The sequence below is a fragment of the Monodelphis domestica genome, chromosome 3 (assembly GCF_027887165.1).
Source record: "Monodelphis domestica isolate mMonDom1 chromosome 3, mMonDom1.pri, whole genome shotgun sequence".
Classification (NCBI taxonomy): domain Eukaryota; kingdom Metazoa; phylum Chordata; class Mammalia; order Didelphimorphia; family Didelphidae; genus Monodelphis; species Monodelphis domestica.
The window spans coordinates 391,453,087-391,525,175 of NC_077229.1; the positions used below are offsets into that span (position 1 = coordinate 391,453,087).

General features: G+C 36.1%; 1 pseudogene; it reads left to right on the forward strand.

The window, feature by feature from the left end:
* Positions 1-24,743: 24,743 nt before the first annotated feature.
* LOC130458118 (U4/U6.U5 tri-snRNP-associated protein 2-like) lies at positions 24,744-31,681 on the forward strand (annotated as a pseudogene).
* The last annotated feature ends 40,408 nt before the right edge of the window (positions 31,682-72,089 follow it).

Sequence of the window (72,089 nt, forward strand, 5' to 3'; positions counted from 1 at the left end):
TTAGCTTTGTGCCTTCTTTGGCACTGTGCAGTGGCTCTTTTTGTATATCCTTCTCCTGGAATCAAACAAAATCATTAAGCAAAGACCCATAATCTTTTTTTTTTCCTGGTTTTATTTATTTTTTAAATGTTATTTAATTAGTCAGTTATAAGAATCATATTCTTTCCTTTACCTCCACCTACCCCTTATCATAGCCAATGCACAATTCCACTGGGTTTTACTTGTTTCTTTGATAAGAACCTATTTCCATGTTCTTTATGTTTGCAGTAGGATGATCATTTAGAGTTTACAGCCCCAATCATATTCCCTTCTGCCCATGTAATAAAGCAGTTGTGTTTCTACTCCCACAGTTTTTCTTCTGAATATGGATAGTGTTATTTCTCATAAATCCCTCTGAGCTGTTCAGGATCACTGTATTGCCACTGATGGAGAAGTCCATTACATTCTATTGTATCACAGTGTATCAGTCTCTGTGAATAATGTTCCCCCAGTTCTGATCCTCTCACGCTGCATCAATTACTGGAGGTTATTCCAGTTCCCATGAAATTCCTCCAGTTCATTATTCCTTTGAGCAAAATACTATTCCATTACACTCATAGACCACAATTTGTTCAGCAATTCCATAATTGGAGGATATCCCCTCATTTTCCAATTTTTTGCCACCACAAAAAGCACAACTATAAATATTCTTGAATAGAACTTTTTCATTATCTCTTTGGAGTATAAACCAAGCATTGCTATTGCTGGATCAAAGGGCAGATAGTCTTTTAGCCACCCTTGGGCATGGTTCCAAATTGCCCTCTAGAATGGTTGGACCAATTCACAACTCCACCAGCAATGCTTTAATGTCCCAACTTTTTCCCAGCATTTTGATTTCGACTCCTCTTCCTTCCTTTTCTTCTTTCATTATTTCCTTCTACACCAATGTTTCTTTTTAATCAGTCCCCCTAGTTCCCACCTTTATTTTACTTCCCTTTCTACCCCCTCCCTTCTTATTTCCCCTTATTTTCCCTGTAGTCTTTCTAAAATTTCCCCCCACCCTCTCCCTCCCTTATATTGCTTCCTTCCCCACCAGTCCGTGTATTACCCTTCTACTCCCCTATAGGGTACAAATCCATTCTCTGCCCCAATGGATTGGATTGTTCTTCCCTCTTTGGGTCAATTTCAAAGCTCCTAAGAGTTGAGTATTTCCTGTCACCAACCTCTTTACCCTTCAAGTGCCTTCATGTTCTCTCCCCTCCCACCATGAGTTTCTTTGTTACCTATTATTTTACCCCCATTTATTTCTTTTCCCATTTCTTTTAGTACTAACCTTTCTTTTTTAGCTCTAGTTGTATATATATATATATGTATATATATATATATACTTATACACACATGTATATATATTTATACATGCATATATCTATATACCTATTTATGTCTGGTCCTTTCATCCTATACATTTTGTCATTGTTACCTCTAAATGTAATTCTTCTAGTTGCCTGGGTGATAACATTTTTGAAGAGTTACCAATGACCTCTTTTCTATTAAATTTTTTGTTTGTTTTGTTTTGCTCTAATTTTCCCCTCTTTTTTAAATTAACTTTTGATGATTCTCTTGAGTTCTGTGTTTTGACATCAAATTTTCTGGTCCGATCAGGTCTTTTCTTTGCAAATTCTTGGAACTCTTCTATTTTGTGAATGACCGTACTTTCCCCTGTAAGAATATAATCACTTTTGCTGGGTAGTTGATTCTTGGTTGTAGACCTAGTTCGCTTGCTTTCTAGAATATCATATTCCATGCCTTTCAATCCTTCAGTGTGGATGCAGCCAGATCCTGCATTATCCTCACTGTGGTTCCATAGTATCTGAATGACTTCTTCTTGGTAGCTTATAATATCTTTTCTTTGGTCTGATAGTTCTTGAATTTGACTATAAAAAATTTCTGGGTGTTGTCAGTTGGGGAGTAAGTATAAGAGGTGATGTGTGAATTCTTTAAATCTCCACTTTTCCCTCTTGTTCTAGATTATCAGGGCAGTTTTCTTGAATAATTTCCTTTAGTATTATGTCCAGGCTTTTTCTTTTGTTATGGTCTTCTGGCAGACAAATGATTCTTAAATTGTCTCTCCTCGAATGATTTTCTAAATCCTCTGTTTTGTGAATGAGATGCTTCATATTTTCCTCAATGTTTTCATTCTTTTGTTTTGTTTTTTTTATAGTGTCCTGCTGCCCTGTGAGGTCACTTAATTCTAGTTGTTGTATTCTGGTTCTTAAAAACTGAATTTTATCCCTGGCTTTTTGGTGATCCTCTTTCTGGTCTGATTTTCTATGGAAGTCATCTTTCATCCTCTTTACCATCATCTTTCATTTCCTTTGCCTCATCTTTATCTTATTGGCCTCATCTTTCATCTTGTTGCCTCATTTTTCAGCTGATTGATTTTGAATTTCAAGACACCATTTTCTGTTTCCAGATGACTTATCTTGCTGTTAAAGTTGTCTTCAGCCTCTCTTAATTGTGTTTTGAATTGCATTTTGAGTTCTTAAAAAGCCTGTATCCAATTTGCTGGGATTTCTAATTCATCATTTGCTGATCCCTCCCACTCTGTTCCATTTGCTGAATAGAAGCTGTCTATTGTAATTTCTTCTTTCCTTTTCTGTTGTTTGCTCATATCCACCCCTTCATTGCTCCCTGTATTTGTCTGTGCTCTTGATCCTCTCATTTTTTTTTTTGGTTTTGGGGGCTTCTGTCAGTCTCCCCTCTTGGAGCTTTGACAGATCTCTCTGTGCAGTCTCTGGGGTAGGGTTGTTGGGGGTTTGAGCTTCCTCTGGAGGCTTTTGATTGGATTAAAGTCCAGGAGTCAATGTATGGGTGTGGATCCTGGACTTCCCTGAGTTCTGAAGACTTTTGATGGCATTAATTTCAGCTTGGTTGGTCTGGTTGTACTCTGAGGCCAACAACTCCCATAAGGTTGGAGCAAATATGGAGGTATGGAAGATCTCCACAGCTCTCCCCAGGCTTTCAGCTCTATGCTCCCTCTCTAGCTCCTTTGTTGCCAATTCTGTTCAAAGCTCTGAGCTAGTCACAGCCCTGCCTGAAAGGTACTCCCTCCAGACCAGCACCCTTGCCTGCCCAGAAGTCCCCACTGCCTCTGGAGTCTCAGCGCTGTAGGAGGGCTGGGGTAGGGGTCCTGAGATCTTCCTTCTGCCTTCCCCTTAAGCCCAAGTGTACACAGATTATGACTTTTGCAGTGGCATGCCTTTTGAAGTGAGTCCAACAGCATGATTCCTTTGCTCTGTCTTGTTCAGTTTGATTTTCAGTCCCCTAGGAGCATTCAGTTTGTGATCGGTAAGGAAGGGTATTCAGAGGTCTGAACTTCTGCTCTTTCTATGTGTCCATCTTGATGTCTAAGGTGATTTTAAATGTGATTTCTCTTTCTATTTCTTGCTGCTGAGATATGTTGGAGATATATAGAAATGCTGATGACTTATGTGGGTTTATTTTGTTTCATGCAACTTTGCTAACATTCTTGATTATTTCAACTAGCTTTTAGTTGATTCCCTAGGATTCTTTAAGTAGACCATCAAATTATCTGCAAAGAGTGATAGCATGGTCTCCTCATTGCCAATTTTAATACCTTCAATTTCTTTTCCTTCTCTAATTGCTACTGCTAGTGTTTCTAATGTAATGATAAATAATAGGGGGGATAATAGGCATCCTTGTTTCACTCTGGATCTTATTGGGAAGGCTTCTAGTTTAGCCCCATTGCAGATGATGTTTCCTGAGGGTTTTAGATATATACTTTTTATTATTTTTAGGAAGGGCCCTTCTATTCCTATACTTTCTAGTGTTTTCAATAGGAATGGGTGTTGAATTTTATCAAAGGCTTTTTCTGCATCTATTGAGATAATCATGCGATTTTGTTGGTTTGCTTGTTGATAAGGTCAATTATGTGTATGGTTTTCCTGATATTGAACCATCCTTGTATTCCTGGTTTAAATTCCACCTGATCATAGTGAAAAACCCTCCTGATCACTTGCTAGTGTCTTTTTGCTAGTATCCTATTTAAGATTTTTGCATCTATGTTCACTAAGGAGATTGGTCTATAGTTTTCTTTCTCTGTTTTGACCTGACTGGCTTTTGAATCAGTACCATATGTGTGTCAAAAAGGAATTTGGGAGGAGAATCAGGACTTCCGGTTAAGATGGCGGCTTAGAGAAAGCTGAAGTTCAGATCTCCGGAAAACCCTTCCCGACCGATCTCAAACTAGAAGCTCCTAAGGCGCCGAAATTCAAAACGATCAACAGCACAGACCCTGGGAACCCTCCTCCTGGACCTGGACCCGGTTCAAAAGGTACGGCTCCCCTTAAAAGCCAGAACCCGAGATCACTCGGACCTCAGGGGTAGGAGCGCAGAGTCCAAGGCTCCCGGAAGCGGCAGCCGCGCCGGGCTCAGAGAGCAGGGTCTGAGGAACAACAACCCTCAGGGTCTTCTACCCAAGTCCCAGTCCGGGTGAAAGTTACTGCCTGGGGCTTCCGCTGCAAAGAGCTGGTCAAAACAACAGCAACCCTCAGGGCGGGCAAGACAGCCTCACGGGCTGGATCCTGCTATCCAAGTCTCAGTGAAAGTCTGTGCTCTCGGAGCTTGGGGAAGCGGCAGCCCATCCCCCCGCAGGCCGACAAAACAGCCTCACGGCCAGGGATTCTGAAGGCAACTTCCGGAAATCGAGCCAGGGGGAGAGTGTGGCCTCGTGGTCTGACCCTTCCATTCCAGTTCCAGTGAGGCATATTCAGTTTAACCCAGGGAACGCTCATAGAACCAACATCTGCCCAGGACTAAAGCCTCTGATCACCAGACAAAGACAAGAAAAGCCAATCCTCCACGTTCAGAGATGACAAACTCCACAGAAGCACAGAAGCCCCAAAATACCAAGAAAAATAAGAAGAAAGGGGCGACTCTGGACACATTCTATGGAGCCAAAATACAAAATACAGAGCAGATAGAAGAAGATATACAAGAAAATTCTCCAAAATCTTCCAAAGGAAATAGAAACTCTCCACAAACCCATGAAGAATTTGAATCAGAAAGGACCAAAAAGATGGAAGCCCTCTGGGAGGAAAAGTGGGAAATGATGCAAAAGAAATTCACGCATCTACAAAACCAGTTTGACCAAACTGTAAAAGAAAACCAGGCTTTAAAGCAAGAACTAATAAAGCAAAGCCAAAACACCAAGAAATTAGAAGAGAACATAAAATATCTCACCGACAAGGTGATAGATCTGGAAAACAGGGGGAGAAGAGAAAATTTAAGAATAATTGGACTCCCAGAAAAGCCAGAAATAAACACCAAACTGGACATGGTGATACAAGATATAATCAAAGAAAATTGCCCAGAGATTCTAGAACAAGGGGGCAATACATCCACTGACAGAGCTCACAGAACACCTTCTACACTAAACCCCCAAAAGACAACTCCCAGGAATGTAATTGCCAAATTCCAAAGCTATCAAACAAAAGAAAAAATCCTACAGGAAGCCAGAAAAAGACAATTTAGATATAAAGGAATGCCAATCAGGGTCACACAAGACCTTGCAAGTTCTACGCTGAATGATCGTAAGGCATGGAACATGATCTTCAGAAAGGCAAGAGAGCTGGGTCTCCAACCAAGAATCAGCTACCCAGCAAAACTGACTATATACTTCCAAGGGAAAGTATGGGCATTCAACAAAATAGAAGACTTCCAACTTTTTGCAAAGAAAAGACCAGAGCTCTGTGGAAAGTTTGATACCGAAAATCAAAGAGCAAGGAATACCTGAAAAGGTAAATATTAAGAAAAGGGGAAAAATGTTATCTTCTTTTACTCAAACTCTCTTCTATAAGGACTACATTTATATCAACCTATGTATACTAATATGTGGGGAAAATGTAATGTATAAATAGGGGGTAAAGAAAGACCAAATAGAATAATGGTTCTCACACAAAGATTCACAGGGGAAGGGGAGGGGAAGAAAACTCCTATAAGAAGGAGAGGAAGAGAGGGAGGGGGGGGGGTTACTTAAACCTCAATCTCAGGGAAATCAACTCTGAGAGGGAAAAACATCCAGATCCATTGGGATCTTGAATTCTATCTTACCCAACAAGGGTAAGGAGAAGGGAAAACCAAGGGGGGGAGGGGGAGAGGGAGAACAAAAAGGGAGGGAAAGAGAGGGGGGAGGGGGAGGGAACAAAAAGGGAGGGACTAAAAAGGGAAACATCAAGGGAGGGGACAAGGGGGACTGATTCAAAGTAAATCACTGGACTAAAAGGTAGAGCCGAAGAAGAAAAGGTTAGAATTAGGGAAGGCAATCAAAATGCCAGGGAGTCCACAAATGACAATCATAACTTTGAACGTGAATGGGATGAACTCACCCATAAAACGTAGACGAATAGCTGAATGGATTAGAATCCAAAACCCTACCATATGTTGTCTTCAAGAAACACACATGAGGCGGGTTGACACCCACAAGGTCAGAATTAAAGGATGGAGTAAGACCTTCTGGGCCTCAACTGATAGAAAGAAGGCAGGAGTGGTAATCATGATATCTGATAAAGCCAATGCAAAAATAGACCTGATCAAAAGGGATAGGGAAGGTAATTATATTTTGTTAAAAGGGACTCTAGACAATGAGGAAATATCATTAATCAACATGTATGCACCAAATAATATAGCACCCAAATTTCTAATGGAGAAACTAGGAGAATTGAAGGAAGAAATAGACAATAAAACCATACTAGTGGGAGACTTAAACCAACCATTATCAAATTTAGATAAATCAAATCAAAAAATAAATAAGAAAGAGGTAAAAGAAGTGAATGAAATCTTAGAAAAATTAGAATTAATAGACATATGGAGAAAAATAAATAGGGATAAAAAGGAATACACCTTCTTCTCAGCACCACATGGCACATTCACAAAAATTGACCATACATTAGGTCACAGAAACATAGCACACAAATGCAAAAAAGCAGAAATAATGAATGCAGCCTTCTCAGATCACAAGGCAATAAAAATAATGATTAGTAATGGTACATGGAAAACCAAATCTAAAACCAATTGGAAATTAAACAATATGATACTCCAAAACCGTTTAGCTAAAGAAGAAATCATAGAAACAATTAATAATTTCATCAAGGAAAATGACAATGGCGAAACATCCTTTCAAACCTTTTGGGATGCAGCCAAAGCGGTAATCAGAGGCAAATTCATATCCCTGAAAGCTCATATTAACAAACAAGGGAGAGCAGAGATCAATCAATTGGAAATGCAATTGAAAAAACTCGAAAGCGATCAAATTAAAAACCCCCAGCAGAAAACCAAATTAGAAATCCTAAAAATTAAGGGAGAAATTAATAAAATCGAAAGTGATAGAACTATTGATTTAATAAATAAGACAAGAAGCTGGTACTTTGAAAAAACAAACAAAATAGACAAAGTACTGGTCAATCTAATTAAAAAAAGGAAGGAAGAAAAGCAAATTCACAGCATTAAAGATGAAAAGGGGGACAGCACCTCCAATGAGGAGGAAATTAAGGCAATCATTAGAAATTACTTTGCCCAATTATATGGCAATAAATACACCAATTTAGGAGAAATGGATGAATATATACAAAAATACAAACTGCCTAGACTAACAGAAGAGGAAATAGAATTCTTAAATAATCCCATATCAGAAATCGAAATCCATCAAGCCATCAAAGAACTTCCTAAGAAAAAATCCCCAGGGCCTGATGGATTCACCTGTGAATTCTATCAAACATTCAGAGAACAGTTAACCCCAATACTATACAAACTATTTGACATAATAAGCAAAGAGGGAGTTCTACCAAACTCCTTTTACGACACAAACATGGTACTGATTCCAAAACCAGGCAGGTCAAAAACAGAGAAAGAAAACTATAGACCAATCTCCCTAATGAATATAGATGCAAAAATTTTAAATAGGATACTAGCAAAAAGACTCCAGCAAGTGATCAGAAGGATCATTCACCATGATCAAGTAGGATTCATACCAGGGATGCAGGGCTGGTTCAACATTAGGAAAACCATCCACATAATTGACCACATCAACAAGCAAACTAGCAAGAACCACATGATTATTTCAATAGATGCAGAAAAAGCCTTTGACAAAATACAACACCCATTCCTATTAAAAACACTAGAAAGCATAGGAATAGAAGGGTCATTCCTAAAAATAATAAACAGTATATATCTAAAACCAACAGCTAATATCATCTGCAATGGGGATAAACTAGATGCATTCCCAATAAGATCAGGAGTGAAACAAGGATGCCCATTATCACCTCTACTATTTGACATTGTACTAGAAACACTAGCAGTAGCAATTAGAGAAGATAAAGAAATTGAAGGCATCAGAATAGGCAAGGAGGAGACCAAGTTATCACTCTTTGCGGATGACATGATGGTCTACTTAAAGAACCCTAGAGATTCAACCAAAAAGCTAATTGAAATAATCAACAACTTTAGCAAAGTTGCAGGATACAAAATAAACCCACATAAATCATCAGCTTTTCTACATATCTCCAACACAGCTCAGCAGCAAGAACTAGAAAGAGAAATCCCATTCAAAATCACCTTAGACAAAATAAAATACCTAGGAATCTATCTCCCAAGACAAACACAGGAACTATATGAACACAACTACAAAACACTCGCCACACAACTAAAACTAGACTTGAACAATTGGAAAAACATTAACTGCTCATGGATAGGACGAGCCAATATAATAAAAATGACCATCCTACCCAAACTTATTTATCTATTTAGTGCCATACCCATTGAACTACCAAAATACTTCTTCACTGATTTAGAAAAAACCATAACAAAGTTCATTTGGAAGAACAAAAGATCAAGGATATCCAGGGAAATAATGAAAAAAAACACATATGATGGGGGCCTTGCAGTCCCAGACCTCAAACTATATTACAAAGCAGCAGTCATCAAAACAATTTGGTACTGGCTAAGAAACAGAAAGGAAGATCAGTGGAATAGACTGGGGGAAAACGACCTCAGCAAGACAGTATACGATAAACCCAAAGATCCCAGCTTTTGGGACAAAAATCCACTATTCGATAAAAACTGCTGGGAAAATTGGAAGACAGTGTGGGAGAGACTAGGAATAGATCAACACCTCACACCCTACACCAAGATAAATTCAAAATGGGTGAGTGACTTAAACATAAAGAAGGAAACCATAAGTAAATTGGGTAAACACAGAATAGTATACATGTCAGACCTTTGGGAGGGGAAAGGCTTTAAAACCAAGCAAGATATAGAAAGAATCACAAAATGTAAAATAAATAATTTTGACTACATCAAACTAAAAAGCTTTTGTACAAACAAAACCAATATAACTAAAATCAGAAGGGAAACAACAAATTGGGAAAAAATCTTCATAGAAACCTCTGACAAAGGTTTAATTACTCATATTTATAATGAGCTAAATCAATTGTACAAAAAATCAAGCCATTCTCCAATTGATAAATGGGCAAGGGAAATGGATAGGCAGTTCTCAGATAAAGAAATCAAAACTATTAACAAGCACATGAAGAAGTGCTCTACATCTCTTATAATCAGAGAGATGCAAATCAAAACAACTCTGAGGTATCACCTCACACCTAGCAGATTGGCTAACATAACAGCAAAGGAAAGTAATGAATGCTGGAGGGGATGTGGCAAAGTAGGGACATTAATTCATTGCTGGTGGAGTTGTGAACTGATCCAACCATTCTGGAGGGCAATTTGGAACTATGCCCAAAGGGCGACAAAAGAATATCTACCCTTTGACCCAGCCATAGCACTGCTGGGTCTGTACCCCAAAGAGATAATGGACACAAAGACTTGTACAAAAATATTCATAGCTGCGCTCTTTGTGGTGGCCCAAAACTGGAAAACGAGGGGATGCCCATCAATAGGGGAATGGCTGAACAAACTGTGGTATATGTTGGTGATGGAATACTATTGTGCTCAAAGGAATAATAAAGTGGAGAAGTTCCATGGAGACTGGAACAACCTCCAGGAAGTGATGCAGAGCGAGAGGAGCAGAACCAGGAGAACATTGTACACAGAGACTAATACACTGTGGTATAATCGAACGTAATGGACTTCTACATTAGGGGCGGTGTAATGTCCCTGAACAACTTTCAGGGATCCAGGAGAAAAAAAACACCATTCATAAGCAAAGGATAAACTATGGGAGTGGAAACACCGAGAAAAAGCAACTGCCTGAATACAGAGGTTGAGGGGACATGACAGAGGATAGACTTTAAATGAACACTCTAATGCAAATACTATCAACAAAGCAATGGGTTCAAATCAAGAAAACATCTAATACCCAGTGGACTTACGCGTCGGCTATGGGGGGTGGGGGGGAGGAAAAGAAAATGATCTATGTCTTTAACGAATAATGCTTGGAAATGATCAAATAAAATATATTTAAAAAAAAAAAAAAGGAATTTGGTTGAACTCCCTCTTTGCTTATAATGTCAAATAGTTTGTGTAGAATTGGGATTTGCTTTTCTTTTAAAGTTTGATAGAATTCACTTGTTAATCCATCAGGCCCTGGGGATTTTTTCTTAGGTAGTTCTTTTGTTCAATTTCTTTTTCTTATACGTGATTATTTAAGAATTCTATTTCTTCTTCTGTTAATCTAGGCAATTTATACTTTTTGTAATTATACATCCATATCACTTATATTTCAATATTTGTTGCCATATAATTGGGCAAAATAGTTTTTAATGATTGCATTAATTTCCTCTTCTTTGGAGGTGAAGTCTCCCCTTTCATCTATGATATTGTTAATTTGGTTTTTTTCTTTACATTTATTTTATTATATTGACCAGCATGTTGTCTATTTTATTTTTTGTAAATATCAGCTACTAGTCTTATTTATTATTTCAATAGTTCTTTCACTTTTGATTTTATTCATTTCTCCCTTAATTTTTAGGGTCTCTAATTTAGTTTTCATCTGGGGATTTTTTATTTGTTTGCATTCAAGTTTTTTGATTTGCAATTCCCATTCATTGACCTCTGCCCTCCCTAATTTGTTAATATATGAATTCAGGGATATAAATTTCCCTGAGTACTGCTTTGGCTACATCACATAGATTTTGAAAGGATGTCTCATTATTGTCATTTTCTTAAATGAAACTATCAATTGTTTCTATGATTTGTTCTATAACAGATTTTGGAGAATCATATTATTAAATTCCCATTTAATTTTTGATTTGTCTCTCCATGTACCCTTAGTGATTATTATGTTCATTGCATTATGATCTGAAAAGGTTTCATTTGTTATTTCTGCTTTTTTTGTATCTCTTTGCCACATTTTTATACCCTAGTTTCTGGTCAATCTTTGTGAATGTACTATGTGCTACTGAAAAGAAGGCATATTCTTTCTGTCCCTATTTATTTTTCTCCATATATCTGTTGACTCTAATTTTTCTAAGATTTCATTAACATTTATTACCTCTTTCTTATTTATTTTTTATTTTTTTTATCTAATAATAATTTGATAGTGTTAAGTTCATGTTTTGCACTAGTATAGTTTTACTATTTATTTCCTCCTTCAACTCCACTTGTATCTCCTTTAGAAATTTGGATGCTATACCATTTTGTGTATACATATTGATTAATGATATTTTCTCATTGTCTACACTGCCTTTTATCATCATGTATTTACCTTCCTTATCCCTTTTAATCAGATCTATTTTTACTTTTAACTTTTTCAGATATCATGATTACAACTCATGCCTTATTTCTATCAGTTGGAGAGCAATAGGTTTTGATCCAATCTTTAATTCAAACCTTGTGAATGTCTACCCGCCTCAAGTGTTTGTCTTGCAGACAACATATGGTAGGATTTTGATTTCTTTTTTTTAACACTTTAAACATTATTTTATTTGATCATTCCAAGTATTACTCATTGGAAACAAAGATCATTTTCTTTTCCTCTCCCCCATGCCCTTCCTACCAACTCTCCCATAGCCGATACACGATTCCACTGGGTATCACATGTGTTCTTGATTCGAACCCATTTCCATGTTGTTGGTATTTGCATTAGAGTGTTCATTTAGAGTCTTTCCTCAGCCTTATCCCCTTCCCCCCTGTAGTCAAGAAGTTGCTTTTCCTCGGTGTTTTTACTCCCATAGTTTATCCTCTGCTTCTGGATAGTGTTTTTTAGATCCCTGCAGATTGTTCAGGGACATTGCATTGACACTAATGGAGAAGTCCATTACCTTCTATTGTACCACATCTGTGTATGTTTCCCTGGTTCTGATCCTTTCGCTCTGCATCACTTCCTGGAGGTCGTTCCAGTCTCCATGGAATTCTTCTACTTTATTATTCCTTTTAGCACAATAGTATTCCATCACCAACATATACCACAATTTGTTCAGCCATTCCCCAATTGAAGGGCATCCCCTCATTTTCCAATTTTTGGCCACCACAAAGAGCGCAGCTATGAATATTCTTGAACAAGTCTTTTTACATATTATTTCTTTGGGGTACAAACTCAGCAGTGCTATAGCTGGATCAAAGGGCAGACAGTCTTTTATCACCCTTAAGGCATAGTTCCAAATTGCCTTGCAGAATGGTTGGATCAATTCACAACTCCACCAGCAATGAATTAGTGTCCCTACTTTGCCACATCCCCTCCAGCATTCATTACTTTCCTTTGCTGTCATGTTAGCCAATCTGCTGGGTGTGAGGTGATACCTCAGAATTGTTTTGATTTGCATCTCTCTGATTATAAGAGATGTAGAACACTTTTTTCATGTGCTCTTTTGTTCTTCCAAATGAACTTTGTTATGTTTTTTTTTCTAAATCAGTAAAAATATTTTTTGCAATTTCAATGGGTATGGCACTAAATAGATAGATGAGTTGGGTAGAATGGTCATTTTTATTATATTGCCTCATCCTACCAATGAGCAGTTAATGTTTTTACAATTATTCAAGTCTAGTTTTAGTTGTGTGGAGAGTGTTTTTAATTGTGTTCATAAAGTTCCTGTGTTTGTCTCGGGAGATAGATTTCTAAGTATTTTGTTTTGACTATGGCAATTTTGAATGGGATTTTCCTTTCTAGTTCTTGCTGCTGAGCTTTGTTGGGAATATATAGAAATGCTGATGACTTATGTGGGTTTATTTTGTATCCTGCAACTTTACTAAAGTTGTTGATTATTTTGATTAGCTTTTTGGTTGAATCTCTAGGATTCTTTAAGTAGACCATCATGTCATCCGCAAAGAGTGATAACTTGGTCTCCTCCTTGCCTATTTTGATGCCTCTTTGATTTTCCTTTCTTTCTTACCCTGTTGGATAAGATAGAATTCAGGATCCCACTGGATCTAGATGTTCTTCCCTCTCAGATTTGATTTCACTGAGAGTAAGGTTTAAGTAAAACCACTTCACTCTCTCTTCCTCTCCTTCTCATTTGAGAGTTCTTCCCCTCCCCTTCCCATATGTATCTTTGTATGGGAAAGATTATTCTATTTTGTCCCCCCCCCATTTCTTGATGTAAATGTTAGTATTATCGACGATTGCCCCCCTCCCTTTTTCTTTCTTTGTCCCCCCTTTCACCTAATCTTCTTGATGCCCCAATCTTTCCCTACTCATGATTCTTCTAACTACTCTTATGATGCATATAATTTTTGAGATTTAAACAATACATTTTCCTCACATATTAATATATATATATATATATATAATTGGATATAAATGTAGTCCTTATAAAAGAGAGTTTGACTTAAAGAAAAAGATAAGATTTATCTCATTATCCCTTTCTTTCATATTTACCTTTTCATGTTTCTCTTGCTTTCTGTGATTGGATGTCAAATTTTCCACTAAGTTCTGGCCTTTTCATATCAAATGTTTGGAAATCGTCTATTTTGTTGAATGCCCATACTTTCCCCTGGAAGTATATAGTCAGTTTTGTTGGGTAGTTGATTCTTGGTTGGAGACCCAGCTCTCTTGCCTTTCTAAATATTGTGTTCCATGGTTTGCGGTCTCTTAGTGTGTTAGCTGCTAAGTCCTGTGTGATCCTTATGGGAGCCCCCGTATATCTGAAGCTCCTCTTCTTGGCTTCTTGTAGGATTTTCTTCTTTTCTTGGAAGCTCTTGAATTTGGCGATTACATTCCTGGGGTTTGTTTTTGGGGATTTAGTATAGAGGGTCTTCTATGAACCCTTTCTATTTCTATTTTGCCCCCTTGCTCCAGAACATGTGGGCAATTTTCCTCTATAATCTCGTGTAGAATAGCATCATGGTTTTTGTTTATCTCTTGGTTTTCGGGGAGACCAATAATTCTGAGGTTTTCTCTTCTTCCTCTGTTTTCCATGTCTGTTACCTTTTCAGTGAGATTTCATGTTTTCTTCTAATTCATTAATTTTTTTGGCTCTGCTTTATTGATTCTTACTGTTTTGTAATCTTGCTGTCTTCCATTTGCTTAATTCTGGTAGTTAGGGACTGGTTTTGCTTTTCAGCTTTGTCTGCCCTTCTATTAGATGCTTCTAGCTCTTTCTCCAATTGTGAAGTCTTGTCTATCAGTCTGCTGATCTCTTTCTCCCATTTTTCTTTCCAAAAGTCTTCCATCTTTTGGGCATGCTTGCTGTCTTCTAGTTGCTTAATTCTGGTTGTTAGGGACTGGTTTTGCTTTTCAGCTTTCTCTGCCCTTCTATTAGATGCTTTCAGCTCCTTCTCCAATTGTGAAGACTTGTCTATCAGACTGCTGATCTCTTTCTCCCATTTTTTTCCCCAAAAGGTTTCCATCTTTTGGGTAAGCTGCAGTTTGAGATCTTCCAGAGTTTGTGGATAGTTTCCAATTTGGGAGGCATGTTCTGATTTTGTTTGGATTTCATCCTCATTCTCTTCTTTTCCTTGGATACTCCCTCCATAAAAGTTTTCAGAAGTTATCAATAGTCACTTTTCCTCCCCTTTCTTCTTGGAGGCTTGATTTTGGGACATGTGATCCATCCCTTTGGTGCTTTTATTCTACTTTCTTTTTTGGTCTGGGGTCTGGGTGATGTGGGCGGGTTTTCTGTGAATTTAGGTTGCCTCAGACTAGTTCTTCCCAGCCTCGAAGGTTTCTTAGAATGAAGGCCCCTGTGCTCAGCGCGGCAGCCCCTTTGCTCAGTGCAGCCACCCCTTTGCTCAGAGCAGCCTCACAGCGCAGTCACCCCTTTGCTCAGCGCAACCTCTCAGAGTGGTCACCCCTTGCTCAGCGAAGCCTCTCAGCGCGGTCACCCCTTTGCTCAGCACAGCCTCTCAGCGTCCCTTTACTCACCGCAGCCTCTCAGTTCTGCCTCTCCTTTGCTCAGCGCAGCCTCTCAGCATGGCCGCCCCTTTGCTCAGCGCAGGATTTTACCGTGAAACCACCCTGAGAAGTCATTTCCTTGCAGTCTTTAGATCCCAAGGACCCTGGTGTGCTCCCCCAGACACAGATGCTCCTCACTCACTCGTTGTCCCAGTGAGAGCTCTGATAGCTTACTCTGGTTTGGGGGGGGGGGGAGAGGTGGCTCAGTTCAAGTTTTTGTGCGAGTTTTTCCTCCTCCTTATAGTGTGGAAATGTTCAAACCCCGTGTACCTTCGTTTCTGTGGGGAACTGGGGAGTCCCTCCATTCTTCCAAAGGTAATTTTATGCTCTTTTGAAGTAGTCTATTTCGTTCGGTGCCAGGGAGAGGAAGTGAGTCACATCTAGATTGCAGCCATGTTTACCCAGAAGTAGGATTTTGATTTCTAATCCACTCTCCTATTTGTTTTTGTTTTATGTGTGAGTTCATCCCATTCATGTTTAAAGTTATGATTGTCATTTGTGTATTCCCCAGCATTTTGATATCCTACCCTAGTTCTGTCTTTTCTTCTTTTGCTATATCCTTTTAAACCAGTGGTTTGCTTTTAATCTGTCCCCCTAATCCCCATCCTTAATAAGCTTCCCTTTTTGCCCCCTCACTTTTTCTTCCCTTCTTAATTTTTCATTGTCTGTTCAATACCCCAACTCCTCACTTTCCATCCCTTTTTGTACTCCCTGTCCCACTACACCCTTAGTTTTCCCTTCTTACTTTCCCTGTAGGGTAATATAGAATTCAGTACCCCAAAGGATCTAGATGCTCTTCCTTCTCAGAATTGACTTCACTGAGAGTAAGGTTTAAGTATTACCTATTAGCACTCACTTCCTCTCCTTCTTATAAGGGTATTCTTCCCCTCCCTTTCCCATATGTATCTTTTTTTTAATAAAGATTGTCCTATTTTTTTATTTCTTCAATTATCTCTTAGTGCCATCTTTGATTCCCCCACTCTCTTTCACTTTTTTTTGCATATCATCTTATAGCACTTATTACCCCAATCTGTTCCTGTGAATGATTACTCTAATTATTATGGTAGTGAATAAATTTTTAGAGTTACAAATAACATTTCCCCATATAGTAATATGAATAATTTGATCTTATTGAAGTCCTTAAAGAAGAAGCTTTGAATAAAAACATTTTCCCCCTTTCCCCTCTATTATTTACCTTTTCAAGTTTCTCTTGATCTTTGTGTTTGGTTATCAAACTTTCCACTTAGTACTGGTCTTTTCTTTACAAATACTTGGAAATATTCTATTTTGTTGAATGCCCTTACTTTCCCCTGGAAGTATATAGTCAGTTTGGATGGATAGGTGATCCTTGGTTGAAGACCCCATTCCCTTGACTTTCTGAATATCATATTCCAAGCCTTGTGGTCTTTCAGAGTGGAAGCTTCCAGATCTTGTGTAATTCTGATTGGTGCTCCTTGATATCTGAATTGTCTCTTTTTGGGTTCTTGTAAAAATTTTTCCTTAGCTTGGAAGCTCGGGAATTTGGCAATTACATTCCTGGGAGTTGTCTTTTGAGGACTGAGTGTAGAGGGTATTCTATAAACTCTTTCAGTGTCTATTTTGCCCCTTTCTTCAAGAACATCAAGGCAGTTTTCTTGGAAATTTTTTTTTAATATGGTGTCAATATTTCTGTTTATTTCTTGATTTTCAGGTAGACCAATGATTCTCAAAATGTCTCTTTGTGCTGTTTTCCTGATCCATCATAACTGAAAAGATTTTCACTTATATATTTTATGTTTTCTTCTATTTTGTCAGACTTTTGACTTTGCTTTATTAATTCTTGCTGTTTTGCAAGTTCATTGTCTTCCAATTGCCTGATTCTGGACTTTAAGGACTGGTTTTCCTTTTCAGTTTGGTATATCCTGCTTTTTTGTGATTTCTAGCTATTTCTCTAATTGGTAATTCTTCTCCTTTAAACGGTTATTTTCTTTTTAAACTATTTACCACTTTTCTTGCCGGAAGACTTCCATCTTTTTTATATACTCCAATTTAAACTCTTCAAGAACGTGTGGAAAATTTCCATTTTTTGGGAAAGTTTTGGTGCATTTATTTATATTTCCTCTGTAGCCTGTTTTTTTTTTTATCCATAAATTTATCCATGGTCAAACCCTTCTTTTTTTTTTCCTTGGTGTTGGAAAGTTGTTGTTTCTGGGCACTGTTTGCCATTACTCTGGTGGTTTTTACTTCACTTTCCAATTAGAAATATGAGTGAGATGGTCAGACTCTCTGTGTATGGAGCTAAGGAGCAAGGATTTTGGCTGAGGCTACCTCTTGAGTCTCTGTAGCTTCAGATATTTTCTGTCCCTCTCTGTGCTATATCACTACCAGAGCCCACGTACTGCTCTCCTCAGCCTGCTGGGGCCTCAGGTTTAGCTGCTCTAAGGGGTTAGGTCCTTGGTGGTAATAAATCAGCTGCCAAGGACCCAGTGGTTCCCCTCACTCACTCCAGAGGTGCCACTCACTCACTCACTGATTCTAGTGTGACCTGGCTCTGACTCTGGCTCCGTAGATGGGGTGGGAGAGGGTGGATCAGCTCGAGTTTTGGTGGAAGCTTTTTCACCCTTTTATGGTATGGAAATACCCAAATCCCTTTCAATGCAGTGCCCTACTGTAGAGTTCCTTCTTTCATATGAATTTGAATTTTTTTTTGGCTTTTTGAGGAAGTCTGTATCAGTAGATGGTGAGGAAAAGAAGAGTCCTGTGTCTAGACTGTTGCCATGTTTACCTGGGATTTTTTTACTACTTTAGTAGAGCTCATAAAGTTGGCTTTCTAGAACAAAATTATATTAGATCTAATAAATCTTTTCATTAACTTCTATTCACTTGGCTAAATTTAAGTGTTCAATTTCCAGAACTCTTCTATCTTCATTTTCAGGAATGGCAGCTGGTGGCACTATGGATAGATCACTGGGACTGAAATCAGGAAATAATGAATTCTAATCTAGTTTCAGACACTAACAAGCTGTGTAATCCTTTATTTTTATATTTTTAAATCCTTACCTTCCATCTTAGAATCAAAACTATGTATTGGTTTCAAGGCAGAAGAGTGGTAAGGGCTATGCAATGGGGGTTAAGTGACTTGACCAGGGTCACACAGCTGCAAAGTGTCTGAAGCTAGATTTGAACATAGGATCTCCCATCTCTAGGCCTGACTCTTAATCCACTGAACTATCCAGTTGCCTCCTGTGTAATCCTTTAAAAAAGGCATTTCTGTTTGCCTTCGTTTCCCCAACCATAAAACAGAAATAATGACATTTAATTTTCAGTGTAATTGTGAAGATAAAAATGAGATAATCTTTGTAAAAAGTGCTTTGTACAAAGAGAAAGAAATGCATTGGGAAGAAGAGGAAGGGAAAATAGAATGAAGTAAAGTATTTCACATAAAAGGTGCATGAAAGTGTTCCTAATGAAGGGGAAGATGGAGGAGGTGGAGGAGAACCTTTGTCTCAATGAGGGAAGGACAGACATAATCAATAAGATATAGAAAGCTATCTTACTATATAGGGAAACAAGAGCAGAAGGAGATTAAAAAGGTAGAGTGGGACAGATAGAGAAAACAGCAAATGGGAGAAAGCAGAGGTCAGAAACTAGTCAGTGGTAAATAGGATGGAAAGTAAAACACAAGTAATCATAATGATGCAAAAAAACCAAACAACAGTGTTATAAGTCACTCTAATGAAGGCCTCATTTATCAAATACATGGAGAAAGGAGTTGAATAGTTACCAGGTGATACTGACAAATATTCAGGAGTCCCAAAGTGGTGAGGAGAATTAGATGTTATGAGAAGGGTGACACGTGTCTGGAGGGCCAGTGAAGCTGGTCACAATCAGAGGTGAGGTTTATTGACCACAGCTAGTATTTTACAGAGAGAGTGACATTAAGTGATTAGATAAGCTTTTTACATGGACAACGGTTTGTAATCTTAGTACAACGACTTAGTTTACCTCACTGAAACTTAGAGTTTTCTATAAGATAATAAATTAATATATCGACGTGTAACCATTTAACCAAGTTTCTCAGAAATTGCATACATCAGTACATTTCTGGGAAGACCATTTAGTTTCTGTATGAAGGTGTGGAAAGGACGGGTTTGGGGGCCTCATGTGATGCCAGGCTACATGTTTGCCTTCATCTAAATTATGGCAATGATTTTACTGGGGTCTACTTTCACTACTGGGGGCTATATCTGCTCTTTTTTTTTACTTAAATTAAACAAATGAAAGCAAGGTAAGTGAGTGTATGTTTTATATGAATTGTGTAAGGCTAGAAACTAAATTCCAATTCTATTTGCTTGGAAATGGAGCTTTTGAAATTGCATTTTTTACTAGGGATTTTTTAAGAGTGTGTTTCAGGGTATGCTGTTCATGCTGACCATAGTGATTTGTCATAGACAGATGAAGAAAATTTGTTTTGCCAGTCTCAACAGCTTCAGTTTGAGAGCTGAAAATATTTATAGCTCTTTCTCAGGGTACCCAGTCTTAAATCAGGAGGTCCATTCCTAGGGGTACTAAGATTGCCATCCCAATAAGAACTCTTTGTCTGAGCTTTGCATAACCTTAATAATGTAGGCTTATGATGTGGAGAAAAGCCATTTTTGCTTGTCTGACAAACATTACTTATCACATCTTAGAAGACTAGCCCAATATTTGTGTTTTAGAAATATTCAATTATTTGTTCCATAAGCCAAGGAAATATTAATTTCTCCTTTACTTGAACGTCAAATGTTTTATTTCTAAGTGCTAATGCTACTAAAATTCATCGTGTTTTGCTGTATCTATTTTCCTAATCAATTGTGATAAGTCCTTTTGGAGTGTAAACTAAGTATGTGTTGACTATGTTGTACCATCTTCTGGAGGAATAAATGTAAGTTTAACTTTTGCCTAAGTACCAAGGTTTGGGAGTATAACATATGGGACAAATGTGATCAGTTATAGAGATAATAGAAGGGGAAATGCACCTTGAAAACCTACATTTGATGCAGAAATAATTATACCTAATATCAGAATACAAGGTTGTGAATCATTATGTTACATTTTTTCAAGGTAGCTGAACCACAACAATAGTAATAGTTGGGCTGAGGTTAATGCAAAGTGTGAGGCAGCCATCTATTAACATAAAATTGGGTAAATGTTTTTTGTTTTTTTTCTTTGCCATGGATGTTCATTTTCTGTGTGAATAAAAAGAAAACCTAGACCCCCATATTATAATTCTGGGCTTTTTTTTTGTTTTTATAGACAGGTTACACCAATTCATGTCCAGTAATTATCCAAATGAATTAACTTAAAAAAGATTCATTTGGAACTATGACCAAAGGGAGATAAAAGAATGTTTACCCTTTGACCCAGTCATACCACTGCTGCTTTTGTACTCCAAAGAGACAAAAAGGAAAAAGATGTAGAAAAAGTATTCATAATCACACTCTGGTGACAAAAAAATTGGAAAATGAGGGGATGCCCTTCAATTGGGGAATGGATGAACAAATTGTGGTATCGGATGGTGATGGAATACTATTATGCTCCAAGAAATAATAAAGTGGAGGAATTCCATGGGAACTGGAAAGACACCCAGGAATTGATGCAGAGCAAAAGGAGCAGAACCAGGAGAACATTGTACACAGAGACTTGTGTATTATGGCACAATCGAAAGTAACTGAATTTTGTATCAGCAGCAATGCAATAACCCAAAACAATCCAGAGGAACTTAGGAGAAATGCTATCCACATCCAGAGAAAGAACTGTGGAAACAGAAATGTAGAAGAAAAACATGTGATTGATCATGTGGTTCAATGGGGATATGATTGGGGTTTTGGTGTTAAAATATCAATCTATTACAAATATGAATAATATGGAAATAGGTCTTGAACAATGATACATGTATAACCCAGTGGAATTGCTTGTCAGTTCTGTGGCAGGGGGCAGGGAAGAGGGGTGGGAAAAATCATAACTCTTGTAACCATGAAAAATATTCCAAATAAATTAATTTTTAAAATATTCTCTAAAATTTTGCAAGGAAAAATACACTGAATTGCAGGTCAATATATTCCCAAATAGACAGTGCTTTTCATAATTACCAACATCACAAGACAAATTGGTTGAGACTAAAATTCTCCTCGATAGATAAAATTATTCATCTAATATTACTTGTCATTTTATGTAATTTTTGTATAATAGGATACTTGAATCCAATAGTGATTGCTTTTTTTTCAGTTGTCTAAATCTAATGAGCCTATCCCCAAAGGAGATAAAAAAAGAAGACCCAAATGTATCAAAATATGTATATAGCAGCTCTTATTTTTGGACAAAATTAAAAATGAAAATTATTTCCACCATATGTGTAATAGCTGAAAAAACTTAATTTGTGGATTATATAATAAAAGGATGCACTTAAGAAATGAGGAAATGTAATTTCAAAGCAATATAGAAATGCTTATAAGAATCAATTTATAGTAAAATGAGCAGAAACAATAAAAAATATATCATGTAACATCAATAATTGTGCAAAGTGAATTCTGAGGATTTTTGCAAGCTGATGAAGAAATGTACACAATCAGAAGAAAATAATATAGAAGATGTAAAGATAAATAGCTTAAAATCTATAAAACCTATGATCAAGGCAAAAATCAGTGATGACTTCGGATCAGCGCTAAGGCATACTATCTATTTTCCATTTCGAAAAGTGATGAATTCAAAATAAAGGATAAGAAAAATACTTGATAACTTGATAAGAGTTATATTTGTTTAATAGTGTCCAATGAGGGATGCTTTGTTTCTTATTTCTTTTTTTTTCTTATAAGGATTTTTTTTTCAAATGAGGTGTGTAATTTGAGAGAGAATAAATATATTTCTTTAAAATATATTGAAAAATAAAAGTTCACTCATCATTAAATGCCATTCTTTTTCACAATATAGTCATATAATGTTATAATATATGACATTTATTTCTTTTACTCTATTTTCTTTTTCATGTAATGAACTAATAAAGCAGAAAAAAATGCTTACATATAAAACTCTTCTCTTTTTCTATTATTTAGTTAATGTTTTAATTAATACTGTGCCAAAAAGGCTGATTAAGTGGAAATGTTTCCTGAACTATCCATTCTTCATTAATCGGTTTTAACAAGTATTTAATAAGCACCTAATTTTAAAACCACCTAAAATAAGCACCAAAGGCAAAGACACTTTTATGAGTACTAGAGATGTAAAGACTAAAGGATGGTCGTGTAATATAATGATTTTCTAGCTTATTGGTTCTAAACATGTTGTGTTACGATATAGAGAAGGATCCTGTGGCTAAGAGAAGCTGAAATTTTGACAAGAGGGTGGGCAACAATTGAAGATGTTGTAAATTCTTTTGGCGAAGATTAGGTTGATTAGGAGGTTGGTATTACAATGATGTGTAACTTATGAATTATAAATGTTTTGTGTAATGAAAAGGAGAGAGAGACAACGAGCCAGAGATAGAAGCAGAGAGATACAGAAACAAAGGGAAAGAGAGACAAAGAGAGAGAGATAGTGAATGCCAAAGAGTCAGACAGACAGAGACAAAGACACAGAGATAGAGGGGGAGAAAGAGGGTGAAGGAAGGAGGAAGGGAAGAAAAGAAGAATGGAGGAAGGAAGGAAAGAAAATACAAGGAAGGAAGAGAAAAAGGAAGAAATGGAGGAAGGGAGGAGAAGAGAGGAGAGGGGAAAGATAAGAAGAAGGAGAAGGAAGAGTAATTAACAACCTTAGTTTTTATAAAGCATTATTCCCAAAAGGGAATAAGGAAGAAACTGAAAGTAAAAACTGGATGTGTATTAATAGAATCTATTGCTCATTCTATGGATTTATATGCCTTCTGGGTAATGATATACAAGTTTAGTTTATAGTTATATTAAAATATCATGCACTTTGTAAACACCTGGCCTTCACAGTGCCATCATTAAACCCTTTCATCATTTGTCTGTTTTAGAAAAAAAAAATCATAGCATACACTATGGAATTGTAAAAAGATAGATGAAATATATATTTGGATGAAAGGTGATTTTCTTAATGAAAACTATTTACAGTTTAACACAATATATTACATACACATGTATAGATATTATATTGTACATATATACATATATTTATAGATATTTGGAATCATAGAAAGATTCTGATTAGGTGAATTTATTATTTCATGTAATATACCCATTTTAATGTTTCAGAAGTAGGTCAACATGTTATAAAAGACTGTAGAAGTAAACTCTATGAGACTGTCACCTTGGATTTTGGCTTCCTCTGGTACAAGTCCACTTTGATAACTCTTGAAGTCATTGAGTTTATTACTAAATTGTTACTGACACAGATGAGACATTACTGAGATTCTTAAATCTCTCTGAGGTAACCATATGGCTCCTCTCCCTCTAAAAATTTTAATATTTAATGATAATCCTTATATATTCTCCAATTACATGAACCTGGTTAGAGGCTAGAAATTCAATCTTTCTTTCAAAGAAATAAAAATCCATTAAATAAAAGTCATTATCTCTTTTGTACTTATTATAAATTAGAATTTCAAGCATGATGTATTAAAATTTATCTCATATTTTTAATACAATGAAGAAAGAAGCTTTTAGATTAAGCCTCAATACAATGTTATTTTGTTTGTTTGTTTTCCTTTTCTTACAATATCTAATTGGTTGAATACCAAAAAGCCTGCTAAGTTTAACTTTTGGCCAAAAAAAAAAAGTAACTATCTTCCTAACAGCAATGATTGAAATGTCTTCTTTCACTGCAAATCTCATCATCAGCAATACATCCACAATTTATACATCTATTATCAATTCTTTATTGTTGCCATTTGACTTCTTTCTAATTGTATAATTAATTTGATGAATCAAGAAATGAAGCATGTAATGTGCAACTACTAAATGTCTAACTTTGCTGGCTGCTATGGGGGACACAAAGAAAGATAAAATCAGTCCTTGTCCTTGTAAAGTTTACAGTCTAATTGGGACACAAGAAGTCCAAGTAGTCAATGAGTCAATATGTGGGGTAAAATGTAGTTGATTACCAGAATAGAAATATATTTAGTTTCTGTCTATAGTAAAATAAATTGCTTATTTTATCTTTATTGCTATGTTATACTTCATCAGGAGGACAAGAATAAGCATGATATTATTTTAGAGATTTTGCTTTACTTTCAACAAGTCTAAATTTTTCTTGAAACAGAATCCATTAATTTAATTCCAGTGAACTTCCAGCCCCAGAGAGTCTGGTGTAGATAATAGAATGCCGATCAGCTTGGAATCAGGTTCAAACCTTACATGTATCACTTACTAGCTGTGTCATGGGAAGCAAGTCACCTAATCTTTATATGTCTCAGACAAAGCTATTAAACATGACAGGATACAATATGGCCTGGTTGAGGAAGTTCCCACATCAGGATTTTCCAATGCTGACAAAATCAGATGTTTCATTTGCTGTTCTCATGAAGCAGGTGAAGTTAGACTAGGAAAAATCAAAGACTCTCAAGAGTAAAATTCTGAAAATCCAAAGAGAATATATTTTGAGGGAGAAGAATATAGTAGTTGTATAAAGAGACCAATATGGATATCCAGTGATCTCACTAGCAAACTTAAAATTAAAACAAATCAAAACATACAGAAAATACTCATGATGTGTACAGAAGATATGGAAAGTAATATTCCAGATTAACCCTAGAAAACATTCCTCTTAATGTGGTGGAGCCAAAATGGTGGCTTAGAAGCACCAACAAAAGCTGAAACCACTCTGAGAAATCTCTAAAATCAACTTTTAAATAGTGTCTCAAAATGACTGAAGTCACAGAACCAATAAGGAGACATAGTGAGGTGACTCTCCAGTGCAAACTAACTTGAAATGTACTGTAATGAGGGTTTTATTTTTATGTGGGAAGAAAAGAAAGGGAGAGAATGAAGTCTTTCCTCCCTCAAGGCAAGAACAGAGGGAGGAGGAGTTGATGTTGGTTTTGGACCAAGAGGTAGAAGGAGGGTGAATCTGTTCTTCCCCCCTGTCAGCCTTCTCTAGGTATGGCTCCTCACTAAGCCTGCCTGTATACTCTCCACTCTTTGGTTCTTTCTAAATAACAAACTTATTATAGGGAGAGAGAGATCACTTCTCTCCCTCCTCAACTATAACTGCTCTTCACTCAGTCTTGAGTCAGAGTTTGATAACAAGTTTATTCTAAAATACAGGAATGAAGGATAAGGTTGAACTGGCTGGTAGATTGGGGTCAGGAGGGAAGAAGGAAAAGGGGATCCCTAGCTGGTTAAGCTCTTCCCCTGAAAGTTAGGCAACCTAGGTTTGGTGGCCTGAGCCCCTGAGAGTTTCAGAGTGATGAACCCTGGCTTTTGACACAACACAGCAGGTGTCTCCACGTTCAGGGTAAAGGGAGATTGGGATAAGTCTTCTTGTCGACTCCTTTTCTCTCCAATTCTCTGCCCACTTGCTGGTTTGGGATGATTGTGATCAGGTTCAGGGAAAGAAAGATTTCTTGGATCAGGATCCAGTTAGAGATTAACTCCAGAAGTCTCAAATCAGAGAGAACAGATCAACTGACTCCTTCTGGTGTAGCAGTTAAAATTAGTTTCTCTGCTAGAAGTATTATATTTTTATGAGGTTTATTAAGATTAAGAATTAAAGAAAATACAAAATAAGAAAGCACGGGCCTAGGAGGGCCAAATGCTCCCATTCACTTACACTACATCTTGAGAGACATGTGTCCCTGGAAGCACAAGCAGGAAGAGAGAGCAAGAAGAAGGCAGAGTCCCTTTAAAAACCCCTCTCTCCTCTTGGTCCAGGTGATGACCTCACCTGAGATAATGGGGAACTCTGGGAGCTACCAAGGACTCCTGGGAATTGAAGTCTGGGGTTCAAATCTCCATTTTTACACTGGGTTGTTCCCTTTCTCAAGGTTCCAAACATTCGCTTCCCATCCCCCCTGCTGCTGCTGGAATCTTTGCAGTCTCTCTAGGCTTTTTCCATTTCAAAAGTCTGTGGATTTTCTCTCTCTTATCTTCTAGTTTTTGAATTGTCCGGGTGGGGTCATCTTGATCCCATGGGAATTACTTACCTTAATTCTATTCCTATGATAATCTGACTATTCTATTTGGTATTCCCACTTAATATCTCCCACCCAAAATAACAAATCTTAGCCTAACCTTTCCATGTAGTATTCTGAAACCAATCTTATGCTAAGATCAGGGTTATAGCAAAAATTTTTAGGTTGGATATATAGGTATAATTTTTTGTAAAATGTAACAATTTTTATTTGGGATTTAATAATAATTTTTAACAATATGTAACAATGTTTAAACTCCATAATAACAATGTACTACGTGACTATGAAATCAATGCATTTTCTTCTACTCCTAATATCTTTTATGCTTATGTAAAATGTATTAATTATAATGTATACATATGTACTATTCTTTTATGTACAGGTTGATTCATTCTTTCCCTATAGTTAACTACCTATGTACAGAATTTCCCTTTCCTCCCTAAACTATTCTGTCCCTGTCTGTTAAGAGTTAATATGTTAATTTCCCCTATCTTATGTTAGTTTATTAGGCTGTTATTATTTTACATATGCACATGTATGTTTCCTATATAAATATTCCATATAATACATACATATTACATATATGTGTACATATATAAGTTCTGTTTTGAAGTCATCCAGTAGGCAGAGAGTGTCTATTTAAATAGAATAAGGAATAATCAGAAGTAAAACTGTGCATAGAAGAGTGCAGGCCACCCACCCCCAAACTATTGTACCAGGTTCTAAATCTGGGCACAAGATGACTTTGAGATACTAGAATTCTACCTAAGCCAAAACAGAGAAACTCCATATGTATCCCTTAAAGTACTGAGCCTGTATTGAGTATTGATGCCCTGAAGTCCCTAGTATTTGGACTGTTCAAGCTGTTGGTGAAGCTCATAACCCCAGGACAAAATAGCTTCTGGTACTCTGAGTCCTGAAAATCTCTAGTAGTCCTAGAGAAGACTGAATCATCACCTTTCAGAACCCACAGTCTACTTCTTGTCATAACTGATTCTTGCAGAAAACTGAAATTATAGCATGGAAAAACTGAAATTTAAGAGTATACCCTCCAACCTGAAAACATAGTCCACCTTTAAGATGTAAATAAAGGTTAAAAAATGCTGGGAAAACAAGTAAACAGCAAAAGAACACCTAACCATAAGACATTTATAATGAGATAAAGAAAAGCAAGGCATAGAGTCAGTGATAGACAGTGAGATCAAAGCAGCCACATTAAAAGCTTCAAAGAAAAATGGAAATTTGTCTTAGGCCTTGGAAAAGCTCAAAAAGGAATTTTAAAAAATCAAATAAAAGAGGTGGAAAATGGGAAAAAGAAATGCAAAAAAAAAATCATCATTTGGAAAGGCACAAAAATCCAATGAAGAAAAGTAGAATTGACCAAATGGAAAAGGAGGTTTGAAAGATCAAGGCAGAAAATAATTCTTTAAAAATTAGAATTGGTGAAATAGAAGCTAATGACTTCATGAGTCATCAAGAAATAATAAAACAAAATCACAATAATAAAAAATAGAAAAAAATTAAATATCTCATTAAAAAACAACTGACATTGAAAATAGATTGAGGAGAGAAAATTTAAAAAAATATTCGACTACCTGGAAGTCATGATTGAAAACAAATTAAACATATAAGAAATTATCAGAGAAAACTGCCTTGATATTCTTGAACAAGAGGAGAAAATGGAAATTGAAAGAATTCATAGATCATCTCCTGCAATAAATCCCCAAATTAAAATTCCAATGAATATTGCAGTCAAATTCAAGAGCTCCTAGGTCAAGGAGACAATACTGCAATTATCCACAATGAAATAATTCAAATATTCTGGAGTACCAGTAAGAATTATATGGGATCTGGCAAATTCTACATTGAAGGATAGGAAAGTTTAGAATATTATATTCTCAAAGGCAAAGGAACAGAATTTACAACCAAGAATCATCTACCCATCAACATTGATTATATTTTTTGGGTGTGGAAAATGGTCACTTAATTAAATAGATTTCCAAACATTTCTGATGAAATAAACAAAGAACCTAACTCTATATAGAAAAAATGTATATGCAAAAACATAATTCAAGAGAAGTATAAAAAGGAAAGTAGTCAACCTTTCATTCACCCAACAAAGTAGTCCAGGAATCAGAGTCCAAGTTGAAATCAATTTCCAAGTCCATGGTCCAAGCCATAGTCTCCAGCAAAGCTCCCTAGAAGACTCTCCCCAGTTAGAAGACTATCTCCAGAAGACAATCTATTCAGGCTATCTTCTCAAAGACCATATGCCCTGAGGGAATTCAGGCTTGCTTTTGTGGTGATTTCTTATCTCCTCCCCTCTTCACAGGGGCCAATCACAGTTTCCAAATTGCCTAGCACTGTCCAGTGGGCAGTGTTTATGGGATCAACTTCTCCCCTTCTGAAGTTCAATTTCTAATCAAAAAGATTTCCAGATTTCTAATCAAAAAGTTTCCAGATTGAACAGTTTCTATGGATGTGAACTCTTTTGTGAATTCTTAAAAGAATTTATAGATTTCTGACTGACTTTTAAAAAGGGTGGAGCTCTACAAGTATCTTGCAGGTTTCTCACCTAGCACTAAGTAGGGTGTTCAAACTTTTGCTGATTCAATTTAAAAGGTAGACAAAGGAGAGTTAATCCTGTCTTCACAATCTAGTGAGGTACTAAGTGGGGGTACTTAAGTTAATGTAAAGTGTCAACTCCAATTAGGCAAAGAGAATAAAGGATTTCCTTTTCACAAGTGTAAAGGCAGAATAGAGAAAGAGAACAAAGAATTCCCTTTCAAAGATAAAAAGTTAGTACAGATAATGAAGTATTGTTGGTACTTAACGTAAATGCACCAATATTATAGTATCCAAATTTGTAAAGGAGAAAATAAAGGATGTTAAGGAAGAAACAATCACTAAAATCTCACTGATGAGAGGTCTCAACATTCCTCTACTACTACTATATAAATAAAACCAAAAATAAGCAAGAAAGAAATAAAGGAAGTAAACGAATTTTTAGAAAAGTTATATTTAACAGGTATTTGGAGAAAACTGAATTGAGATAAAAAGAAATATATCTTCCTTTCAGCAGCAAATGGTACAATTTAAAAAACTGAACATAAACCAGGGCATAAAAACTTCACAACCAAATGCAGAAAGGCAGAAATAATATGATTTCCAGATCATAATGCAATAAAAATTATAATTATTAATGGTTCTTGAAAAGGCAAATTAACAATTAATTGGAAAATAAATTATCTAAATCTTCAAAATTGGTGGGTCAAAGAAGAAATCATACAAAACAATCACTGATTTCATTGACAAGAATTACAATGAGGAGACAGTATATCAAAATGTATGGGATACAGCCAAAGCTTCCCCCCCCCCACCCCCTGGTTCCTTAATGCCTTGCACTGAGTTCTGGAAGGGACAAAGAAGAAAAAGACTATTGTTATGGATGTTTTCTAGGTGTCTAGGAGGATCTTCACCATCTGCCAGCAGAAGAAAAAGAGCAGTTACTACATTATTATGTTTACCAGGTGTGAACCTTAAACATTCTCAGACCCTACTTCATAAGGTTGGATTGTGAATCTTAAAAATTCTCAGACCCTACTTCATAAGGTTTGGTTAAGACCATTCCCCATGTAAACAATGAAGGGACTTCGATCAGGAATGTGAGACCTCTGTTCCACCCCTACTTAATCATGTTTTAGGGAAGAAACTCCTTGCTGAACAATGAAAAATACTTAAACCCATGCTTATAGTAAGGCAAAAGTTCTTAAGCTGTGCCTATTTTTAGATCTAATACAAGAGGGTGCTAAGTACCTATAAAGGTCAGACAACTTGTGAATTTACAAGGAGCAAAGAGGTGAGCACTTACTCAGAGAGGTTTTCTGGTGTGAACTTAATAAAAAATTTAAGCCTTCTTAGGTGTGAATTAAGAATGGTCTGTCCTTTGGAGAACATCTACTGTGATTGGTAGATGTGAGAACTTAGGGAGGTGACATAGGAGAACATTCCCTTTAAAAGGAGACAAAAAGCTCTCTCTCTGGACAGTCAGCTGGGAAAGGCTGAATTGGAGGAGGCAGCTGGCCAAAGCTGCCTTGAAGGGTCTCTCTCAAGGCTCCCTCTCAGAGATCTTATAATGAGTTGATAAAAGACTGACTGATTCCTCTCTTAGGTTTTTCAGCTTAGGCTGGCTCATGCTGGCCTAGGCTGGTATAGCCCTTTTTTCTCATTATTCCCATTTTCTCTCTTTCTCTTTTTCTTTAATTCCTCATTTGTATTAATTAAAATCTCTATAAAACCCAGCTGACTTGAGTATATTTAATAATTGGGAATTTTTCCCTGGCGACCACCTTATATTTGATTTAAAACAAGACACTGTCTTGCAACCATATTTTCTGAGGTCACAATTTAAGGCTCCAACTCTTTTATCTGCCTCAGTTTATGTCTCCCACTGTTTTAATTATCACACAGGAGACAATGGTTGAATCCACCTTTATGTACCTGACCTTGGACTTTCCCACTGCTCCACTTTACAAGGATGAGAAGGAGCAGCTAATCATCCCCTAAGTGCCATTGTTCAACATCTTGGCCAAATTCAATGGCATGACAGAGAAGAAATACAAGATGTACAAGGAGAACTTTCTGAAGCACTTCCATCTCACCAAGCTACCCCCATATCTTATCTTTTGTATTAAAAGGTTCACCAAGAATAACTTCTTTGTGGAGAAAAATCCAACCATTGCCAATGTCCCCATCACAAATATGGACCTGAGAGAATACCTCTGCAAGGGAGTACAGGCCATACACAAGGACACCACCTATGATCTCATTGTCAACATTGTGCATGCTGAAAAGGGAAGCCCACTGAGGGCTCTTACTGGATCTATGTGCTTCATCACGGGACAGACAAGTGATATGAGCTCCAGAGTTTCCAAGTCACTGACATCCTCCCACAGATGATTACACTGTCAGAGGCCTACATATAGAAATGGAAGAGACAGGATAGTGATAAAACTAACCAGCACAGGGAGAGACCAGGTTCCTGCCTCTTTCCTCTCCATCTGTGGAAGCTGGAGATCTCTGTGGACAAAGTGTGCAGTGAGACTGCCAGATCCCTGGGCCAGGTCTCTCTGCTGTCCCTCTTTCAGACTCAGTATAATTCCTTTGTCCTTCTATGTTATTTTGTCATCCATTCCTGTTCCTGTCTGCCTCTGAGTGGGCAAGGACTCTCTCACTAATGTCATTTATTTCCTAGAGGCCAGTTACCTGAGAGTACCAGAGAGAAGCATTAATTATTTCTTTCAGGTGGCCGGGAACCTTCTTGAACTTGTTCCCTCAAAGCCCTCCCCTTTAAGAGAATGTGTTCTGGAGCATATTAAAAATCCAGGTGCTATTCCTAGAAAAAAGGGGGGATAAAATTTATATCCTTGAATGCATATATCAATAAAAAGAGAGAAAGCTGATCAATAAATTTTATATGCAATTAAAAATCTATAAAAATGGGGGCAGCTGGGTAGCTCAGTGGATTGAGAGACAGGCCTAGAGATGGGAGGTCCTGGGTTCAAATCTGGCCTCAGACACTTTGCAGCTGTGTGACCCTGGTCAAGTCACTTAACCCCCATTGCCTAGCCCTTACCACTCTTCTGCCTTGGAGCCAATACACTGTATTGACTTCAAGATGGAAGGTAAGGGTTTAAAAAAAATCTATAAAAATAACAAATTAAAATCCTCAATTGAACACTAAATTGGAAATTCTAAAGAGCAAAGGAGAAATTAATAGAATTGAAAGTAAGAGAACTATTGAAATAATAATGAAGACTAGGATCTGGTTTTCTAAAAGAAATAAAATAGGTAGATTGTTGATTAGTTTATCTAAAAAAGGAAAGGAGAATCAAATTAACAGTATCAAAAATGAAAAGGATAAATTTACCACCAATGAAGAAGAGAATAATGCAATCATTAGGAGCTATTTTGCTCAATCATATAACAATAAATATGATAATATTTTTACAAAAATATAAGTAGACCTGATTAACAAAAGAGAATATAGGATACTTAAATAATCTTATCTAAGAAAAAGAAATTGAACATACCATCATTGAACTCCCTAAGAAAAAACCCCCAAGGCCAGATGGATTCACAAGTGAATTTTGTCAAACATTTAAAGAACAATTAGGCCGAATACTATATAAACTATATGGCAAAATAAACAAAGGAGGAGTCTTACAAAATTGTTTTTATACGTAAACCTTGAAGACCCAAACAAAAGAAAATTAAAGACCAATTTCCTTACTTAATTCAATGCAGAAATATTCAATAATATACCAGCAAGTAGAGAACAGAGATATATCACAAGGATGATTTACTATGACCAGGTAGGATTTATAACAGGAGTGCAAGGCTAATTTAACATTAGGAAAACTATTCCCCATAATTGACTATACACATAACCAAACTAATAGAAATTACACGATTAACTCAATAGATACAGAAAAAGCTTTTGACAAAATACAACATTCATTCCTATTAAAAACGCTAGAAAGAATAGGAATATAAGAACCTTTCCTCAGAATAATAAGTAGTATCTATCTAAAACCATCAACAAATATCAACCACAATGGGAATAAGATATAAGCATTTCACAATTGGAAGAACATTAACTGCTCATGGGTAGGAGGAGCCAATATAATAAAAATGATCATCCTACCCAAACTCATCTATCTATTTAGTGCCATACCCAATGAACTTCCAAAAAATGTTTTACTGATTTAGAAAAAACCATAACAAAGTTCATTTGGAAGAACAAAGGATCAAGGATATCCAGGGAAACAATGAAAAAATAAATACAAAGGAAGGGGGCCTTTCAGTCCCAGATCTCAGACTATATTATAAAGCAGCGGTCATCAAAACAATTTTGTACTGGCTAAGAGACAGAAAGGAGGATCAGTGGAATAGACTCGGGGTAAGTGACCTCAGCAGGACAGTATACGACAAACCTAGAGAACCCAGCTTTGGGGATAAAAACACACTATTTCATAAAAACTGCTGGGAAAATTGGAGGACAGTGTGGGAAAGATTAGGTTTAGATCAACACCTCATACTCTACACCAAGATAAATTCAAAATGGGTGAATGACTTGAACATAAAGAAGGAAACTATAAGAAAATTAGGTGAACATAGAATAGTATAAATGTCAGACCTTTGGGAAGGGAAAGATTTTAAAGCCAAGCAAGACTTAGAAAGAGTCACAAAATGCAAAATAAATAATTTTGACTACATTAAATTAAAAAGTTTTGTACAAACAAAACCAATGTAACTAAAATCAGAAGGAAAGCAAGAAATTGGGAAGCAATCTTCATAATCTTCATAAAAACATCTGACAAAGGTTTAATTTACAAAGAGCTAAATCAATTGTACAAAAAATCAAGCCATTCTCCAACAGATAAATGGGCAAGGGACATGAACAGGCAGTTCTCAGCCAAAGAAATCAAAACTATTAATAAGCACATGAAAAAGTGCTCTACATCCCTTATAATCAGAGAGATGCAAATAAAAACAACTCTGAGGTATCACCTCACACCTAGCAGATTGGCTAACATGACAGCTATGGAAAGTAATGAATGCTGGAGGGGATGTGGCAAAGTAGGGACACTAATTCATTGCTGGTGGAGTTGTGAATTGATCCAACCATTCTGGAGGGCAATTTGGAACTATGCCCAAAGGGCGATAAAAGACTGTCCTTTGATCCAGCCATAGCACTGCTGAGTTTGTACCCCAAAGAGATAATAAGGAAAAAAAAACTTGTACAAGAATACTCATAGCTGTACTCTTTGTGGTGGCCAAAAATTGGAAAATGAGGGGATGCTCTTCAATTGGGGAATGGCTGAACAAATTGTGGTATATGTTGGTGATGGAATACTGTTGTGCTAAAAGGAATAATAAAGTAGAGGAATTCCATGGGGACTAGAACAACGTCCAGGAAGTGATGCAGAGTGAAAGGAGCAGAACCAGGAAATCATTATACACAGAGACTGATACACTGTGGTACAATCGAAGATAATGGACTTCTCCATTAGGGACAATGCAATGTCTGTGAACAATCTGAGGGGATCTAAAAACACTATTCATAAGCAGAGGATAAACTGTGAGAGTAAAAACACTGATGAAAAGCAACTGTTTGACTACAGGGGTGGAGGGGATATGACTGAGGAGAGACTCCAAATGAACACTCTAGTGCAAATACCAACAACATGGAAATGGGTTTGAGTCAAGAACACATGTGATACCCAGTGGAATCATGCGTCGGCTATGGGAGAGGTGGTGGGAGGAGCGGGGTGGGAAGAAAATGATTTTTGTTTCCAACGAATAATGTTTAGAAATGATGAAATAAAATAATGTTTAAAATAAAAAGATATAAGCCTTTCTAATTTACATCGGGAGTGAAACATGGATAGCCATTATCACCACTATCATTTAATATTATACTAGAAATATTAGTTTTAGCATTAAGAGAAGAAAAACAAATTGAAGAAGTTAAAGTAGGCAATAAGGAAACTCAACAATCATTCTTTGTAGATGGTACACTTAGACAATTCTACTAGTTGAAATAATAACTTCAGCAAAGTTGCAGGATACAAACTAAATCCACATAAAGCAGCATTTCTATATATTTCCAACTAAGTCCAACAGCAGGAGTTAGAAAAAGAAATTTCATTTAAAATCACTCCAGACCAGTGATGGTGAACATATGGATGTGTGCCAAAGATGGCATTCAGAGTGCTCTCTGTGGGCACAAATGCCACCCTCTTCTTTGTAGCAAGAGAAGGTAGACGTTGCAAGAATGATTGACAAATCTTAAGACTTAGAATCTTTCATGAGCTGGCTGGGTCAGAGTTTCAAAGGAGCAGTTTCCAACTGACTCAATCTGAAGCTGAAAGTGAACAAGGAAGGTGTGTAGCTGAGACTTCCTGAACAAACCACCTATCAAGTAATTGGCCTTTGAGGATCAACTTGCTGAGGGTGAGAGGAAAATCTCCAGTCTTCCTGGTGGACAGATTGACTGAGGAAAAGACCTCTACCTTGCTGGGACCATCTGAGGATACCACAAATGGAATTCCTAATACCTGACTAACCACTGACTCTTTGTGTGTGAGATTCTGGGTTTACTGTGGGATTTATTCTTAATAGTCTTTAGTTAAGATAGTTAGACAATGCAAGCTTAGATAATCAAATTTGGGGGGTAAAAGATGCTACTTTTCCCCTTATTCATTCCCCAACATCTTCCCCTTCTCTGTTAATAAACTAAAGTCATTTAAATGTGATTCCCCCCTTGTGTATAAACCCTTTCCCCTTTCCTAAAATCCCCATAACACCCCCCCCAAAAAAATTTTGTTACTAGAAAGGCAGAGGGCCTCAGGTGGAGCTGCTCCCTTCTCCCTCTCCAATGTGCCTAATGACATTTTTTTCATATCCTTCACCCTGTAGCCAAATGGGAGCTCATAGGAGGTAAGGGTAATGGCTCACAGGTGGCAGAGTTGGAGGGGAGCAGAGGGCCCAGATCACTCATCTTCCCCTGTTCATCTGCACTGAGGACATTCCTCACTTCACCCACTCCTCCACCCAGCAATCCAAAGAAAGTACTTTCTCTCTCCCATGTGTGGGGTAAGGTGAGTCAGGACACACTCAGAACTTGGTGGGGTAGGCAGAGAATGCCAAACAGTATCTAAAAGTTCAAAGTCACTGCTATAGACAATATAAATACTTAGAAATTTATTTGCCAAAACAAACACAGGAATTATATGAATACAATGACAAAACAATATTCACACAAATAAAGTTAGATCTAAGCAATCGGAAAAACATTAATTGCTCTTGGGTAAGCCAAGTTAATATAATAAAAGTGATATTCAGTGCTATACTAATCAAACTGGGGTGTATGGGGTGCTCAGGGAGGAGTAATATCTCTGGTATGGAGGGCTTGTCGTGCCCTCCTAGGGCAGCTCTCCAGCCTCTGACCCCCACCTGACACCCAGCTCTCACTTGTGGCTCCCAGTAGCTGCTAGCATGCGGCAGCGGCCACACCCCGGGCAACGGCTTCAACAGGCTGGCTAAACCTTGTGAGAGTAGCCATCGGGTTGACGTCGACCCCTGGTGAACCAGGGCTTTGCTCACCCAGCATGTGAAGACTGCTTCGGCTAAACAGACAGAAGAAACCAATAAGAAGGTTCAATGGCTGAGAGGGCGACGCAGCAAAGCACTGTGGAGTGCTTAGGGCGTGTTGGAGCACAAAAGACAACACGGCCATCCAATGCAGCTGAGGAAGTCTCCAGGTGTAACCACTTTTCGTGCCACTGGACCCAGGCTTCCAACGCCGAGAGAGTGGGACTGTCTCTGTGCATCGACTTTTCCACTTAAATCTTCATGCACAAGTGTCTTTGTGTACAAAAACACACAAAGACAATAGTCATCCTCGGTTACCAAGAGACTACTACTATTACTACTAATCAAACTACAAAAAACCCTACTTAATTGAAAAAATTGAAAAATTCAGCTGGAAAAACAAAAGATCATGAATAACAATGGAATTAATAATGAAAAAATGGGAAAGATATTGGCATAGCACTGCCAGATCTTAAAATTTGTTATAAAGCAGTAATTGTCAATGCAATCTGATATTGGTTAAGAAATAGAATGGTGGATCAATGGAAAAGATTGGAAATTGGTAAAAAAAAGTAAATTTAAAAAAAACCCACTATCTCTTTTATTTGATCAAGGAGAGGCAACTGAAGATGAATGCCAAAGAGTAACATGGTCATGTTTTTACATTGTCAAAGAAGAGAATGAATAGAGACTGGTGATTAAATCTAAGGATAACTAAACACTTGTCTTTTGTTTCCTTTCAGTTTAGATTGTTTTTAATTTACAGGGATAGAGGAGGGCCAAAACCACCATTTGTCTTGAAGGAGATGATGATAAACTGAAAATAGATTGTATAAGTTTTATTTTGCTTCTGTTAATAAAGAGTCACAAATGTCTAAGGGTTTATTATCTAATATAATTCAGTTAGTAAGGAAATAACTTGCTATTATTTAATAATTTTCACTTAGTCCATAGAAATTAAATACTTTCTACCTGCCCCATATGAATGAGGAACTGAGAGCTCCAAAAGAATATTTAAGTGGTACACTGGAGAGAGTGCCAAATCTAGAGTCAAAAAGACTCATCTTCCTAAATTCAAATCTGGTCTCAGACATTTACTAGTTCTGTGACGATGGACAAATCTATTAACCCTCTTTCCTTCAGTTTTATCATCTATAAAATGAGCTGGAGAAGGAAGTGGCAAAGAACTTTGGCATCTTTCCCAGATAAAAACCTCAGATCAAGTCCAAAAGAGCTAAAAAATCAACATCACAAGAATAAGCTGCAGCAGGCACAATTAGTAATGTCTAAAACTTGTCTTGATTATTAGTGGTTTCAACTTTAGTAAGAAACATCACATTGTATGCAATTCAAGAACTCATGTGAATTTGGGCTGTAAATGGAAAGATAAAGAAAGCATCCAGGAATAATCAGTAGTATTGTGTTCAGTTCTGATTATCATGTTTTAGGAAGGAAGGAGGAAAGCTAGAATCTGGTCAGTGGAGAGCAGTCAGGATAGTGAAGGGACTTGAATCTGTTAAGCATCAAATAAGCATCAACTAAAGATTTTGGGAATGTCAAAGCTAAAGGAGAGAAAGCTGGATCCTGATATCCTCCCTCAAGTATTGGTGGAAGATGGATTTGCTTTGCTTTGTTTGTTCCCCAAAGGTTAGAATCAGAAAAATTAAATGACACCCACAAAGATTAAATATTTGGTTTGATGTAAAAAATAATTTCTTAAGAATTAGAGTTATCCAAGTGGAATAGACTGCTCAGGAATATAGTGAGTATACCTCTAAACTTCACTGAAAGCCTTCAAGTACAGGCTTATGTGGCCTATGATAGTGTAGCACATAACAAGATGACGATTCTGTTTCAGGAATAAAGTGATGCTGAGGCCCTTCCCAATTAAAAAAAAAATCTTTGATTTAATGATTCTATGACACAACTTGATCATTTCCTATGTTATACTATAGTATTTATTTATTTATATATATTTATTCACCACAGTATTTATAAAAACAATATTGCAGGTCATTCAAAAGTCAATTAGCAGATGTATGATGGCCTTTTTAGAGTGTCGTCTATCATCATGGGAGAAATGATATAAATTACATGAAAGAAACTGTAACCCTGGAAAGGAGGTTGGGTCAGTCCGTAGTAAAAACAAGAGATAAAACATACTCCAGATGGACAGACCTCCTCCTGAATTAGTAGAAATGTAATGTTAAGAGACCTCAAGGAATATTCTCAGGATGTTCGATGGACACCCTGAGGAGTCAAATAAGGACCCTTAGGCAAATGCTGTGACAACACCCTTGAATTCCTTGTGGCCAGTCTGCGGCTAGGATAAAATATGCCTGGGTTAGAAATAATATGGCAATGGTGATTTCTAATATGTGGCACTGTGAGTCTCTGGCATCTCTTGTCATAACAATTTCTAACCTGCTGGTTCACTGAAGCAGTATATCAAGGTGCCTCATTCAGTTCATGTTTGAGTTTTTCCACCTGAAGTTAGAATCTTTTTTTTTTTTTTGGCTCATGAGTGTCACTGTGGCAAAATAGTTTTAGGGTCCTTGGCCCTTTAAAAAATATTACCTTTGTATGCTATTCCAATACTGTGAGTTAAAAAGATAGAAATGATAATGATCCTAGAGTAATGATAGTTTTTAATTACACTATTCATAATAATATAGGAAAGTTGATTTTAGCCCATTATCTATACTTTCAATAGTGAGTAATTCTTGTTTTATTCTTTGCTGTCTTTATGCTTACAAATGGAATATTACATAATTATCTTAATTATTAATTATTAATACTACACACTACATAATACTACATACTACATAATACTACATAATTAATCTTAATTATCAGAAAGAAATTGGAATGTTTCTGAGGTTCTTTGGAAATGTAAATTTTGTCAATAATTTTGGTATTCTGTTTAATTCATTGACTAAAAAATTATAATGCTCAAATAATCAAATCTATATTTGTTCTCATCTTTCCATCCTAGAGAAACTTTTGTATGGGGCTAATGGTATTCTTACTAGGGACATTTGGACCTTTCTCTCAGGAGAAACTCTGACAGCTAATCTTAATCATTTTCTTCCAAAATTTTTCCATCCTCTTGCCCTGGGGTACATACAATTTAGGTACCCTGTTCCCGATTTTAGAACCATGAGCTATGATCAAATTAACTATATAATATACTAGGATGGAGTGTATAAATATCTCTGTATGTTCTCCTCCATTAGAATGTTAATTGCTTTAGGCAGAACCAAAATTGCTGAGTAGTAGGAAGAAGTATAAAGAAACCCTTTCAATATAATATCTCCAAAACATTTTAGAAGTGTTTAATATTCTGCAAATATTATTGTGAGCAAATTTTGTGAATACAATTCTGATAAGTGGCTACAAATAAAACAAAACCACAGTGAGTCAATGAGCCCAGGCCAGATAGAGAGATCAATAGAGGTTCATGAATAGAGGTCCCATCAAAGATGGTATCTGGCAAGTTAAAAGCCCTAATAGTGTTCCAGTGCACAGAGGCTGACAGGATCAAAGTTTTTCCCAAGGAAAAAAATGAGGTTCCACATCCACACTGGGCAGTGTAGCCTCAGGAAGAGAGTAGGATAGGTTCAAACTATCAGCCCTCTCACTTAAGACCCTGTTCATAGACATAAATCTAAGGCAGACTATGAAGGGGAATTATTCACAGAGGTGGCACAGAGAAAGAGTCCATGACCAAACAAGGGAAATTATTATTTTCAAATGTCAGTCTAATACTTTCTGTAGTCCTCACTGCCAATGGGTAAGTGCAATATTAATGTATTTGTCCTACATATTTGTGGGACAGAAATTACTTTAATTGGACCCTGATTTAAGAACTTGTTATGGATTTATTCTTGTTTACTGAGAAATTTTTGTATACAAAGATTTTGATATTTTGGTTTTGGTTTTGATTTTCTTTTGATATGATTTATATTCCTCATAACTCCACCATGTATCCTGAGTTGATCCAGGTGTTGGTCAACACAGTCCTCAGGGGGGATTATATAATTTTCATAAAATCCAAGATTAAAAAAAAATCTTTTGAGAAAAATTTCAGGAAAAGAAGTTCCCTAACTTCTTGAATCTAGAAAATGAACTTTTTGGAGAAAGTGCCATAAAGAAACCTACACTGCATTAGAAGATCCAGAATGAACTTTGAGATGTAATTGATTGAACTGAAGAAATATTAAACTCTATATTAAAGGAGAATGCCCCCTAATTGCTTTTTTGTTAATGTATCTAGCAAACATTGGTTTTTCTTTCTCTCTCTTCTATTTCCCTCTTATCTCTAACTATTGTAGTCAAATGTCAAATGTCAAATGATTCACTGGGGAGACTAGTCTCACAAAGAATCAGGGGGGGATTGTGAAGATAGGATTAACTCTCCAATTGCCTATTTTTAAATTAGTCAACCAGAGCTGAAAACACTCCTACTTAACACTAAGTTAACCCCTTCTTAACTACTTAGCAAGCTATTTGCTAAGAGGGGGTGAACACCCCAGAGGTGACTGACCACCCCTGGGCAATGCTAAGAAAATTTAAGACTGCAGCTGGCTCCCATAAAGTGGAGGAAGGGATAGGAAGTGATGAGAGAAAAAAAAAGATTATAAAGGGTCCTGAACTTCCTCTCCAAGAGTATTCAGTAAGACTGCTCCTGGATCTTCTCCTTTGGATGTTTGGCTTGGGTGAGTGAGAAGCTGACTCTTCTTTCCTGGCTTCTGGAGAGATTAGCTCTGGTGAGGACTGCTCTTCTTGGAGGAGGCTGTGTGGGTTGAAACCTTGCTCAATTTACTAAGGAGTCCTCCAGTTGAATGGTTAATAAGCCCTGAGTGGGTTGAGCTGTCAACCAGAGCAACTTTTAGGGTGATAGGCTAGACTTTTTACTCCAACCTCTTTTACATTCCCCTACTTTCACTCTTTCCACCCTTTTGTAAATAAAATTATTAAAACTCAATTTGACTTGAGCTATAATATTTTTAAATTGGTGACCACAGTATTTATCTTAGAATTCTCATATATTTAGTCATACCCTTAAGTTTAATTCCTTACATAGCTGAAAGTACATGCTCATAAAATTTCATGATAACATTTATCAAATACTTCCTATTTTTGTCTGCATATCCTGATGATGGTTGCCAAGTTTTATCAGTTATTGCCTGCCTTTATAGGCTGAAAGTATGGGAGCATAGATCAGATGTAAAGCAAAATAAAACCAAGGTTAGTTTAGACATACCTCAAGTATTATTTTTATGAGATAGGGATAATAATGCCTTAATTGAAGAAATACCTAAAGCATTTATCAATTAATCATTCAATTAATCAAGAACTATCTATCATACACCTAATATATGTTCAGCATTTATACAAAAGGACTACACAGGGTATTACAGGTATTTCAGAAGTATTTGTTGAATTGACTATTGAAGTAAAAACTGTACCATTATTTGTTCCTCTTCTAATTCTAGAAAATTTTTTAATTTTGCAATACAATCATACCTGTTGGCTGAGGAAGGCAGAAAAAGAAATATTAAGTGACTCAGAGGTCTTTGATCTATGTTGGGTTTTTTATGGACGACTTTTTCAATTTTGGTTCACTTTCAGATTTGTATATCTATAGTTCTAGAGATTTTAAATATAGCTTTATATATGTTAACCTTGAATAACATAGAACCACCAAAGTAGTTAGAAAGAACAAGTCTTTAATCAGGACAATGTTCTAATGACCTTCACATAGAGTCATGTGCAATATACCACATAGCAACAAGTTCTGGGATTCTGAGAACACTTCTTCTGGGGAAAATGCACCTCAAATGGAGAACGTGGGGACTTATATACTTTTGGGGGGTTAAAGAAAAGAGAGGGCAACTGACTGGCTAACATAGAGAAAAGAGAAGGATTCCAGTCAGGGGCTAGACTGCCTGGGAGAAACCTAGATATCATGGGAGAAAATTCTAAGATAAAGGGTACTTAAGTTTTGATTAGATCTACTAATTCTATCTAGGCTGAGATCATTGGGTACTTTAATGTTCATTATTCTATCTAGGACAAGGATCAGTCTAAGGGTTCCCTGAAGGCAAGTTCCCAATGGACAAAGGTATATTGTGGAGTCCCATAAAACAAGATCATCATATGGTATCCATATAATTTAAATTGACTTTAATAGAAACATTAAGATTTATTTTGGGATTCAGAGTAAATTTGGGTGATGTATTAAAAATCACATCAATAAATTTTGTTTGTAAAATATTCTCTTTTGGTAAAGAACTAGTTTATTGAATTTGTGTCTAAATGAATATTAGATTTGTAATTCATCACTAGTAGGGTTTTTTTTTTTGATGCATTGATCTAATTTATTCCATAGTATGTCCTAATAACCCTTATGTGAAAATTCATTGAAGCTTATTGACAGAGTGAAGGTTATTTGTCCATTATAAATAGGAAGTGGCAAAATAAAAGTGATAAAATAGAAAGAACCTTTGACTTCAACTCAGAAAACCAAGGATTAAATCTGTTCTGGAATTTACTAGCTATGTGACCATGCTGTTTCTTCATAATTTTAAACTTAAGTTCACCTACTAACTCACAAGGGTACTTTGTAATCATTAAGTAGCAGAGGAATGAAAACTATTAATATAAATTGAATTTAATCATTACCTTTACAATTATTTATTAATTTAGCAAGTATTAATCATATATAAAAATATGAAAGGCTCTATATTAGAGGAAGAGAAAATACACACACATTTTAAAATATCTAATTCTTTGCTTCAAGGAGTTTGCAACTTGTTAAGCATTAATCAGAAAATGTAAAACATATCTACTATGTGAAATCAAAGGAGGCTTCATAAAAGAAGTGATATTTTAGTAGAATCTCCCTCTTAGTTCAGGGTTGAAACTGGGTCAAAATTATTCACTTATCAGTCACTGAACTTTAATTAAATTCGATTCAACGAGAGATTATTAAGAACCTACTATGTGCCAAGCCTTGTGCTAAGCACTTGGGATTCAAATAAGGGAAGAAACATCTCTTCTCAATTGAGAGATGTTTGTTTTCCCACACATACAGTAAGGATATGTAATAAGGAAATACTGGAAAGAGGCAATATCACTGTATGGCTGTGGAACCCACTCTACCCAATATGGAATTCTTGTGAGTCAATCAGTAATCAAACTTTAGAGAAAGGCACAGGGTCATTGGCAACTACCAAGTTTAAAATGTAGTGAGCCCAAAAGGGTTCAGCTTTTTCTTGGCTGGGGTTAACCAGACTTCATGGCAGGATGGATCTTTACCATGTGAGGGCCATCAACTTAAAATGAAGACATAAGATTCTGAGATTATAAAACAGGAAGCCAGTTTATTTCTCTTCCAAAAGAGGGTGTCCAAAACAGAGATGCAACTCAGTTGGGAAGCACCCACTGAACTTGAGACAGGCTTTTAAGTATAGTTTGAAGAGGGGATTTTCCTTGTGCACTGGAGGGGCTCACAATTTAATAACCAATCCTGTCCTCTTCCTAGTGCTTGATCACCTTCCTAAACCCTCTTCTATCCTTGTGTATATCTAGTTTTGTTGAAGAGTATATTTAGCCTATATGGCAGGATAAGAGGAAGAGCAATGAGGGGGATTATTGTTAGGGACTTTCTGAACTAGTACTTTCTGACCTAGTCTATGTGGAAGGTGTACAGTAAAGAAAGAAAAGGGAGGGGGAGTGATGAGGGGGATTGTGGTTAGGGACTTTCTGACCTATTCTAGCTGGCACACCCAGCATGAGTCCCCTTCAATCAGGAAAGCTGCTAAGGAAATTATGCTCAAGGAAATTGGGAAAAGTTTAGAAAGTTAGTAGAGACCAGTTCCTCCCTCTCCATCCACCTCCCCAATCCATTTCTCTTCAAGCTCCCTTCAAGGCAAGATTACTCTACTCTTTTCCCCTTGTAGCAGAGTGTTATGAATTGAGGGAAGCAGGAGTCCAGGGCTTGGACCCTGAGCTATCAATGATCAAATCTTACATACCAATCTTAGTATCTTTTTTGTCTTAGAAGACTCTCCTATTGTTTCTTTGCATTGTATTGTACCTATTGAAGCATCTTCCATCAAGTCAAACCCACTTGACTAATCCTACTTCAGCTCCTCCTAGATAATCCAGTCCCCAGAACTATTCCACTCTTTGTATCTCCAACTTCCTGATCATTTCTTTTAAATATTGATTGGTTTAGTAAGTATCCAATGTGAAGCTATTCTCCAATTTCTTGAAGATGTTAATTTGCTTGAATGTGTCCATTGTAAAGCCATTGTATTCAACTTTCTGTTTCCACCATTGTAAAAATTTATAAACCTTTCAGGGAGGCTTGATCATATCATGATTCTCCTATGAATAAGGGATGTTTTTCTATGAATTTTTGGGCAGTTGCTTTAGGTCAATGACTTAAGGCAGTGACTCATATTTTCTCTGTAAATCCTTGGGGGGGGGCATCTGTTTTTGATGAATGCTTGAGACAGTGCCCCCTCCATTTCTCTCTCATATTTTATTTTAAGTAATAGATTTCCCAGGTCATATTTTTAGTAGTGGTTAAAGTGAGTGCACTTTAAAATTTTCAAGGTCCCCTCAATTTCCACTTCACACACTAGTAAGATACTGACATGCTAGCAGGACTGGAAGGGTTTCATAGGTATAAAGAAAATTGTCAGCAAAGACTCAGATATGGTATTATGTAGGATGCAATTATCAATGTTTGAAATTTTTTTTCAAAATATTCAACTATTTAAGCTCATGGAAATTGATGATTGATTAAATACAAAGCATTCTTTCTATACAGTGATGGCATATATTATATTTTTAGCTGATGTAAGTACTTAGGTTTATTTTTTTAAATAAATTTTGTACCAAATGAGTGAGTTATAATTGAAATTATGCTTTTTCATATTTATATTAAGAGAACACTTAGATAATTTAATTTATAATAAGATTTAACTGATTCTCAAGGCTTTCTTAGGTGCTGAAAAATATTCACATAGGAAGCATTTCTCTTTTCTCATGTGTTTTCTACTGATATGAAACAGTTTTGCTGAATAAATAAATATATACTATATGCAATTAGACATAAATTGGATTTTTAAATGGTCAGTATAAAATTTGTTCAAATATTTTTTTCAGTTTGTTAAGTTTCTTAGAACATTATAAATTATGGGAACAGTAGATGATAATTAAATTTAAAATTCATTATTTAAAATATTATAATGTTGTTTACAAGAAACACATTTGAAACAGCTAGCACACAGAATAAAGGTAAGGGAATGGAGCAGAATCTATTGGTCTTCAAGTGAGATAAAAAAGGCAGGAGTAGTAATCATGATCTCAGACAAAAATAAAGCAAAAACAGATCTGATTAAAAGAAACAAGGAAAGCATTTTCATCTTAATAAAATGTAGCATAGACAATGAAATAATATCAATATTTAACATATTTGCACAAAATGGTTTAACCTCCAGATTTTTAAAGGAGAAACTAAGATATTTGAAGGATAAAATAGATATTAAAACTATAGTAGTAGGGGACCTCAACATTCTCCTGTTAGAACTACACGAATTTAAACAAAAAATTAAAAAAGGGGGAAGTGAATGAAACTTTTAAAACATTAAATTTAATAGATATCTGGAGAAAATTAAATAGGGATTAAAAGGAATTCACCTTCTTTTCAGAAGTACATGTTAGATACCCCCAAAATGACCACATACTAGGTTATGGTGCAGCTTTTAGAGAGGACATGGCATGCCCCTCTGTACAGATACTTTGTGCCATATCCCACTTTCTCCAAGAGACCAAATGCCACCTCCTCCCCTCACTATATCCCAGACAGGGTATGGGTGAAGCCATCCAATTGGGCTTCTGGGCAGAGGTGAGGGTGAAGTGAAAAAAATGTCCTCAGGGGTGGTGGAGAGGATTTAGGGAACAGCTCTTCCCAAGGCCCTTTACCTTTCTAGTAACAAATAGGGAGGGCTCTGTGTGCCCTCTCTGGTGCACATGACATAGTTTCATCACCATGTTATTAGGTCATGAAAATTTCACACCCAAATTTTTAAAAATAAGAAATAATAATTGCAACATTTTCAGATCAAAATGTAATAAAACTATAATGTATAATGGCTCATAGAAAGGCAAATTAAAAATTAATTGGAAAATAATAATCTAACTTTTCAAAATGGGTGTATCAAATTACAAATGATAGAAACAATCACTGATTTCATAAAGGGAATGACAATGAGGAGACAACATATTAAAATTCATAGGACAGCTAAAGCAGTACTTAGGGCAAAATTTTTATCCCTTAATGCTTTTATCAACAAAATAGAGAAAAAAGTAGATCGATGGATCTAAACTAAACTAAATTAAAACTAAAAAATCAAATTAATATTCACCAATTAAAGATTAAATTGGGACTTCCAGTCAAGATGGAGGCTTAGAAGCAGCAAAAGTTCAGACCTTGGAAAACCCTTCCTTACTCATCACAAACTAAATGCTCCTAGGGTACCGAAATTCAAACTGAACAATAGGACAGACCCGGGGAACCCTCCTTCTGGACTCGGATCAAAAGGTACACCCCCCCAAAAGCCAGAATCCTAGATCACTGGGATCTAAGGGGAAGGCAGTAGGAAGGTCCCAGGACCCCTCCCCCCCAACCCAGAATGCTGAGCCCACAGCAGCAGTGGGACCCTCAGGGCCAGCTATTCTGAAGGACTCACATTGAAAGCAACCTGGGCCAGTCTCGGGGGCCCCCAACACAGATGGCAGGGAAACAGAGAGAGACGGGGGGAGCCTGTAGCCCCCTGGTTGGGTCCTTCCATCTGAGTCGGTTCCTGCTTCCATCTAAGTAGATTCCTGTATCAGGGCACATTCAGTCCAATCCAGCTGAACCTAATCCCATCAGGAGCCCTCAGAGATTCTGAAAGGATAGAAACCTCAGGCCCAGCAAAGGGGTTGCTCCATAGAGAGAAGGGCTTACCTTGAAAGTAACCTGGGAAAGCCTCAAGGCACCTAACAGAGACAGCAGAGGAGGTTTCCTTTGCTTCAGGGCTCATTCAGCCCAACCCAGCGGAACTTAATCCCATCAGGACCCCTCAGAGCTCAGGGTGCCATGACCCCTTCCCCCATTAGAGTGCACAGTTTTCTGAAAGAACAGAAACCTCAGGGCCGGCAAAGGCATTGAGGTACCTTGTGGACAGTGCTGTGCCAGGCTCAGAGTGTGGAAGTAAGGCAGCGGAGAAGCAATGGGAGGGAACTGAGAGCAGTAACACCCAAAAAGCTGGCAGGCAGGGGAGGCCAGACCCTGGGCCTCCCTGGGAAGACAGAACAGCTGCAGAGAAAGGAAAATCAGCCTGGGGATAAAGCCTCAGATCATCAGACAGATACACAAAGAGCCAGTCCTCCTCACTCAGATAGAGATGGCAAACAGTACAGAAGAACAAAAGCCTCCAAACACCAAGAAAAGCAAGAAAGAGGGGGGTGACTTTGGACACATTTTATGGAGCAAAAATACAAAATACAGAGGAGATAGAAGAGGAAACACAAGCAAATGCTGCAAAACCCTCCAAATGAAATGGAAACTCTCCACAAACTCTTGAAGAATTTCAATCAGAAATGATCAAAAAGATGGAAGCCTTCAGGCAGGAAAAGTGGGAAGTAATGCAAAAGGAAATCAACATCTGAAACACAAAAATATGCAACTACAGAAACAGTGTGACCAAACTGAAAAGGAAAACCAGGATTTAAAGGTCAGAATCAGCCAACTGGAAGACAATGATCTTGCAAAAGAGCAAGAATCAATAAAACAAAGAAAAAAGACGAAGAAATTAGAAGAGAACATAAAATATCTCACTGACAAGGTGATAGACCTGGAAAATCGAGGAAGGAGAGATAATTTGAAAATAATTGGCCTACCAGAAATGCCAGAAATAAATAATAATTTTGACCTCATAATACAAGATATCATCAAAGAAAACTGCCCAAAGATTCTAGAACAAGGGGGCAATACAGGCATTGAAAGAGTTCACAGAACACCCTCTACATTAAATCACCAAAAGACAACTCCCAGGAATGTAATTGCCAAATTCCAAAGCTTTCAAGCAAAAGAAAAAATCTTACCAGAAGCCAGAAAAAGGCAATTTAGATATAAAGGAATTCCAATCAGGGTCACACAAGACCTTGCAATTTCCACTCTGAATGACCGTAAGGCATGGAACATGATTTTCAGAAAGGTAAGAGAGCAGGGTCTTCGACCAAGAATCAGCTAACCAACAAAACTTACTATATACTTCCAGGGCAACGTATGGGCATTCAACAAAATAGATGATTTCCAAGTTTTTGCAAAGAAAAGACCAGAACTCTGTGGAAAGTTCAATATCGAAAAACAAAGAGCATGGAATACCTGAAAAGGTAAATATGAAGGAAAGGGAAAATGAAAAAAAATGTCATCTTTTTCTTTTATTCAAACTCTCTTCTATAAGGACTAAATTTATATCAATTTATATATATTAATATGTGGGAAAAATGTAATGTGAAACTCTCAAAATTATATGCATCATTAGAGTAGTAAGAAGAATCAGGCATAGGGTACATTTGGGGCATCAAGATGATATGGAGAAATGGGGGGTAGAAAGAAAAATGGAGGGGGAATTGTTGATGGTACTAAGATATACTTTAAGAAATGGGGGGGAACTAAAAAGAATAATCTTTCTCACACAAAGATACACATGGGAAGGGGAGGGGAAGAAAACTTCTATAAGAAGGAGAGGAAGAGAGTTTTTACTTAAACCTTACTCTCAGTGAAATCAACTCTGAGAGAGAAGAGCATCCAGATTCATTGGGATCTTGAATTCTATCTTATCCAACAGGGTAAGGGAGAAGGGAAAACCAAGAGGGGTAGAGGGGTAGGGAACACAAAAAGGGAAGGAAGGAGAGGAGGGAGGGGGAGGGAATAAAAAAGGAGGGGCTAGAGAGGGAAACATATCAAGGGAGGGGACTAGGGGGACTGATTTAAAGTAAATCACTGGCTTAAAAGGTTATAGCTAAAGAAGAAAGCTCAGATTTAGGGGAGGATATCAAAATGCCAGGGAGTCCACAAACGTCAATAATAACTTTGAACATGAATGGGATGATCTCACCCATAAAACATAGACAAATAGCAGAATGGATTAGAATCCAAAACCCTACCATATGTTGTCTTCAAGAAACACACATGAGGCGGGTAGACACGCACAAGGTCAGAATTAAAGGATGGAGTAAGACCTTCTGGGCCTCAACTGATAGAAAGAAGGCAGGAGTTGCAATCATGATATCTGACAAAGCCAAAGCAAAAATAGACCTGATTAAAAGGGATAGGGAAGGTAACTATATTTTGTTAAAAGGGACTTTAAATAATGAGGAAATATCACTAATCAGCATGTATGCACCAAATAATATAGCACCCAAATTTCTAATGGAGAAACTAGGAGAATTGAAGGAAGAAATAGACAGTAAAACCATATTAGTGGGAGATTTGAAACAAACACTATCAAATTTAGATAAATCAAATCAAAAAATAAATAAGAAATAGGTAAAAGAAGTGAATGAAATCTTAGAAAAATTAGAGGTAATAGACTTATGGAGAAAAATAAAAAGGGACAAAAAGGAATACACCTTCTTCTCAGCACCACATGGCACATTCACAATGATTGACCATACACTAGGTCACAGAAACATGGAATACAAATGCAGAAAAGCAGAAATAATAAATGCAGCCTTTTCAGATCACAAGGCAATAAAAATATTGGTCAGTAATGGTATATGGAGAACCAAATAAAAAATTAATTGGAAATTAAATAATATGATACTCCAAAATCATTTAGTTAGATAAAAAATCATAGAAACAATTAATAATTTCATCAAAGAAAATGACAATGGTGAGACATCATTTCAAACCTTATGGGATGCAGCCAAAGCAGTAATCAGAGGTAAATTCATATCCCTGCATGCATATATTAACAAACTAAGGAGGGCAGAGAACAATGAATTTGAAATGCAAATAAAATAACTTGAAAGCAAACAAATTAAAACCCCCCAGAAGAAAACCAAACTAGATATCCTAAAAATTAAGGGAGAAATTAAGAAAATTGAAAGTGATAGAACTATTAAACTAGTAAATAAGACTAGAAGCTGGTACTTTGAAAAAACAAAAAAAAATAGACAAAGTACAGGTCAATCTAATTAAAAAAAGGAAAGAAGAAAAGCAAATTAACAGCATCAAAGATGAAAAGGGGGACATCACCTCCAATGAAGAGGAAATTAAGGCAATCATTAAAAATTACTTTGCCCAATTATAAGGCAATAAATATACTAATCTAGGCGATATGGTGGAATATATACAAAAATATAAACTGCCTAGACTAACAGAAGAAAATAAAATTCTTAAATAATCCCATTTCAGAAAATGAAATCCAACAGGCCATCAAAGAACTTCCTAAGAAAAAATCCCCAGGGCCTGTTGGATTCACAAGTGAATTCCATCAAACATTCAAAGAACAGTGAATCCCAATACTATACAAACTATTTGACATAATAAGGAAAGGGGGAGTTCTACCAAAATCCTTTTATGACACAAAAATGGTACTGATTCCAAAACCAGGCAGGTCAAAAACAGAGAAACAAAATTATAGACCAAACTCCCTAATGAATATAGATGCAAAAATCTTAAATAAGATACTAGCAAAAAGACTCCAGCAAGTGATCAGAAGGGTCATCCACCATGATCAAGTAGGATTTATACCAGGGATGCAGGGCTGGTTCAATATTAGGAAAAACATCCACATAATTGACCATATCAACAAGCAAACCAACAAAAATCATATGATTATTTCAATAGATGCAGAAAAAAGTCTTTGATAAAATACAATACCATTCCTATTAATAACACCAGAAAGCATAGGAATAGAAGGGTCATTCCTAAAAATAATAGACAGTATATATCTGAAACTATCAGCTAGTATCATCTGCAATGGGAATAAATTAGATGCATTCCCAATGGAATCGGAAGTGAAGCAGGGATGCCCCCTATCACCTCTATTATTTGGCATTGTACTAGAAACACTAGCAGTAGCAATTAGAGAAGAAGAAGAAATTGAGGGCATTAAAATGGAAAAGGAGGAGACCAAGTTATTGCTCTTTGTGGAAGATGTGATGGTCTACTTAAGGAATCCTACAGATTCAACCAAAAAGCTAATCGAAATAATCAACAACTTTTGCAAGGTTGCAGGATACAAAAAAAGAAACCCACATAAGTCATCAGCATTTCTATATATTTCCAACATTGCTCAGCAGCAAAATCTAGAAGGAGAAATACCATTCAAAATCACGTTAGACAAAATAAAGTACCTAGGAATCTATCTCCCAAGACAAACATGGGTACTATATGAGCACAACTACAAAACATTCTCCACACGACTAAAATTAGACTTGAGCAATTGGAAAAACATTAACTGCTCATGGATAGTACGAGCCAATATAATAAAAATCAACATCCTACCCAAACTTATTTATCTATTTAGTGCCATACCCATTGAACTTCCAAAAAATTTCTTTACTGATTTAGAAAATAACATGGCAAAGTTCATTTGGAAGAACAGAGGATCAGGGATGTCCAGGGAAATCATGAAAAAAAAATGCAGGAGGGGGGCCTTGCAGTCCCATCTCTCAAACTATATATGAAGGCAACAGTCATTGAGGCAATTTAGTACTGGCTGGGAGACAGAGGGGAGGATCAGTGGAATGTACTTGGGGTGGGTAACCTCAGCAAGAAGGTATATGATGAACCCAAAGATCCCAGCTTTTGGGACAAAAATCCACTATTCGATAAAAACTGCTGGGAAGATTGGAAGATAGTGTGGGAGAGATTAGGTTTGGATCAACACCTCACACCCTACACCAAGATAAATTCAAAATGGGTGAATGACTTGAACATAAAGAAGGAAACTAAGTAAATTGGGCAAACACAGAATAGTATACATGTCAGATCTTTGGGAAGGGAAAGACTTTAAAACCAAGCAAGACTTTGAAAATTACAAAATGTAACATAAATAATTTTAACTATATCAAATTAAAAAGCTTTTGTACAAACCAAAACAATGTAACTAAAATCTGAGGGGAGGCAACAAGTTGGGAAACAATCTTCATAAAAACCTCTGACAAAGTTTTAATTACTCAAATTTACAAAGAGCTAAATCAATTGTACAAAAAATCAAGCCATTCTCCAATTGGTGAATGGGCAGGGGACATGAATAGGCAGTTTTCAGATAAAGAAATCAAACTATTGATAAGCACAGGAAAAAGTGCTCTAAATCTCTTATAATCAGAAGGATGCAAATCAAAACAACTCTGAGGTGTTGCCTCACACCTAGCAGATTGGCTAACATGGCAGCAAAGGAGAGTGATGAATGCTGGAGGGGATGTGGCAAAGTAGGGACATTGATTCATTGCTGGTGGGGTTGTGGATTGGTCCAACCATTCTGGAGGGCTATTTGGAATTATGCCCAAAGGGTGATAAGGGACTGTCTGCCCTTTGATCCAGCCATAGCACTCCTGGGATTGTACCCCAAAGAGATAATAAGGAAGAAGTCTTGTACAAGAATATTCATAGCTGCACTCTTTGTGGTGGCCAAAAATTGGAAAATGAGGGGATGCCCTTCAATTGGAGAATGGCTGAACAAATTGTGGTATATGTTGGTGATGGAATACTATTGTGCTAAAAGGAATAATAAAGTGGAGGAATTCCATGGGGACTGGAACAACCTCCAGGAAGTGATGCAGAATGGGAGGAGTAGAACCAGGAGAACATTGTACACAGAGACTGATACACTGTGGTGCAATCGAAGGTAATGGACTTCTCTCTTCATTAGTGTCAATGCAATGTCCCCGAACAATCTGCAGGGATCTAGGAGAAAAAACATTATCCACAAGCAGAGGACAAACTGTTTGAGTAAAAACACTGAGGAAAAGCAACTGCTTGACTACAGGGGTTAAGGGGACATGTATGACGAGAGACACTAAATGAACACTCTAATGCCAACAACATGGAAATGGGTTCGAATCAAGAACACATGTGAAACCCAGTGGAATTGTGCTTCGGCTATTGGGGGTAGGGGGAAGAAAAGAAAATGATCTTTTTCTCCAATGAATAATGTTTTGAAATGACCAAATAAAATATTGTTTAAAAAATATTAAATTGGAAATCCTTAAAATCAAAGGAGAAATTAATAAAATTGGAAGTGAATTATTGAACTATTAAGACTTAAAGTTGCTTCTCTGAAAAACATGTAATATAGAAAGCAGATTTATAATTATTAAATGTTATATTTAGTATATATTATTAAATATTATATTTAATGTATATATTAAATTGATTTAAAAACTAAAGAAAAAATTGAATTAGCAATATTAAAAATGAAGTATAAATTCACCACCAGTGAAGAGGAAATTTTAAAAAATCAGGAGGAATTACTTTTCCCAATTATATGCCAATAAATCTGACAATCTAGGTAAAATGGATGAATATTTACAAAATATGTAAATTACTTAAATTGACAAAAAAAGAAAGCTTATATATAATATTATATATATTATACTATATAATAAAAAGAAAGCTAAAGAAAAATTAGAAACCCAGTAGGGTCTCCTCTTATCTCAAACCTGTCCCCTTTCTTGATTTACGCTAATTATTAAACTGCTTGAAAAATAGAAGATTCCAGTCAGATTCATATTGAAGACAGAAAAAAGAATGAAAGACTGGTGGCTGAGATAGCCGTTAGTCTAGAGAAAATGAGAGCCAACAGTAACAATTTGTTTGCCAGACAAGAACTCCTGGGGTTCAACTATTAGTCAAGCCTTGCTAAGTGATCTCCACTAGTACCCAGAAGTTCTCTCAAGTTCTCCCTTTCATCATTAACCTAACCTTACCCAGGGGTACCTCTCTTGTGTGTTTAGTGTGAGGGAATTTCAGAGACTGTCTCTCAGTCATAGAGGGTATTCCTCCATTTTACCTCTCCAGCCCTCTACTCTCTCTGTCCATTCGCCTCCTCCGTTACCTGTTACCAACCCTTCTTTATCCCCAGTACCTCTTCAATCCTCTTCAATACCTTCATTAATACAGGGAGTTTGTTGATGACTGGTTCTATTTCTATTTTTTAGAGATGGAGTTTAAATATTCTTTTTTCTGTCTTCAATATGAATCTGACTGTAATCTTCTATTTTTCAAGCAGTTTAATAATTAGCGTAAATCAAGAAAAGGAACAGGTTTGAGGGAAGAGGAGACCCTACTGGGTTTCTAATTTTTCTTTAGCTGAGTCAAGATGGCTCAGCTTCAACTTATCTATCTTCTTAGGTAACCAAGGTCTCTCTCCTACCTTAACTAAAGCTAGTGTTTCAAGTACAATGTTAAATAATAGAGGTGATAATAGGCATCCTTTTTACACTCCTGGTCTTATTGGGAAGGCTTCTAGTTTATCCCCATTGCAGATGATGTTGGCTGATGGTTTTAAAAAATACTGTTTATTATTTTTAGGAAAGGCCCTTCTATTCCTATACTTTCTAGTGTTTGCAATAGGAATAGGTGTTGTATTTTGTCAAAGGCTTTTTCTGAATGTAGTGAGATAATCACATTATTTTTGTCAGTTTTCTTGTTAATAGGGTCAATTATGTGGATGGTTTTTCTAATATTGAACCATCCTTGAATTCCTGGCTTGAATCCTACCTGGTCATAATGAATAACCCTTGTCATGACTTGGTGGAGTCTTTTTGCTAGTAACTTATTTAATATTTTTCCATCTATATTCATTAAGGAGATTGGTCTATAGTTTTCTTTCTCTGTTTTTGACCTGCCTGGCTTTGGAATCAGTACCATATTTGTATCATAAAAGGAATTTGGTAGAACTCCTTCTTTGCTTATTCTGTCAAATAATTTATATAATATCGGGATTAGTTGTTCTTTGAATGTTTGATAGAATTCATTCGTGAATCCATCAGATCCTGGGGATTTTTTCTTAGGGAGTTCTTTGATGGACTGTTAAATTTCTTCTTCTCATATGGGATTGTTTTAGGCAATTTATATTTTTGTAAATATTCACCCATATCACCTAGATTGCCATATTTGTTGCCATATAATTGGGCATAGTACTTTTTAACGATTGTCTTAATTTCCTCTTCATTTGAGGTGAGGTCTCCCTTTTCATCTTGGATACTGTAAATTTGGTTTTCTTTCCATTTTAAAATTAGATTGATAAGTACTTTGTCTATTTTATTTCTTTTTTCAAAGTACCAGCTTCTAGTCTAATTTATTAAATCAATAGTTCTTTGACTTTCAATTTTTTTAAATTTCTTCTTTGATTTTTAGGATCTCCAATTTAGTTTTCATCTGAGGATTTTTAATTTGTTCACTTTCTAGTTTTTTACTTTGCAAGCCCAATTCATTGACCTCTGCCCTCTCTAGTTTGTTAATATATGAAGTCAAGGATATAAATTTCCCCCTTAGTACTGCTTTGGCTGCATCCCCTAGGTTTTGAAAGGATGTCTCATTATTGTCATTTTCTTCAATGAAAGTATTAATTGTTTCTATGATTTCTTCATTAACTAACCAGTTTTGGAGAATCATATTGTTTAATTTCCAATTAATTTTTCATTTGCCTCTCCATGTACCCTTACTAATTATTATTTTCATTGTATTGTGATCTGATAAAGTTGCATTTATTATTTCTGCTCTTTTGCACTTGTTTGCAATGTTTTTATGCCCTAATACATGGTCAATTTTTGTGAATGTACCATATGCTGCTAAAAGGAGGTGTATTCCTTTTTGTCCCTATTTATTTTTCTCCACATATCTACTAACTCTAATATTTCTAAGATATCATTTACATTTCTTGCCTCTTTCTTATTTATTTTTTGTTTTGATTTATCAAGTCCTGATAGAGGAAAGTTCAGGTCTCCCACTAGTATACTTTTTCTATCTATTCCATCCTTGAGCTCCACTAGTTTCTACTTTAAAAATTTGGATGATATGCCATTCGGGGCATACATGTTGAGTACTGATATTTCCTCTTTGTCTATACTGCCTTTTATCAGGATGAAATTACCTTCCCTATCTCTTTTAACTAGATTTATGCAGACAGCATATGGTAGGATTTTGGATTCTAATCCACTCTGCTATTTGCTTGTGTTTTATGGGTGAATTCATTCCATTCACATTCAGAGGTATGATTACCAGCTGTATATTTCCCAGCATTTTGATTTCTACTCCTCTTCCTTCCTTTTCTTCTTTCACTATTTCCTTTTACACCAATGTTTGTTTTTAATCAGTCCCCCTAGTTTCCACCCTTATTTACTTCCCTTTCTACCCCCTTCCTTCTTATTTCCCCTCTTATTTTCTTTGCAGTCTTTTTAAAACTACCCCCCACTCTCTCCCTCCCTTGGACTGCTTCCTTCCCCACCAGTCTGTTTGTTACCCTTCTACTCCCCTATATGGCATAAATCTATTCGCTGACCCAATGGATTGTATTGTTCTTCCCTCTTTGGGTCAATTTCAATGCACATAAGAGTTGAGTATTTCCTGTCTCCAACCTCTTTACCCTTCCAGTGTATTCATAATCTCCCTCCTCCTTCCTTGAGCTTCTTTGTGACATATAAATTTACCCCCTTTTGTTTCTTTTCCCATTTATTTTAGTATTAACCTCTTTTTTAGCTCTAGTTATATATATATATATATATATATATATATATATATATATATATTTGTGTGTGTGTGTATTTATGCATAAATATATCTATATACATAGTCTTGGTATATGATATACAGTTTGTTGCTGTTCCCTCTAAGTATAATTCTTCTAGCTACCCAGGTGATAATAACAGTTTTTAAGAGTTACCAATGACCTCTTTTCTATAGGGATACATATAATTTTATATTATTGGGTCTGTAAAATAAAGGTTTTTGTTGTTGTTTTTTTTTCTTTTTTTGCCTCTTTTTAAATTACCTTTTGATGATTCTCTTGAGTTCTGTGCTTGGACCTCAAATTTTCTGTTCAGGTCTGGTCTTTTCTTTACAAATGCTTGGAAATCTTCTGTTTTGTTAAATGACCATATATTCCCCTGTAAGAATATAGTCAGTTTTGCTGGGTAGTTGATTCTTGGTTGAAGATCTAGTTCCCTTGCTTTCCAGAATATCATATTCCATTCCTTTCAGTACTTCAGTGTAATTGTAGCCAGATCCTGTGTTATCCTCACTGTGGTTCCATGGTATCTGAATGACTTCTTCTTGGCAACTTGAAATATTTTTTCCTTGGTCTGATAGTTTTTGAATTTGGATATAACATCCTGGGTGTTTTCAGTTGGGGATTAAGTATAGGAGGTGATCTGTGGATTCTTTCAATCTCCTCTTTCTCTTCTTTTTCTAGAATATTGGGGCAGATTTCTTGGATAATTTCCTGTAGTGTGATGTCCAGATTTTTTCTTTTGTCATGGTCTTCTGGTAGAGCAATGATTCATAAATTGTCTCTCCTGGAATGATTTTTCTAAATCTTCTGCTTTGTGAATGAGGTGCTTCATATTTTCCTCAATTTTTTCATTTTTTTTAAATTTTGTTTCATAGTATCCTGCTGTCCTGTGAAGTCACTTGATTATAATTGTGAATTCTGCTTCTTAAAGACTGGATTTCATCCCTGGATTTTTGGTCATCTTTCTCCTTATTGTCTGATTTTCTTTGGAAGTGATCTTTCATCTTCTTTGCCTCATCTTTCATTTCCTTTGCCTCATTTTCAAGCTGGTCGATTTTTACTTTCAAGGCAGTATTTTCTTGTTTTAGTTCAAGGGCCTTTGTTTTTAGATTACTTATCTTAGTTTTAAAGTTCTTTTCCCAGTTGTCTTTGGCCTCTCTTAATTATGTTTTGAATTGTATTTTGAATTCTTCCAGAACTTGTATCCAATTCGCTGGGTTTTCTGGTTTTTTGCTTGGCGTTCCTTCATCCTTCTCTGTTCCATTTGCTCTTTGTGCATTACCTGTATAGAAGCTGTTCATTGTAATTTCGTTTTTCTTTTTCCTTTGTTTGCTCTTATTTACCTCTTCTTTATTCCCTGCAGTTTCCTGAGCTCTTACTCCTCTCATTTTTTGTGGTTTTGGGCTTTTCTTTCCACCTTCACCCTTGGAATTTGGTCAGTAAATCTCTCAGTGCAGACTGTGGGTGAAGGGTTTTGAAGTTTGAGCTTCTCTGCCCTCTGAAGATATTGATGGGATTAAGTCTGGCTGGGTTGTTGGATGTGCCTTGAGGCCAAAACCTCTGGAAGGGTGGGGCCATATGGGGTGTCTCCTCTGCTGCAACTGCTTCCTGCTCTGTGTGCTGTGTTTCTTCTCTATCTGCTTCCCTACTGCTTGTGTTGGATGCTCTGAGGGTGGCACAGCTTTGCCCACAAGGTACTCTCTCCAGACCAGTGCCTTTACCTGCCCAGAGGTTCCAGCTCTTGCTGGGATCTTAGATATGTAGGTGGGGGGGGGAGGGGTCCTGAGATTTTCCTTCTTTCTTCTCCTTAAACCAGAGTATTCTCAAATTCTGGCTTTGGGGGACATACCTTTTAAGTTGAATCCAGCAGGAGGGTTCCTTGACTCTGTCTTGTTGTTAGGTTTGATTTTCAGTCCTCTAGGAGCATTTAGGTTGTAATCAGTAAGGAAGGATCTGAACGTTTGCTCCCCTATGCCTCCATCTTGACTCCCAACCCTACAGATTTATTTAAATATAATTCATTCTTGCATAATAGCATTTCTCTGACCTAAAACTCAAGAACTAATCAACTCTGCCAATGTGAAATTGTAGAAATAAACAGTAGGATCTTGCTACTTTAAAAAACTAGATTATATAAAACTATTATTGTAACCCTTATTGGAAATGAATGGTATTATATTTTATTATGTTATGTTTATATTATAATTTATATTATTGTTCTAATTGCTTTTTATTATATCTTTACAAAAAGGACTCATATTTATCATGAAGATATAATAAAAATAATAAAAATATAAATAAATAATAAATAAAATATAAAAATAAGTACACAGAATTTAAAGTGGGCATCATAAATATTTTTGAATACATATATTGCTAATATACATATGATGTTTTTATGGGAAAATTGAATAGATTTTTGGAGGAAGAATAGAGTATATGGCCAAATAACTTGCTTTGAAGCTGGACCTACCTGCTGCTCCAATCTGCTATTCCTGCTTACCAACTGTGTGATTTTGATAATGTCATTTAACCAATATGAGTCTGTTTCCTCATTTCCAAAATGGAAGTATTGGATTATATGGCCTGTGAGTTTCCCTCAGGCTCAAGAGCCATGATCATACAGTTCTATGATCCTGAGTTCATTAATTTGAAGTATCAACTCATTTTCCCTCATGGAAATCAGGATGATGTTTTTTGGCCTTCAGTCCTGTGGAATCATTCATCGTTAATCTAAAAAAGATCTAGAATAGTGGTTATACAATCCCATCTAAAAGTTGCTTCAATTCCTTGGATATTCATCTGGATCACTTGACTTGACCTTGTTAAAGGCAGCTAGGAATACCCTTAACATCCCTTCATTTATCTTAGGCTTCAAATACCTTTTAATCTTTAATCTTTCTATTTCTTGCTTTATGAAGATCATTATCTTTGGTTCAGAAAACAGAAGTAAAATTGTAAATGAGTAGCTCCAGATATTCTCACTTTTCCCTCATCACCTTCCCTAGTCAATGATTCTATTCTATATTTGATTTTCTCCTAATATAGAATTTTATTTTTAAATATTATTTTATTTCCCCATATTACATGTAAAAATAATTTTATAATTTTTTTTCTAAATGCATTCCAAATTATCTCCCTTCTTTATATTTTGTCTTTCTCCTCTTTTCCCTGAGATGTTAAGGAAATTTTTATAAAATTTAAATGCTCAGTCATGTAAATTTTTTTCCATATTAGTTATTTTGTCAAAGAGAGCTCAAACAAGGACAAATTTACTCTGTCCATCTTTCAAATTATTTTCTTTCAAGCACCATCTCCCCAAATATATCTTCCAAATACATCAACACCCTCTTCTCTTATCAGCATCATTTTTTATTTCCCAACAGGGAGAAATAGATTTCTATATCCAAAAGAGTGTTTATGTTATTCTTTCTTTCAACCAAATCTGGTGAGAGTAAGGCTCAAGTGATGTCTGCCACCTGCCCCCATCTCCCACCCCATTGAAATAAGTCACATCTCTTTTATGTGAGCTAATTTACCCCACTCTATTTTTCCTTCCTTCTTATCCCAGTACAATCCTCTTTCTAATATATTTTTTGGAGATCATTCCATCATAGATAATTCAGATCTATATCTTCTGCCTATTTATATACCCTCTAATTTTCCTAGTATTGATAAAGTTCCTCAAGGCTACAAGTAGTAACTTTCAGTGTAAGAATATAAACAGTTCAACCATATTGAATCCCTTACAATTTCTCATTCCTGTTTACCTTTGTAAGAGAGGAATTAGACTTAATCTGCCAGAAAAAAGAGAGAAGCAGATCTGGCAAGCTGGAGAATTCTGCAGGAATGGGGGAAGGGCAGGAAGGAGAGAGAATTCTGAGAAAAGGAGAGGAAGTGAGCTGATTTGAACAGTTGGAAAGATTATTCTCCTCTCTAAGAAACTACAAGGAAGGTGGATCTCTGAATCAGCACTCATCTCCCCCTGTAAAAGCTTGACCCAATACCCCAAGAAGACAACTAAGTGAATAGGATTTCAACTGGAAGCTGTTCACAAGAAGAAAGATTTCCTCCAGATCCCCTAAAGTCCTGGATTGGGTACAGTTGCCAAGGCAGCTAGAGAACCAGGGCTTCTTCACTAACTGACCCCAGGGGTTTAGATCAACAAAGCCTGATCTGTCAGACTTTTGGGAGAAGGGATTTCAGTTATTTTAGGGACTCTTTGCTCCCTCTTCCCTTCTACCTCATTTCTAAACTCATCTGCCCTATCCCTTGCCTTGTTCTCTTAGAATAAAACAGTTTTAATAAGAACAAGTGACTGACTCCATCACATCTAGAGAGACTTGAAGTTGGAGGGAGGGAAGTGACATCTCTCTCCCCAGGGAGATGGAACCTAACTGTATCAAGCCTCTTTAGCCAAGGTCTCTGAGGGTACAGAAGTTCAAGTCTCGAAAGGCAACCAGAATGGGGTTTGTTAGGGAGAGCTGAGAGGGAAGACAATCTATCCCTCCTTTCTCTACTTGACTCAACTCCATCTTTACCTCACTCTGGTCCTGACCCAGCAGGGAAAGAAGACTCCATCTCTCCCTGCCCTTATATTACACCTTTTTATGCTTCTCTTGAGTCTTCTGTTTCATTGTAAAAGCTATTTTTAGAGTCATTATAAGCTGTTTGTAACACTTAGAATTTCAATATAACAAAAAGCAAGGTAGAGAATGGCTATGATCTGGCTTCTAAATAAGGTGATGTGAGTTCATGTGTTGCCTCTGTTACTGGGATAGCAGAACCTATTAAAGCCACATAAATACTCAGTGACCCAAACATTATTCTAGCAGTATGCTGCTTCAGTTGACAACCAGCTTTACTAGAGGAATTTTCCTCAACTGGGAACTTTGAAGCACAGGTTCAGACAAAAACTGACAGTCTTTCTATTCTCCTCCTTAGAAATTCTAAATTTTCTCAAAGTGTCAGTCAGCATAGACACATTCAAGCAAGTCTGAGGAAGAGTTATCTTGTGGGGTGAACAGGGTCATTTCAAAGAGGTAGAATAAGGAGACCTTTGAAAGCAATTATTTAAATCAAAATACAGATGGTTTGGAATATCAAATTCAAATTCTCAATTATTAGATTCCCCTCTATTATCCTCCCAGAGTAAACAGAATAACTGAGCCTCCCATTGTTTTAGTCATGAAGATAAATAGACTTTTGCACCTTTTCTTTTTTCTATGAAGAGATTCTAGGCATTGTTTCTTTTTAGGGTGCAGGAATCACCAAAATAATTTGACTGCTAAGAACAAACATTACAAATATTTGAAAGACACATGTTGAAATCATATACCTTTGCTTCCAAGAAATAAAGTTGACAACTTATCAAATAATTCTGCTTTTTTATCATGTGAATTATAATGACATTTATGATACTGTGGATGAATATTCTACAACTCATTGTAGCTTGTGGAATTAGAATTTTTCATTATAATTTTTTATGTAAGAAACATTACTAACAAATTTTCAATTCAGGGTCTTCAAGAAACACAATTCTATCAGTTCTTGAGTTGAGACTTGACCAAAGTGGGGAGGGGAAGATGAATTCTACTTACCCACCCTGGTTTAATTGCAAACTTTGTTGTTAGAGATTGTGGCATTCCCATTACCACTGAGGCTGACAAGAGAGTTGGATAAGCTAACATTGTCCTGCCCTGCAGGGCAATTATACTTCGCTAAATAAGTCTAATATACTTGGCTCTGAGAAAAATAAGCTCAGCATTCTATTGAAAAAGCCTCATCAAATTATTTTCTCCTTTAGTTTTTCACCACATTTCTCATGTTGCTTCAGTCCCCAGTACTACTTGGTGTGAATGTTTTGGGTTTGACTGACATTTGAAATGAGCTGCCAAGGCAAGAGTTTATTTTAACAAAGATGGTATTGAGAAGAGGTTAGTCCCTTGCTTCACTTCCTGATGTCAAAAAAATTTGCTCTATTTTGATACTTCCCTTTGTTCCTTACATTGGGGAATTAAATTCTATGATAAACAGACATTACAACTTGTTTCTAGACCCGAGTTTCTGTTGCTTTGATGGATGCCTCTGGCTTGCTTTAGGCTGCCATCCAGTAATTGCTGCCACCAGGCACCATTGCAAACCCACTAGCCTTCAGCCCTCCTTTTGGACAATGCCCCCATTTCAGATTCCTTCTGTCTAACCCCTTGGCTGATTTTAATGTCTCCCTCGCCATGTCCCCAGGCTACCTATCTTGGCTCTAAATCCTCCATCTTTTAAAAACCCAGTTGCTTAGGTAACATTTTTATTCCCACCAACATTATAGGCTGTGATATGAGGAGTGATTCTTGTTCCAGATGGCTTGAAAAGTAATCATATAATTTATTTGGAGCCATATTCAAATGAAGATTCCTTCCCAGTATAACAGAAAAAAAAAACTCATATACTTCTGTACCTGTGTATTATTGACAAATGAATATGGAAAAAAAAAACTGAACAGATGCAAGAAGAAGGGCTACGCCATTAAAGTAGCAGTAGGAAAGTTAGGTTTGTCAATTCTGTTTAATTGATTATGTTTGATTTAAGTCATCCAGCACTGCCATTTTGCCTGGTATTATAATATTCTTTTTAGCTGCAAAGAAAAATCTCTCTCTGCCAGGAATTTGGGGGGGGGATGAATTTTTTCTCTAACACTAAAGAAAGCATTCATTTATTAGATTGCAATACATTGACCAGATTTGAACTATTTCTCTTTCTCTGGCATTGGCCAGAGAAACAGACCAAATGTGAATAAAAACATTATTTAAATATATAATTTAATTGAAAATATCACAAGTACTCTAATGAGAGATGTATGGGGGAAAAATTACAGCATTTCAATTTTATTTGGAAATTACAATATTATATGCTTCTTTGTCAATATGTTTAAAAATATTGAAATTTGTCAAAATATGTTGATGTTTTTCCTAAGTGGTTAGACTTTACCCTAGAAACATCAGATATAAGGGATTTATATTTTCTGAGGATTAATTTAATTTGTTATCATTATTCATATAGTCTCTAAGGAAATCAAATTTTGGTGGTCACTTGAGAAGTCTTCCTTTTATTAACAAATTTGGCTCCATCTACCTAATTCAACCAAATCATAAACATTAATCAAGCTATCACTATCTCTTATTCCCTATATGCAATCATCAGATTGCATGGCCTGTTGATTTCTCCATTACAACATCTTTAAAATATATACCCTTCTTTTCTCTGACACTACAACTACTCTGATGCAGGCTCTCACCATTTCATGCCTGGACTACTGCAAAAACTTGATGGTGTGTCAGTTTCCCTCAACTTTCTCCATTCCAATCCATCCTCCATTGAACCACCAAAGTGATTTTCTTAAATGTTGGTCTGATTATGTCAACACCACCACACCCCATCCCACCCAATTCAATAAACACCAGTTGCTCCTTATCACATCCAGGATCAAGTTCAATGTCTTCTGTTTGACATTTAAAGTCATTAATAACTTGGTCCCACTCCTATCTTTTCAGGTTTCTTATATCTTACTTCCCTCCATGTGCTCATACATCTGTGACATCAACCTCCTGACTGTATGACACTTTGTAACTCCATTTGAAGTTTTCTTGGTAAAAATACTGTATTGGTTTGCCTTTTCCTTCTCCAGCTTATTTCACAAATGAGGAAACTGAGGCAAATTTGGTTAAATTATTTGTTTAGGGTTTCATAGCTTGTAAATGCCCAAGGCTAGATTTGAACTCATATTTTCATTACTCTAGGCCTGGTACTCTATACACTGCGTCACCTGGATGCCCAGAATATGTTTTCTCCTTTTTTTTATCTTTTATTTTGATATTTAATTTTCCCAATTGTAAATCTTATACCTATGTTTTCTAAAATTTAATATATCTATCAGTTGTCTTCTTTTCCTCCCTTCCCTCCTCCTTCCATTAGATGTTAGGCAATTTGATTTCAGTTATATATGGATGGACTTGAAAAATATATTACCATGTTGATTATCTTATGAGAGAAAATTCATAAAAAACAAAAATTCAAAAATAAAAACGCACATAAAGTGAAAAATAGTATACTTTGATCTGTATTCATTCTCCATTAGTTCTTTCTTAAAAGGTGAATAACATTCTTTTTCATGAGTACTTAGGAATATCTTAGATCATTGCATTCCTGAGAATAGCCACATCTTTCACTGTTCATCTTTGTACAATAGTTGTTACTGTGTGAAATGTTCTCCTGGTTCTTCTCATTTCACTCTGCAACAGTTCATGTAGGTCTTTCTGGGTTTACCTAAGATCATTCTGCTCATCTTTTCTTATAGTGCCACATTATTCCATCAAATCATATACCAACGTTTGTTCAGCCATTCCCCAGTTCTTGAACATCCCCTCAATTTCCATTTTTTCCTACCACAAACGAGTCACTCTATACCTTTTGTACAAATGAGACCTTTTCCTTTCTTTTTACCTCTTTGGTATATAAAGCTAATAAAGATTCTATCAGATAAAAGGGTATGCATAGTTTTAGAGACCTTTAGGCATAGTTCCAAATTGTGCTCCAGAATGGCTGGATCACTACACAACTTCACCAACAGGTCATTAGTGTCCCAACTTTGCCCCATTAACTCCAACATTTATCATTTTCCTTTACTATCATATTGACCCATCAGACATATGTGAGGTGGCACCTCAGAGTTGTTATAATTTACATTTCTCATTGATTTAGAATATTTTTTTCCATAAGCACATAGATAGCTTTGATGTCTTCCTCTCAGAACAGCCTCTTCATAATCTTTGACTATTTGTCAGCTGGGGAAGTATCTTTAATTCTTATAAATTTGACTATTCTCTATATATCAGTGAAATTACACTTTATTAGAGAAATTTGTTGTTCATTTTTTCTTAATTTATTTTTATTTCCCCTACTAGTCTTGGTTGAATTGTTTACAAAATGTTTTTTTTAAATTTAATATGACTACAACTATTCAATATACATATTGTATGTGAATTATCTTCTATCACATTTCCTCTTTTGATCCTGCTTTTTCTTTTTTACTCTGGCCTTCCTCACAAGTGTTTTCTGATAACTACTACCTCCCTCAAATCACCCTTTCCTCTATTCCCCCCTTGTTTTCTTATTCACCTCTTACTTCCCTATAGGATAAGCTAGATTTCTATATTCAAATGAATATGGATATTATTGCTCTCCCTGAGTCAATTCTGATGAGAATAAGGTTTAAGCATGTCCCATCATCAGTCTCATCCTTTCCTACTCTTTAATAGCATTTTCCTAACTCTTCAGGTGAGAGAACTTACCCTTTTTCTTTTTCCTGTTTACCTCTTTATGCTTCTCTTGAGTCCTGTATTTGCCCATCAAGTTTTCTGTTTAGGCCTGGTCTTTTCAGCAGGAATGCTTGGAATTCATTTTCCCCTGTTAGGAGATATTTGTTTTTATTGGGTAGGTGATTCTTAGTGGTCAACTTATTGTAATTGATTTTTTCTGGAATGTCATATTCCTAGCCTTCCATTTTTTTAAATGTAAAAACTGCTAAGTCCTGTATAACTCCCAATATGGCTCCATGATATTTAATTTAATTTAATTTTTCTGGTTGCTTGCCATCTAGTTTCCTTGGCCTGATATCTTTTGAATTTGACTGTAATATTCTTGGAAGTTACCTTTTGGGAATTTTTTCAGGAGAGGATCAGTGGATTTTGTCAATTTTGTTTACTCTCTAGTTCAAGGATATCAAGTCAGCTTTCCTTGACAATTTCTTATAATATGATGCTTAAACTTCTGTTTTTATCATGAATTTCAGGTAGTCCAATAATTATTAATTTATCTTTTCTGGATCTATTATCCAGGTCAGTTATTTATCCAATGATATATTTAATATTTTATTCTATTTTTACATTCTTTTGAATTTGATGTTTTGATGTCTTATGATGTCATTAGCTTTTGCTTGCCCAATTGTAATTCTTAAGGAATTATTTTATTTAGTGAGCTTTTGAACGTTTTTTCCCACTTATCCAATTCCAAAGACATAGGTTGTACATATATTATAATAATGTTCATAATGTTCTTTAGGTCTAAATTCTTCCCTGATCTATAGGCCTAACAGATAAACTAAACTGTTTATGGTATTAACCTTTATTTCTAAACCATCTATCAATTTTGACTTTAACTTGGTATGGTACCAATATATCAATTCTACCTTATAGGAGTTCTTTTCGTTATCATTTTTTTCCTTTTTCCACTTGGCCAATTCTTTTAAAAAAATCTTCTCTGTAGTGCATGTTTGTGCCTACTTTACTGTTTGGTCAATTCTGCTCCTTAGGTGTTATTTTTTCTTCTTGCAATGCTTTCATTTCTTTTCCCCATTTTTTCTTTGCCTCTCTTTTAAATCATTTTTGAGCTTTTCCAAAGTTTGAGATCAATTGTCAATTTTCCTTGAAATTATGCATGTTACTGTTTTGATCTATGATCACCTTCTGAGTTTGTGCCTTGCTCTATTTTGATTCTGTAACAATTTTCTAGGATGAGGTGTTGTTTTTGGTTTTGTTGTTATTATTTTTGTTGTTTATGCTTGTTCATTTCCCCAACCTTTTCCTTGACTTTTATTTTTATCTTGCAGATGAGCATTATTTTCAGGATAAAGGAGGTACTCTCTCGACTTTAGTATGTTCTTACTGCTACCCTCAGATCTAATTCTTAAAGTCTCCAATTTTCAGTTCTTCCAAGGTGGTATGATAGCCTTTTGGCTGAGTGTTCTGGAAGTCAGCTCCTACGGATGATTCATTCTCCCACAGTCCCTGCTTTTGATTTGCAAGGCTTGACACACTGGAAACATTTAGAGCCTGAGGGTGGGCTTGAATTAGTGTTCAGGGACTCTCTATGGGCATCACTGCAGAGTTGCACTGGACATATGCCTTGAGAGGTTGCTCTGGAATTTGAGAGTTTGAGGGGAAAGTATGGGAGAGCTTTGCTGTTGGCTTAGGTCTCAGCATCTTGCTGCTACTCTGAGCCTGGGTTCATAACCTCTAGCAGTGGAGTAGGAATGACAAACAAATGGAGTAGGAACTTCTCACAATAAACCAGGTAGAGATGACAAAGCCTTGAAATGGTATGTTGACTGTGTAAACAAGGCAAGAAGGGAAGAGATATGAAAAAGGTTGTGGAGAAAGAATAAAAAATAATTGACAAGGGATAGATGGCTCAAAGACAATACAGTCAATCCCTCCCTTGCTCCCATGTCATTTTGTAGCTGAAACAATGCATTGAAATAGAAAAATGATTCTATAGTTAGAGAACTTGGGTTCAGATCCCACCTATTCTACTATTTGTATAACTCCAAACTTATTTAACCCAACTGTAGCAAGGGAGAAGGGGTAAAACTACATGGTTTCAGGGTATTCTCAAAGTCTATACTAAATCTATATTATCTGAAGGTCAAATTTCACATGATTTCCTCAAGTAAAAAAAAGAGTCAGACATGGAATTTGGACCAAGGCCCTCTAGAATGTTCTTTCCACTACCAAGAATAATTTATTAGGTTGTGAGCCTGGGTGCTTAAAAAGAAAATGATACCTTTAATGTCAATGGATTTTTGAACTAACTTTCTCTCTCTCTCTCTCTCTCTCTCTCTCTCTCTCTCTCTCTCTCTCTCTCTCAGACAGACATTCAAAGAAGACATAGAGAGAAATAGAGACACAGAAAGATAAATATAGAGATAGAGAGTGAGATAAAGATAGAGACAGATAAAGACAGAAAGACAAAATGTATAGAAGATATGAGAAATATCTTCAAAGCAATGGAGGCACAAGTGCAAATCATAGGATCAAAGATTTAGAGCTAGAAGGAAATTGACAGACCATAAAGTCTTATCTACAGCTAGATTTTTATAGAAGTGGAAGCTAATGCTGAGTTACTTAACCTTGTCACACAGAGATAGGAATTGGTTTCAGGTCTTCCTTGTCCTAAGTCCAATAGGATCTGGCCTGTGTTTATCATCTAATATACTAACTTTGTGATCCTAAGCAAGTCAGTTAACACTCAGGTTTATAGGCAAATCTTCAGAGAAGTGACTCACCTGCATCTACTCAATTCATATATTAATGAAATCATAGACTGATTTTCATTTTTTTTCTATCTCTGTTTCAATTTGCTTCTTACTCTCTTCTTTTATCCATTTTACATCTGTGTAAATGTTAAGAGAAGCAATTTCATACAGTGGAGAGAGGTCTAGGAGGCAAGAAGATCTAGGTTAAATTCTTCTATTTAACACCTATTGGCTGTGTGTCCCTGGAAAAGTAACACAAACTCTTTAGTGTTCCTGCTAATTAATTCCCTAAGACTTTAAGTTACAGAGTAGGTGCTCTCTATTTTGGTAAAGGTGTTTTATTTCACCATCAGGAGCTTCTTATATCGTGTTCATATTTCATAGCTTCAGGATAAAAGGAAAAATTAAAATATTAAATCTAAGAAAGCTTGAGATTAGTTAATTCATTTTTCTAATTATAAAAATGTCTCATGTTTATAGAGAGATTTAAATTCCTCTGATTTTTTTTCACAGAGAATTATGTAAAATGCTTTGTTTTATAAATAGTTATAGTCTATGCTGTTTTATGGCTTACTAGCCTGGAAGAATATGGGAAAGAGATTCCAAATTCAAAGATGTTAGAAATTCCCAGATAGCTCCTAATATAGTGTCAAGTGACTATCTAAAATGGCAGATTCCTCTCTTCCATAATGGGCCTACATTTTCTACCCTGCTTTGCCTTATAAAAAGAAAATTAATATTGAAATATTGAAAATATCACCTCTTTTTGTAGTTCCTTTATCTAAAGCTACTATCAGAATGAACTTATTAAGTATATTGGGGTATTGTAGAAACAGACCAGGTGACTGTGATTAAGAGTTCTATAGATGGACTCTTCATTGTATAAGAGAAAAGAACTGGAGGAAACACTTTTAAAATTTTTATTTAGAATATTTTTCCATGTTTGCAGGATTTATGATTTTTCCCCACCCCTCTTCCTTCTCTTCTCCTGGAGCTGACAAGCAATTCCAATGGGTTATACATGTATCATTGTTCAAAATCTATTTCCATATCATTCATATTTGGAGTCATTTAATGCCAAAATCCCAATAATATCCCTGTTGAACCACATCATTGATCATATGTTTTTCTTCTGAATTTCTATTCCCACGGTTCTTTGTCTGGATGTAGATAGTGTTCTTTCTCATAAGTCCCTCAGAATTGTCCTCTATCGTTTCATTGACTTTAGCAGAAAAGTCTGTTACATTTGATTGTGCTACAAAATTTCAGTTTCTGTGTACAATGTTCTCCTGGTTCTGCTCATTTCACTCTGCATCAATTCCTGGAGGTCTTTCAAGTTCACACAGACATAAGAGGAAACACTTTCAAAGAAGAGCTGTAGCCTTTATCTGCTGGGGTTATTTGGGAGATTTGATAGATTTCTTGACTGAGAACAATTTCCAGAAGGAAAAGTAGAAGAATGGGATGAGGGTATCTAAGACAAGGGTCAAAGGAGTTTTGAGATTTTTTTTCTTTATTTCTCCAAATTAGTTTCACATCTTAAAGTTAAACTTAGCTATGATGCACAAGCTAGGTTACCATGGATCTTATTAATAAGCAACAATATAATAATACTGTGTTTTTTCTTCCTTAATGAAACTAGCCAAATGTCAGAGTGAGCTATAAGTACAGAAAATAGATTAAATTCAAACTATTGTGTTGACTTAAGCAGTCCTTGCCAAAATATGCTTGGGTTTGGCTTAAGTAAGTTTGACTTTGGCCATCTGTTCAGTAATAATAATTCCAGTGATTTTACTAATTTTTATCTCTTTCTTTGGTTTTTATAATGGCTGAGAATAATATACATGTTGTTCACAATAAATACTGGATTTAAAGAAAGATACTATGCATAACCAATGTAATTGATTGACTTAAAATATTGGCTAACAAAAAATAAAATAAAATAACTTTGTTGTATAAAGAAAAAATATATTTGTTAGAACCAACTAGGCAGAATAGCAGATCGTAGTAGTAATAGAAGGAGTAATATATAGTAGAAGGTCTGGAATTGGGAGAATTTGTGTTCAAATGTGTCCTCAGATACTTCTTAACTGTGTGATTCTGGGCAAGTTACTTAACTCTGATTGCCTAGCCCTTACCTTTCTTCTTCGTTAGATCTGATATTTAGTACCAATTGTAAGACAGAAGGTAAGGGTTTAAAATATATTGTGTAAAACGCAGTAGATGTGTCAATTCTACCAAACTGTTTCCTCCTTTCTATTTTTCTTAGAAGGTGTAATTTACTGGGTGGTGGGGGAGGTAAGAAATATTTGTAAATGAAAATGATAAAAAAGACAAGCAACATAAATAATTTTCCAAAAATAATCACACTGTATAATTATTTATTATAATATATGAAATATATACATGTGCACACACATTTTCTGTTATTAAAAAAACAAAACACTTTTAAGTGTCCTAACAGAACTTCATACATCTACCAAGGGATTTAAATAGTAGTTTTAATCCCAGGCTTTAATTATGGTTCTGACACTAGTTAGCCCTGTGACTTGGACTATCTAAGCCTCAATTTCCTTATCTGTAATATAA